This window comes from Apium graveolens, chromosome 5 (genome assembly GCF_009905375.1).
Source record: "Apium graveolens cultivar Ventura chromosome 5, ASM990537v1, whole genome shotgun sequence".
In the NCBI taxonomy this organism is placed as follows: domain Eukaryota; kingdom Viridiplantae; phylum Streptophyta; class Magnoliopsida; order Apiales; family Apiaceae; genus Apium; species Apium graveolens.
This window is the reverse complement of record NC_133651.1, coordinates 268422651-268494739: the sequence shown is the minus strand read 5'-3', so window position 1 is coordinate 268494739 and position 72089 is coordinate 268422651. Positions and strand designations below refer to the sequence as shown.

The 72089-nt window shown below is 36.4% G+C and overlaps 3 protein-coding genes and 1 non-coding gene across 4 annotated transcripts; 2 read left to right on the top strand and 2 right to left on the bottom strand.

The window, feature by feature from the left end:
• Positions 1-27018: 27018 nt before the first annotated feature.
• Positions 27019-27125, top strand: LOC141663270 (small nucleolar RNA R71). The gene has a single exon (XR_012551347.1). It is a non-coding gene; the product is annotated as a small nucleolar RNA R71 (small nucleolar RNA).
• An 8731-nt stretch (positions 27126-35856) lies between these two features.
• LOC141660948 (uncharacterized) lies at positions 35857-39047 on the bottom strand. Its single transcript, XM_074467926.1, has 5 exons — positions 38912-39047; positions 38170-38325; positions 37453-37670; positions 36611-36667; positions 35857-36213 (listed from the first exon to the last, which is right to left on the bottom strand). The coding sequence occupies exons 1-5, from the start codon at positions 39045-39047 to the stop codon at positions 35857-35859; spliced, it is 924 nt and encodes a 307-aa protein (XP_074324027.1).
• Positions 39048-39175: 128 nt separating this feature from the next.
• On the bottom strand, positions 39176-40677 carry LOC141660947 (uncharacterized). The gene is made up of 4 exons (XM_074467925.1): positions 40396-40677; positions 39936-40293; positions 39565-39618; positions 39176-39501 (listed from the first exon to the last, which is right to left on the bottom strand). Exons 1-4 carry the CDS (start codon positions 40675-40677, stop codon positions 39176-39178), a joined length of 1020 nt encoding a protein of 339 aa, XP_074324026.1.
• A 2591-nt stretch (positions 40678-43268) lies between these two features.
• LOC141659031 (uncharacterized) lies at positions 43269-51512 on the top strand. Its single transcript, XM_074465751.1, has 5 exons — positions 43269-43549; positions 44240-44396; positions 45304-45354; positions 50176-50268; positions 51225-51512. Exons 1-5 carry the CDS (start codon positions 43410-43412, stop codon positions 51288-51290), a joined length of 507 nt encoding a protein of 168 aa, XP_074321852.1. The 5' UTR covers positions 43269-43409; the 3' UTR covers positions 51291-51512.
• Positions 51513-72089: the final 20577 nt, after the last annotated feature.

Here is a 72089-nt window from a genome sequence, read left to right as displayed (position 1 = left end):
ACTCAGGTATGTTTTTTTTAAATTCGAAGCTGAATATTATGTGACTATTTGGATTATTCGAAGTAAATTGTTTGGATGATTGAACTTTGGATTGTTTGGTTGTTTGAGTTATGATTCGATGTTTTAATTAAATTAAACAAAGTTATTTTTGGTTTAGATGATTTTAAACCCTGTGCATGAACTGGTTTAGTGCTTATCTGAGTTATCAACTGAGTATTGATGGAATTTTTTTTTATTCATTCCATTAAATATTAAATTCGATTTTGTTGAATTATCTAAGTTATCAAAGGTGTATTGATAGATTTATCTTGACTTAAATGTTGAACTCGATTTTGTTGGATTATATGAGATATCAGTTATGTATTAATGGAATTATTTGTACTTAATTTGATTAAGTGATGAATCAGTTTGGTTTTGGTTAATTACATTAAGAAGTCAGAAGTCACTTGTTATTGATTCTGGTCCATGAAATTTTGATGGACTAAATCACTAAACCAGTATAACTTAATTCGAATTCTTTGCTTCAAGGCTATGGATTGTTGAGAAAAGTGACTTAGTCTGTTATATGTTTAATGTATGATCTCAGTTTTATTGTTTATATGTTTAAATAAGGACAAGGTTTAAATCAGATTGCTGACTGTTCTTTTTGGATATTATTAACAAATCAATTGTTGTTGGTTGATCAGTTACTTGGTAACTCTGTAAGATAATTAAATTTTATATACAACACATTATGCAGTGAATCAATCAAATTATGGTATGAAATTTAAATTATACTAGTAACTGGTTGTATAAAGTTTATACATCAAAGTGTGAATTTGTGATTTCATTGATAAGTTACACAGTAGGATGATTATGTGCAGTACTCAGGGTTCTTACTATATGACATGAGTCTTTGTTTACTTGGCTAAGCAGACTTGTTAAAATTATTTGCTGATTTATATAAAGATAAGAAGTAATTATTGCATTCCTCATGTAGTATAAATCACACACACACAATGCCCTGATACTAAGACCTGGCTGGGAATCCCTTAGAGAATCCCAGTATCTGGATCACTAGTAAAACGGCCACAAATAGGAGTGAGAAGTTGTTATGGCTTTATTTGGTTGCTGGCATCTTCTATATGTGTGTATGGATGTTTATATTTGTTATTTGGTTGCTGATGTTTATATGAGTGGAAATTAAATGGTCTAAAGAATCCAAAACCAGTCACATCAATCATGAACAGTTGAGTCTTGGTCATTTAATTCACAATTTTACAAAATGGTTGCACTTATTTAATGAACCTCTGTCCCTTTTGTATAATATATATTCTCTTTAAAACTCTTTTGTTTATAAAAGGAATATATTAATGAACACTCATGGTTCTTTAATGCATGCTTCATTAAATGCATATGCACAGCTTTGAGAGTTCTATTTCTTGAACTCTCTGCACAGACCTTGCATACATAAGCACTGCATATCTTCTTGCATAAATGCCATCATATAAAAACAACCAAAACTAAAATGCATTCAGTAGAAGTCAAAATTATCTTTAAATAAAATTGGAAGTGAGTGTCTAAGTAAGATAGTACATCTGCCTTATGTGCTTATTACTTGAGTAGTTTGTTGACAAACTTACATGAGATCAGCCATATCTGCTTCGCATTTAAGGTCTGTATTATGCATTTGCCAGCTATGCATTACATATACATACATATTATGCTAATTTTTTATTCCCAATCACTGTGCTCCCACAGGAGTTCTTTGAACTCTTTATAAGGCCACTCCTATGCATGCATTTTAACACACACATACACAAACACAAACTGCATTTCATTTCCCTCTTCTCTGTGTATTCATTTTCTTCTTGCATTGATTCTAGAAACTCTCACTTTTATCCAAGGAGAGCTCCAATGCTTCTCCCTCTCATTGACACCATTGATAGGAGATCATTGTCTAACTCTCCACAATAGTCACATGAAGCACTCTTTCCAAACTACAACCATCACTATCCTCGCCATAAAAAGCAAAAACACAACATCACACACCAAACACCTCTATATCACAGTACACATGAAAACTCACCAAGAGTTAGAAACCCTAACTCAATTCAAGTAAAAAATGCCACTCCTTTAAACCTTGCACCACCATCACTGCCATACACACACATAACACCCATACCTATATTGGTCACAATGACCAATTCTGGTAAACTCAACAGAATGTTGAAGAACATTCAAACTGGAATGATGCTTCAAGTTGAGCAAATGGGTGAACTCTTTAAGATAATCATGGCTGCTAAATGGGACAACTTTGTTTTCTATAGAGGTAGGAACTATCATGTGAATCTCATAAGTGAATTTTATGTGAACATGAAGGTCTATCAAAGGGATGATGGTGTTTATTTTGTTGAGTCTTATGTGCAAGGGATTAACTTGAAAGTTGATAGTAACTCAATCCATAAGGCTATAAAGTTAGGAAGCCATACTTTGCAAAAACCATGCATCAATATCTTTGATAAGTTTGTCTTTGATCAAAAGGAGTTTGAGTTGTATGTTGGTCTCTTCTGTGGTGATGATGTGCCCTTAGGTCTCTGTGAGTCTAACTGGGGTATACACTTTAAACACTTCACACACACTTATCAAAACCTAGATGTCATACTTAGGACAAACATTCTTCCTAAACCAAAACAAGATAGGGTTTTTGATTTTGTTTATCTTAAGGTAATGTTTCAACTAGTAACTAATAAGGTTGAGTTTAACTTAAGTTGTGTCATAATTTTAAACATGATAAACGGGTTTTATGAAGAATTTATGCCATATGCCTTGCTTATAACCTCTATATTTACAATTAACCAAGTTAAACTAATCAAAACCTTTTCTAAGCAATTTGAATACTTTAATGTTGAAACTCTTTACCAAGATAAGGTCCCCTTGAGTGTGTGTAAACCCCAGCCTGTGAATATGATTAAAATGCCTAAAATTGTTAATCTTGAGAAAACCAACAATGAGATTAAAATGTTAAAAGTTGAAATAAACAGTCTTAAAGTAATCAATCTTAAGTTGGTCAATAGGATTAATTACTTAGAGGAAAAGATTCTTAGGAAAGAGGCCTTACTTGAGGATTCTGAAGCAACCTCAAGAAGGCATGTGAGTGAGGAGGAAATTGAGCCTATGAGTGTTGGTGAAAAGGTTTATGAGCTTGTTTATGTTGGTAAGGGGAAAGATAAGGTTGCTGGTGTTGGTCAGAAGGATGATGAGTTTGTTGGTTTGGCAGATATTACTGTGCTACCTGAGTTGTGTGAGACTGATGGAAATCTGGGTTTTATTGATGTTAACAAATCTCCTGTCAAGGAGTAATCTATTTTGTTCTTACATGGATGCACCAGTTCTGATTTTGTGTCTATGATTACTTGTTTTTGATGTTTGTTAGTCAAGTATTGTCTGTATGTTACTTTTGTTGCTTCTGGTTTATGCTTACTGGGAAAATGTTAGTGTTAAAGAATGCTTCTTTATGATAGGAGAAGTTCTCTTTTGAAAGCTCATGTGTACTTGTGTAATCTTGATAATCAAAGATGTTGATTCTTCTGCATTCTTTAGTCAAGGACTTGATATCTTGATTCATGTTGTTGCTATGCTGACAAATTTATAAGTAATACAGTTGATTAACTTTAACAGATATCTAGTTGAATTATGTCAAATATGCACTATGGTATGTTCTTAAAATTTATACCTGGAGTATAAATCCGTTATTAGCATATAAACTCACTCTTGCATGTTCTTAGGTTTATCATTTTCTGTCAAAAATTGAACCCTAACATGTTGAGTTCTATAATAACAAAAGTTAGCTATTTGAACAGTTAAATATCTATAAATTATTGTTCTTTGGAGCAATAGTGTATATAACCCCGAAATTTGATTTAGTTTCTTTAGTCTAATGTTTGTTTAAACTGTACTTTGGGCAGTATTGAATATATATATATATGCAGGTACCTTCAGCATCACTTTGGAACTTCAACAGATCAAATTTTTTATCACAAATAGTATAAAATACATAGAATAGTTTGAGAATAGAAAATTGTTAAAAATATTAGTATCAAACTTTTTGTTGTATAAATTGAATAGTCGTATAGAAAAATCGATTATATCATTTGATGTACACTAACCTACTAACTGACTAACTTGCTGACATTCAGAGACCAAACTAACTAACTCGATTTTTACAAAAAAAATCGCAAGTTTGTTTAAACAAGTTAGCAAATTATATATTAGCGGAAGAAAAACTTAAAACCTAAATGCAGATATGCTTGCAAAGTCAAAAAGGATTATCAAAGTTATTTTTCACGACTTGTTTTTAATCTAAACTTGATAAAATAATCTACACTTTCGATTACTGTCATAAAAATCTGAATACAACCTTGTTTACAAAATTGGTTGCTAAAAAGAAAATGACTCCAAGTGTTATACTTATACAGTCAATGGAACTAAGATAAAAGGCATATGCCATAGCCTATTTGTTTATTCGAGGATTTAACTCAACTCAAATAAGAATGTAACAAGTAAATAGTGGATCTACCGCCAAAGAGATCTCACAAAGTAACATATGTCAAAGGATTCAGAAATAAGGTTCATCTACAGACTTGAGGAATTACTTCACTGGAAGAAGTTCAAGAAATTGATCAAGCCTCAGTGATATAAATCAAGATTGTGGATTTAATCAAGTGATAGAGATCTTGTCAGGGTATCAAATAATTACAGGGATTTAATCTGAAGAAAATCAAGTTATCAAAGTCAAGACATGAAGAAACGTCATGTAAGTTAGTCACTCATGAACCAGACAGTACATCATGTGTCAACATTGAAGTGGTGGAATTGATTCATAATTTTCAGTGATTTTCAGAAGATTGTCAGAAGAGTGGTTGTTGTTCAAGAATAGTATTAATTCTCTATTAATTAATTAAGTTATATAATTTAATTAAGAAAATAAATTATATCTGCAAAGATTAATTTATTGATTAATTGAATTAATTGGTTAATTAATTCTGAAAAAATATTATGTTTTTATCAGAATTTATTTTGAATTAATATTCAATATTAATTCAGCAAGACAATCATTTGAACTGGTATGACAATCAATTATCCTACCGAAAGTCTTTCCAGTTCATTTAAATTGTCATACCGAAAGTCTTTGCAGTTCATTTCATTGTCATACCGAAAGTCTTTCCAGTTCATTCAATAGTCATGTCGATTGTCTTGCTAGATCAACGGATTGTCTCACCGATTGTCTTGCCAGTACAATCCAATTCTATTGATTGAATTAAATGTCAACATCAGCAGATCATTCAAGACAATCATAACTTATTCAATTAACTCAAGAACAGACAGAAGCCGCAGCAGCCAAAATTTAACTCTCAACTGCATTTCAGTTCATTTATTTCTAGTTATTAAAGTTAAATCTAAACCACTAGAAATCATTCTCTTGTTCTTGTGTAATTATCTAGCGGATCAAAATCCCTAGAACTTAATCTCAAATTTCTTTTAGCATTTGATCTTTTTATTTCAAAAATAGAAAAAGTTCATGTCGAATTTATTTTAGATTTGTAATAATTTATTTGAGATTAATTCCTTGTTAACGATACCGTTGTCGTAACACCTTTCAAGTTTAATAAGAGTTTTATTTAACTTAAATTTTGTTTCATTTTTTATTCCACATTAAATTCGATTAAACGGTATAGTTTGTATTCAACACCCCCCCTTCTACAAACATATTGGGACCTAACAATTGGTATCTGAGCCTTCTGATTAACGGACAAATCAAGATCCTAGACTTTTGTGATTTTTCAACTCCTTGAATTTTTATTTATTTAAAAATTCATAATGACTTCACAAAAAGTTGGAACCGTTAAAATTCCACTGTTTGATAAAGAAAATTATATTATGTGGAAGAAGAAGATGCTCTTGTTTTTACAAGTTGCAAATCCCAAATATCTGAACTTGTTAAAGAAGGGTCCAAAAATTCCGATGGTTATTGAACCAGAGGTTATAGAAGATGATGTTGTAATTACCAATGCTAGAACCTATGCAAAAAAGACTGAGGATTTTTCTCCTGCTGAAAAAGAATAAGCCTCCTTGGATGCCAGCCTTCAATTAATTTTAGTTGATTCCCTTGATCCCTTGATGAACAGATATGTGATGAACTGTAAAAATTCCAAACACATCTGGGAAACTATTGAGGTGATTAATGAAGGCACAGAGGAAGTTAGGGAGAATAAGTTAGAGATCCTAACCTCTGAGTATGAACATTTTAAATCCAATCTAGGAGAAGGAATTACTGAAGTGTTCGAGAGGTACAATCATAAATGGAAAATATTATTCAATCAGGGAGATCAACAAAATTTCCTTTTAACACTACCAACTCATCTTGAACATAGAATCACTGCCATAAGAGAAGCTAGAGATCTGAGTGAGATTTCTTTGGATAGACTCTATGGTGTCTTAAAAACCTATGAGTTGGAGCAGATTCAGCAGAAGGAAGTCTACGGGAAAGATAGAGTGGTCAGCACATCTACTGCTCTAGTAGCTGAAGGTCAACAACAACAACAACAACAACAACAATCTCAACAGTCAGAGATAATGGTACAGTCTTCCAAGGCTGAGGAAAATGTGTTAGTAGCAGAATATGATTCTCCTACTACAAATCAATCCAGTGATGATTTTTATTCCTTAGAAGAGCTGGAGCAATTGGAAGATGAGTCAATGGCCCAGATTGTCAAGAGATTCTCCAATGTCAGATTCAAGAGAAATCCCAAGTTCAAGTAAAAGTCCAACTACAACAGATTCCAGAAAGGTGGATCTTCATCCTCTAACACCAGCAGTGGTGGATACAAAACATGGATGGTTTATCAGAGCACCATTCGATGCTTTAACTGTAATGAGTTGGGACACTTTGCCACAGAATGCAGGAAGACAAAGCAAGTAAGGAAGAACTCTTATGATTCAAATCAGAAGAGTAACTCTAAAAGGGCTTATCTAGCAAAGGGAAGAAGCCGGGATGATACTGATAGTGAAGATGAAGAAGAAGGGAATCTTGCTCTTATGGCTATTGATGGAAATACTTCATCATCAAGAAAAGAGGTAAAAAATTTATTGATGTTGAATTAGTTTATCATCTAGGAGGTTCCTTAGATTATGTTCATCGTGATAATGAACTGTTAAGTCAGCAGATCAAAGACCTTGAGAAAGAGGTCAATGAATTAAGACTTGTGCACATTAATCAAGACAAATTAAAAGAACAAGTATCTTTTCTAGAGAATAGAGTTAACTGTTATAGACAACTCGAAACTATTCTCAAAGACAAGATCACCGGTCTTGAGACTAAGGTTAAAGCTTACTTTAATTCTTGTTCGAAGGCTAAAGAGTTCTACAGTAAGCAAGCTGTTAATCAAACATCTGGAATAGGTTTTGATTACAATGCTGCTATTGGAGAATTAGGCATAAACTCCCCTCCTCATATCTATGCTAAAGGTAGGGAAGTACCACATGTGCTTAAGGGTATTGATAAACCCCTCTATAAAGGATCAATTGTTGAACCATTTGATGAGACCTCCTTTATTATTCAAGAAGAAATACATGCTGAAGATCGTGCTAATGAGAAGGTTGTTTCCAAGACAAGTGTGTCGAAAGTTCCAGTCAAAGTTGTGAAAGCAACTGAGACTAACTCAGACACACATGAGTTGGATAACAAAACTGCCATGTCTACCATGCATAATTTGCCTGTTGTTAATCCCTCTCATAAAGCATGTGGTGTTGCTAATTGTATGTCTTGTTCTTTTAATTTGATGTATGTTTATTTTAATGGTAAGCATGTTTCTAGTGATAAGACTACTCCTCGTCAGCATGTGAATAATAGGAAGCATGATAGGTCTAAGACTGCTAGTCCTTCTAAGGCTAGAAATGAGACATTTGTGCCTAAGCCTAAACAGAAATTTGTTAAGGCTGTTTACAAGGTCAAATGTCCAGTCATTGAGAAAGTTGAGAACATTAAAGTTAAGAATGTTGTTTTGCCTGACAAAGGTCAATTCTACAAGTATGTCGGGCCCAACCAAGTTTGGGTTCCGAAGAAGGTTTAATCCATTTGTATTGCAGGGCATTAAATAGGTGGAACCGGAAGTGTGGATTCTTGACAGTGGATCGTCAAGACATATTACCGGAGATAGAGCCCTGCTATCAAATGTGGTTGAGAAAGCTGGCCCAGTGGTTACCTTTGGAGATAACAGCAAAGGTTTAACTGAGGGATATGGCTATTTGCAAGCTGGTAATGTTATCATTGAACTCAAACTTCTTTCAACATTAGTGATCTCTTATTTCATTTAAAATCTTTTAAAATCACTATTGTACATCATTTCTCTCAAAAGATTAAATGTATAATTTTTATTCATTATCGATCTTAAGTACATTTTATCTCTATATTGCCATATGTTCTGTGATACAGGTTCAGTCTCCAATGGCTTTCTTTTATTGACAGTCATAAGGTTGAAAACCCACAACTTTTATCCCATACTGTAAAGACAAACACAGAAACAGAACCAACCAACACTCTCTTACCACTAAAATGAAGTATGAGTGAGCGTGAGAGAGATAGTGCCTTAGTGCACCACATAAGGAAGGTTCTGAAGTCAACCCAGCAGCTCTGTCTCCTACAAAGATGAGTAGTATTTAAACCAAGACAATTGCTAGCCCCCATACATCTTCTCAAAAAGATGTAATGGCTGAAAAGGCATAAAAACAGTTACTAGATTCATTCTCTCAACAGGGTGCGTCTATTGAAATTTGCCAGTCGGCCAAGGCATCCGATGTAGTGTCACAACCTCAAACATAAACAATTCTTGATGCACAAGGAAAGGTTACACACACAAAGGATGAGTTTACGGAAACAAGAGTTTCGACCATTTTAAGGTCAGATTCGATTGTTCAAGGTTCTTTAATGGACCAATTGACTTTACAGGTGTTAGGAGAGGATACTGATCCAAAAGCCATATGTCAGTGGTCAGTGTCTACCTCCCCAGACTTAAATCCCCTGGATGCATCTGCGGATAGTGGATCTGACATAGGCGCAGATCGGCAACTTGTTGACAATGATTCAGATCGGCAACTTGTTGACAAGGAAATGTCTTCACAGACATTAGAAGGGAACTTTGATCTTTATGCTAAATTCGTTGGATCATTTTTTACCTTCCCAGAATTCAAATCTGGAACCCTAAAAGGGAAACTAGAAACTTGTAGATTATGACTCAGATTCATCTGACGAGTTTAACAAGGATGGGGATTTGCGAACTCCCATTGCACCACCCGTGACCTCCTTAAGGATGGCTAAGGTGATTTTCCTTGCAGGTATAGCTGAATTTTGAAGCTATGAGAGGAGTGATACACTTGTGAGAATGAGTGTAAACACAAGTGGAGAGAAGAGTGAAACACATGTGAGGTACACTAAAACAGAATTACACACTCACAGTGAGGAAGAAAGAGAAACTACTTGTTATTTCTTTTCCAACCAAGTGGTATATGAGAACTCCTTCAGACAACGGCATACATTCCTTCTCTAAGGGGGAGATAAAAGCTTAAGTAATAGTTTGGAGGATTCCTCAACTAAGGGGGAGAAATGGCAGGGAGGAAGAAAAAGGTAAAGCACATATACACTACACTACACCATTGTTGTTTGTAACTACGGATCCTATTGTACGGGAGAGGTGGTAAACACAAGAAGATTTCCTAATAAGGGTAGAAGCTGTTTTCCAAAAGTTGTTTTCCAAAAGGGGAGTACCATTGGTTTTTATCTGCGGATCCTATTGTACGGGAGATGTGGTAAACGAAGGTGATCTCCTTTAAGCAGTTAATTCTCATAGGGGGAGAAGCAAGAGAGATATGCGCGTCTCAACAGGAAATGTGGTTGTACAAAAGAAGATAAAACTACTTGCAGATATGTTCAGTCTAGAGGAACATCTATTTGGAATCTGGAAAATGTTAAATATTATCCAGAACTTTTCTGCTATTTACTTTGCATTTCTGTTTACATCTTTTTCTTATTTGTTAGTTGAGTTATCCTCAAGGTATTTGTTGTTATTGTCTAACAAACAAATAGGGGGAGATTGAAAGACATATGTCATAGCCTATTTGTTTATTCGAGGATTTAACTCAACTCAAATAAGAATGTAACAAGTAAATAGTGGACTACCGTCAAAGAGATCTCACAAAGTAACATCTGTCAAAGGATTCGGAAATAAGGTTCATTTACAGACTTGAGGAATTACTTCAATGGAAGAAGTTTAATAAATTGATCAAGTCTCAGTGATATAAATCAAGATTGTGTATTTAATCAAGTGACAGAGATCTTGTCAGGGTATCAAATAATTACAGGGATTTAATTTGAAGAAAATCAAGTTATCAAAGTCAAGACATGAAGAAATGTCACGTAAGTTAGTCACTCATGAACCAGACATTACATCGCGTGTCAACATTGAAGTGGTGGAATTGATTCATAATTTTCAGTGATTTTCAGAAGATTGTCAGAAGAGTGGTTGATGTTCAAGAATAGTATTAATTCTCTATTAATTAATTAAGTCATATAATTTAATTAAGAAAATAAATTATATCTGCAAAGATTAATTTATTGATTAATTGAATTAATTTATTAATTAATTCTGAATTAATATTATGTTTTTATCAGAATTTATTTTGAATTAATATTCAATATTAATTCAGCAAGACAATCATTTGAACTAGTATGACAATCAATTGTCATACTGAAAGTCTTTCCAGTTCATTTAAATTATCATACCGAAAGTCTTTGCAGTTCATTTCATTGTCATGCCGAAAGTCTTTCCAGTTCATTCAATAGTCATGCCGATTGTCTTGCTAGATCAATGGATTGTCTCACCGATTGTCTTGCCAGTACAATCCAATTCTATTGATTGAATTAAATGTCAACAGCAGCAGATCATTCAAGAAAATCATCACTTTTTCAATTAACTCAAGAACAGATAGAAGCCGCAGCAGCCAAAGTTTAACTCTCAACTGCATTTTAGTTCATTTATTTCTAGTTATTAAAGTTAAATCTAAACCACTAGAAATCATTCTCTTGTTCTTGTGTAATTATCTAGCGGATCAAAATCCCTAGAACTTAATCTCAAATTGCTTTTAGCATTTGATCTTTTTATTACAAAAATAGAAAAAGTTCATGTCGAATTTATTCTAGATTTGTAATAATTTATTTGAGATTAATTCCTTGTAAACGATACCGTTGTTGTAACACTTTTCAAGTTTAATAAGAGTTTTATTTAACTTGAATTTTGTTTTATTTTTTATTCCGCATTAAATTCGATTAAACGGTATAGTTTGTATTCAATCCCCCCCTTCTACAAACATATTGGGACCTAACATATGATCACTGGCATTAATTTACAAATACAGTCTCACTGTATTTGAAAGTGAAAAACAACACTGAAACAAAATAAATCAAAATACTGGTTTTCAATCGAATAAAACTTATGTGAATAAAAGTGAAATTCCATTTCTCATCACTTAACTCATACAAATATAAACCAAAAATGGTATATAAGTTCATCCTGTTTAAATAAACAAGGACATTCTATTTAAGGAAAAAGGTTTAAAAAAAGGTAACAGAAGAAATCAACAATGTTCTCTTAAAATCACATATCTTGTCTCTACATTTTTCTAAAATGATAATACATTAAGGGGAAGCTAAGTATATACATTTTTTTTCTTTTTGATATTATCCAAATAAAAGGGGAAGAAGAAATTAGACCCCCAATTTGAAAATTTTAAAATATTCTTGCAAAAATGACATAAAATCTACATCAAAATATATTTTTCTGATAAACTGTTCAGTTTTGCAGGAATTAAATTAAAGGGATATACAACAAGACTTTCTCTGTTATATTTATGTGAAAAATATTTTTCAAAATACATGCATACATTTAGGGGAAGCACACACTTAGAAAATTTTAAATTTTATGTTTTATTTGGCAAATACCAAAAATGGGAAGATTGAATGGACATCTTCGATTAATTATTTATTTTGGTATTTTTTAACATAAAATTTAAAACACGTATATCCTCTCCAAATAGGCATGAATTTAATTGACATAATCAAAAGTGAAAAGCCATATCTAGCAAAATATTTCAAAAATGTTTTTCAAAGTGTATTTATATTCTTTAATATAAATATAAGAGATATTCCAATTTGCTGAAAATCAAAATATATTTTTAAAGGAATATACTCCAAAGCAATGAGATCGTAAAAGAACTATCGAAAATATGATCTTTATTAGGCTCTCTTGCAATATTAATAAGGCAACAAGTTTGAAAAAGGAATATCATAACTTGGATATTCTTTAGAAGGCTTGTGCTAAATTTATTTCAAAAACAGATGTTTTTAAAAGGGATAAAATATATATCTTTTACTCCATAAACATTTATAAATCCAAAGATATACTTTTACACTCTTAGAAATTAATACAAATCCCCTCCTCATATTTTTCAAAGTAATTTTTCTCTCGCATCTCAAATATATTATTTATCGGAGAAAATACTTTTAAATACTTAAAAAAAATTCCCACACTCTCAAATTATTTTATATTTAAGGAAATATATTCTAAGTATTTATGTTAGCCCAAACTGAGCCAACAAGGTCTATCTACTTTCATAAAAGATCGTTCATATTTTATTGGAACCAAACCCAGATTTAATCGTTTTAAATCCAAATAAAATATTTCCACTTGCTATAAAATCTTGAAACTTAAGATTTGTCACTTAAATGGTATTTTCTATGCATGGTTAAAGTTTGTAATTTTTGAGAAATTTTGTCCGAGTGTGATTTTTTTGGGTGTTGACCAAGACTTTGACCGAGCGTTTGACCAAGCTACCTTTGACCAAAATTGACCAAAACTTGCAGATCATCATTTTATGATATTTAGGTAATTATCATATTTTGGTTGTATTTATTAAAGGGTTTTCAAAGTCGTTATATTTAATGGTGCTAATTACTTAATTAATTAAGTAATTAATGATTAATTGAAAAAGCTAAAAACCATTATTATATAATTAATAGTTGTTGGGATTTTTCTTGTTTGTCCTATATGAAAGTTGCAAACAAACACGCCTTATCCTCCATGTCATCAACCCACACCACTCTCTTCATCCACCATTAATTTTAACTCAATCTCAACCACTCTCTTAACCTAACTCCTTCTATAAATAAACACCCACCCCCACCATTTTTTACACAATCTAAGAGCTAATTAATTGTTGGGCAATTTCAAGAAGTATTCTCTCTACACACTCTCTGAAATCCAAACCCAAATACTTCATCTCAAAAACCTTCTCTCTTAGTTCCACCAACCAAGCTCTATCGTCCCAAGAAAAGCTCATCCACACCACTTTCTTGCCTCCCGAAGGGCTGCCCAAGTTTGACCAACAAGTCAAAATCCAGCCGAACCTCCGGCGAATTTTTCCGACGAACTTTTTCGGCGAATTTTTCCGACGAACTTTTTCGTTCATCTCTTAAAAGTGGTAAAACCTCTTAGCTTTTGTTCGAGTCTTAACCGACCACTCTTAATATTCATATAAGAAGCTTATTACCACATTCTCTTCATCTCTACAAGCTCTTATATAGAATAACTTGAAGAAAAAAAAATTCGTACAAGGATTGTTTTCAACAAATTTTACACTTCTAGCACGAAGTGAAAATTTCATACAACCTTTGGTTTATATTCCTTAATAGCACTTTTAGTGTTTTATGGGAATTAAATTACAAAGCTATCGTTTTATTCTTTAAACTTCAACGCACTTATTTTGGCCATATATTGATATATTTGTTATAATTGTTTAACAAGACTTAAGCGAGTTTCCTTACTAGCACCTTTAGTATTTCGTGGGAAAACCTTAAGGCTTATATTATATATATCTATATATACGTATTTGTTATATTTAGTTAAAAGATTTAAGTGAATTTCCTTACCAGCACCTATAGTGTTTCGTGGAAAGATCTTAAAGATTTAAGTAAATAAAAGTATAGATATAATCGTGGGAAAAACTTAAAGCTTATATTGTATTATATATATACACCTATAAATTGTACTAATATAATTTAAACTCTTCTCTTATATTTTGTGATATATTGTATTTAAATTACGCACATTTTATTCTCTCGGCCAAATATTTTATAAGTGCAAATAGTTAAAGAATAAGTTTAACGTTCTCGATTTATATAAGTCTACACACGACTATATTAAACGAGAAATTATTTTATCAATGATCTTAAAGCAATAACGCTTCACCAAGGACTTGATATATTTATTACTTCGGAAATAAGATATATTATTCAAAACGAAGTAATACCAAGTATATTCTAACATTCATTTAATTTAAAGAAAAGTAAATATTAATATTCTTTTAAGAATATTTGTACGTCATCCGGTCTAGTTAAGTATATCACTAGTCCAAACTCTTTTTATCTACAACGGTTATTGTTTCGTAGATATTGTCTTCCTCGTTTTGCAGTGAGGTGAAGTATAGTGAGGTGATTCTCGTTCTAAGACCCAAGTCCTAGACGTACCAACGGGAAGTTAGTAGTCTTCGCACCGTAAGGAAGAGGAAAGATCCAAGACCAACTACTGAGATCCAAGACCGGCAAAAGCTTAGAAGGACAAAGACTACACCAAGGGTTCTACATCAACTTTGAAGAAATAACATGGTATTATTGTCTAAGATAGGTTGTGTAGGTTTGCATATTTATTTTGAGGTGGTAACCCGGAGTTACGCACCAAGATAGATATTTGTGGGGTTATAAATGTTTCTCCACCTACGTAAGGAGCAAAGTTATTCTAAGGGGAAAACTCGGGTCCTGGAGAGGAGCTCGGAGACTAGACGTAGGGATGAGCGAATCTATTAGAGGTTGTGCCATCACGAACCAAGATAAATCTCTCGTGTGGTATTTTCTTCCTTGTCTTTTATTTCCGCATATATAATCTGCATCGGTAAATATTTAAAAGGAGATAAATATTTTTAAAATGCCATAATAATTTTTAAATTGGTAAGTAAGCTATTCAACCCCCTTCTAGCTTAAAATAGCCATTTTACGGGACCTAACAAAAACCAAACTAACAATCACACTCCAAAACATGGATAACCTTCCGGGCAAAGTATAAGATTTTGGAGGTCCCGGATTACCTGACTATCTAATCTCGTAACACATATGTTACTTTATTAATTAACTAACACAAGTCAAGTCAAAACAAAGCAAAAGTAAGTAAATCAAATAATTAATTAAATAAAACTTATTTTGCTTAAACAGGTACATGTTCACGAAAACAAAACATGAGTTCATAATCTTACTATATAATAAACTTACATAGCTTTTGGGACTCAAAATATACATATAGTTTACATATATTATGATGTAAATTACAAGACATGCCATTGATTACCCAAGTCAGTTAATACAATTTTTGAAACCAATTTCAAAACATCTACCCAAGAATAAAACAAAATAATAAATAATTATGCAATAAACATAATATTAAAATAATTACCTGTTAGGTCCAAATATACATACAGAGGGGGTGAATTTATATTTTTCATTCTTCGTTAATTAATCGCAACGGAGAATAAACCTCGAAAACGAAATAAACAAACACTAAGAGATTCACGGAATAATTCTTTTTATTAAGAAATTAAACCGTAAAGGTTTGCTTACAACTCCGAATATAAATAATTTGAAACAACAAATATAGAGAGAACCAAAATAATAGCAATCAATTTGGGGTTCTATCTATCACTCTAAAAATTCAAAGCTTCTATCAAAAGATATTAAATACAATCAAGAGAGCTATAAATAATTAGTGTTACAAGTTTGTAAGGCTTTAATGATGTGAAATAAATTGGGCAGCACTTCTCTCCTTAATTTCAATAAATGAAATCAACCCACTCTACAAGAAAAATTATGTAGAGCTTTAATGGTGTTTTGCTGAGAAGTCTTATTTTTCAATCTGCTGAAAATTGGTTTTGTAGTGGTAGAATTGTAGGAGAGATAAAAGAGACTATGTGGACAATTTTTATCCATGTATTTGAAGTACCAGGAATATTGTGTGGCGATCAGGAGGATTTCTTCTATGGCGATCAAGAGGAGCCGCCTTTTTCCTTAGCAAATTAAATCGCCTATGGCGACTACATATAGTTCTTCTATGGCGATAGGAACTGGAACATTGTACATGTTCATTTGTTTATTTACTGGACAAGCACATGCATACACAAGAGAATGAGAAATAAATCGCCATAGAGTGAAAAACCCAGCCGCCTTTTGCTTTGACACATTAATTCGCCTATGGCGATACTTTGTCTGTGGTGACACTGCATTTGATTGTTTAATATGTTGTATTCATTCTCAAGGCCGAACAAAACAATTCTGCATGCATGTGCAGCTGCCAGGAGAGATGATTGCGAGGGAAACAGCCAGGCGCCAAGGGGGAAGTGTCGTCCACGTGCAAAGAAAGAGCAAGGGGCACATGCACGTGTTCCTTACGCGCGCGTCACGCGATTGGGAGACCCGCTTGCCAGATTAATTCTTGTATAGTTTTTGAATTGTTGCTTTGGTTTATTTTCTTTGTACATCTCTTGGGGCCCGCGAGCAATACAACCAAAACAATCACCCTGCCATTTCTGTTTATGCAAATTGATCTGTGGTATTTTTTGCTTTTGCTTTCCACTTGGGACCCACGAAGTTTACATGAAAATAAAACAACACAATCTGCTAATTTCTATTCGAATCCTTCGAATCATGCATGCATAGTCTGGCTTCTTTTATTTTGCAACCTGTAATCCTGTTATCTGCAAGCAATTATTCGACTGGATGGCTAAAAATAAATAAAACATTTGATATTAAAATAAATAAATATCAAATATTAATTTATTTTTCCAAACTTAAATATTGATATTTAATTAAATAAATAAATGTTTTGAATTTCATTTATTCATTTAATAAAAATCAATTTTCAATTTATTTATTTTAAAATCAAATTGTGATCTAAAATTAAATAAATAAATGAGTTGATTTTCATTTATTCATTTAATAAAAAATCAGTCATTGATTTAAAAATAAATCCAGTAAATCCTCGGGTTGTACTCCTCTGTATCTTCAGGCCTTCTAATCTCTGAGATTTTGTACCTCAACATATTTCCAGACTCCTCGAGTACAAAATCCACTTGACAGTATTCTTAAAATTTATACTCTATTTCCTTTCACGGATCACTGACAGTCTCGTGCACGGGTCTGGTTCACAAACGACTAGTTCCGCTCACAGGCCTTCGTATTATACCCGTATAAACCACTGTTAAGTTCTACCAAATATAGCTAACTACACTAGGAATCCTTGAGGTCTTCACACTAATTCCGACAACTGATTCGAATGATTCTAACCTTATTCCTCTGATGCCTGAACATATTAATGAACTTCATACGGATCACGGTTGACGTCTTCTTCACTGCAGCTAAGAAAACCTTTTGTGCATATACCCAATAAACAATCTGTACTGATTCCAGTGGAACATAGATTATTTCAAAGTCCTTGTTCTATGTTGAGTTATCCAAACCAGTATTGTTGAGATAAACATATAGCTTCAATCTTGCTCAACAATCTCCCCCTATTTGACTGTTACACCTGACGGTCATATAATAATGGAGAAGCAACAGTTTGGAGGATAACTCAACTAACCTTATCCAAAAATCTTCAATCAGCTTTCAACTTTCAATCCTGGACTTGGTAATAATACTATCTTATATCTATCACATCTTCTATAAGCATTCAGCTTCAGCAGAGAACAGATTCTTCTCTCCCTTATGAAAAGTTGCAGATAGATACGTCTTCCAAACACGGTCTTCAATAATCTTCAGATCTTCCCATAAAGCACATAGACAACATTTTGGAACTTGTAACCGAAGCCTAATAATCACTCCCACTAAGATGAAGAATCCCTTTCTTAGTACAATAAAGTTAGAAATCCCTCTTCTTAGTTACAGAAAGACTATCAGTCCATAATATCTTCATAATCTCTCCCCCTTAGTTGAGTAATCCTTCAAAATGTATTTAGAGTAAAACCTTAGGATCAACTAACCAAGTGAAGAGACTATTTGGTAATCATTCCTCACAGTGCAAGTATGTGATTTCTGTTTAGTGATCTCACATTGTCTTTCACTCCACTCTACACTCAAGTATTTGTCACTCAGTCTCACAGTGTGTCACTCACTCAAAGCTCCAAACATCCAAGTGTACCTGCGAGAAAATCCTTTTCATAGAAAAGTTGCTTTCCACCTTCAAGGATGGAAACTCTCAGTCAAGAGATTCAAAAATGTTCCTTCTGAGAGGGGAAATTAAGATTCTTTTAAGTGGCAGAATTCCTGATATCCCTCAACTTCCATGAAGAAGAATACCTTATAAACTCGTCAATTGATATCTGAGTCCTCATTTACAAGTTTTTATTTTTACTAAGTCAAAATCATATCTAGATTTAAATTCTGGGAAGATAACCAATGATCAATGATATGCCATTAGAGATCAAGGATTTCTTCTGAAGTTTGTGAGGACTTATTAAAGTAAAGAACCACGATCATATGTTCTTATTCAAGATCAGAGATAGAGAGTAGAACATGATCCAGGTTTTCATCCTAATGCCATTGACCTTGATATGGTTTGACAATGATTGTTGCATCAATACCTTCCTTGTGTGTGTGAATCTCACATGTGTATTGGAAATATTTTGATCAAGGGGTAGTGACTCTTATACAGATGCCCTGGCTGACAGGCGAATTTTTAATAGATAACATTCTGTTGGGAGTATGCACCTAGTAACTGTTTATATTCCTCTTTCAGCTCTATATCCTTTTGAGAGAATACAGATGGGCTTACAGATGTCTTAGGTTATACATACTCCACTTCTTTGTTAGAGACAGGGTTGTAGGGTTGACCTTTCCTTCCTTATGTGGTGCTTCTTGGCACTATCTCCCTCATTCTCAACATAATGTCAAAACCAAATGGTAATTTTGTCTGATCACTGAGTTGATATCTCAAGAAAACTAAGTGAATCAAAGCAAAAACTGGGAGATGTATCAGAGTAAGGTAATGGAGTACTGTTTGAGAAGTGTTTGGTTCTAATGACTTGGGCTAGAACCTATGAGGTATGATAGACTCTTAGTCAGTTCATAAAACCACTGAGGATGTTGAAGATCACAAACATCCGAAGTATAATATCAGAGAGTTTTGATGATCAAGAACAGAGTGATTTCAGAATCAGAGATTTATTACCTTTACTTACCATAATATGGATTCATGAAGGATGTCTCAGATGATCATGCTTTCAGATTCTTTGACAATACTACTTAATCAAATCTCATTAGCTCACAGTAAGTTAGTCCAATACAGATCAATACTATAGAGGAAAGAGAGTGAACATTGTTCCAAACTTATAAAACTTGCATCAGATAATCAGAGTACAAGGAATATATCAAAATTTGATATCTAGAATAGAGTATAAGCATAGCAAGATCATAAGAGTTACATACAGGATCAACATATAACTCATACAGTTAATCATATCACAACTATTACTAGTTATGCTGCATATTTATCTAGCACAGGACAGCAGAGTTATTCTAGCATGAACAGAGAATCAGAGTGACCAAGGAGTCTGTTGTCAGAGTTGCCTAGGGTCTGAGACTCCAAAAATCATACAGAATTACTCAGAAAACATGATACAATCACACAGAATATAATCAGAGATGTGTGTGTGCTAAAATAAATATTAATATCAAGAGTGTTTACAACAGAGATAACACATAACATATAAATATTCAAACAACTCATATATTGCATCAAAAACTCTAACTTACTTACCACTGGCATATAACATGTAAAGCATGGTAATCAGTTAGCTTCAAAACAAGGTTACAAACATGGATATATATAATGAATAGATATGTAAACTTACTTTCCCCTTAAAGCATCATCATAGGGGTAGTAAAGTTTACCCGCACCAAATTATATTTGTTGATTTCTAATTAATTGGATAAATTCAACATGTCAAGTTCACTAACTAACTTATTGAAGGTAACTTTATCAAGCGGTTTCGTGAAAATGTCTGCAATTTGGTCCGTTGTGGGAACATAATGAAGTTCCACAATTCCATTCGTTATATGCTCTCGAATGAAATATACCTTATGTCAATATGTTTGGTCCTTGAGTGCTGAACAGGGTTGTTTGAGATTGCTATGGCACTTGTGTTGTCACAGTAGATAGGAATATTCTTCAAATCAAGTCCATAATCTCGGAGTTGGTTTCTCATCCAAAGAATTTGAGAACAGCAGCTACCAGCAGCAATGTATTCAGCTTCAGCAGTAGATGTAGAAACTGAATGCTGCTTCTTACTAAACCAAGAAACCAATCTTCTTCCAAAAAACTGACAGCTTCTTGAAGTACTTTTCCGATCAATCTTACAACCAGTGTAATCAGAATCAGTGTAGCCGATGAGATCAAAGCCCGTATCTTTAGGATACCAGATACCTAAATTAGGTGTACCCTTCAGATATCTGAAAATTCTTTTAACAGCTATCATATAAGATTCCTTCGGATCAGCTTAGAACCGTGCACACAAGCATGTAGCAAACATAATATCTGGACGACTCGCAGTCAGGTAGAGTAATGATCCAATCATGCCTCGATAATGAGTGATGTCCACCATCTTACCAGACTTGTCTTGATCATGTTTTGTGGCAGTTGCCATAGGAGTCTTTGTAGGTGTTGAATCTTTCAACTGATATTTCTTCAGAAGATCTCTGATATACTTCGTTTGAAAAATAAAGATACCATCTGATTTTTGACTCACTTATAATCCAAGGAAGTAGCTCAACTCACCCATCATGCTCATTTCATACCTACTCTGCATAAGCTTAGCAGACCTTGCATAAAGTGCATCATTCGTAGACCCAAATATAATGTCATCAACATAAACTTGCACAAATATGGCATCATCTTTATGATTCTTATGAAACAGAGTCTTATTTATGACACCTCTAGTGAAACCACTTTCAAGAAGAAATTCTGAGAGAGTGTCATACCATGTTCTCGATGCTTGCTTTAGACCATAAAGAGCCTTGAAGAGAAAATAGACAAAATCTTCAAACTCGGGATCTATGAAATAAGGGGGTTGCTCCACATAGATCTCTTCTTCAAGCTCACCATTCAGTAAAGCACTTTTCATATTCATCTGATATACCTTGAATTTTGAATGTGTTGCAAATGCTAAAAACATCTTGATGGCTTCAAGTCTAGCAACTGGTGCAAAGGTCTCATTATAGTCAATCCCTTCTTATTGAGAGTATCCCTTAGTAACCAGTCTCGCCTTGTTCCTTGTTACAATTCCATTTTCATCAAGCTTGTTTCTAAAAACCCATTTAGTGCCAATCACTGATTTGTCTTTAGGTCCGGGTACAAGCTTCCACACTTTCTGTCGTTCGAACTGATTGAGTTCCTCTTGCATAGCAATCACCCAATCAGGATCTCCAAGAGCTTCATCTACTTTCTTTGGCTCCATTTGAGATAGAAACCCAGAATAGAAACATTCATTTGATGTAGCTCTTCTAGTCTTCACTCCACTATCTCTGAGGGTGGTTTTTACTCCATACTTTATATCTTGGTAGACTAGCCCTTGATGACCCAGCATTTCCAGAATTGTGTGGAGTCTGACTACCGTATCCTTGTTCTTCTCCTTGTTCTGCTCCCCCTGAGTTATTGTCAGCTTGATCTACAGAATCTGAAGATTGAGGACTGGTCCCTGAGATAGTGTGACTTGTCTCATGACCATTACTTTCAGAATCTGCATCAGAATTATGATCATCAGGATCATTGCCATTGCCATTGTTGTCTGGAACAATTTCAGGTTCATCTTTTCCATCAGAAAGATCTTCAACATCAAGATTATCACTGTCATCTTCCTTCTGAATACTTGGGAGCTTGGCGTCATCAAATGTTACATTAAGGCTTTGTTAGGGCGAAAATACGCGCTAATATTCACGCAAGTATACGCGTTCGCAAGTAGTATAAGATATAAATCAGATTCGTTCCCACAGAGAGTGGTTTAGGTTAAGTTCAATTTATGCACCTATGCAACAATGTATGGTTATCGCTCAATGCTCAGAGAAATAACAAATTGGGTTTTTATTAAACTAAGAGATTATACTAAATAACATTAACTAAGAGAATTGAGGTTGAATTACTATATATGACAAACATGGGATTCTAACTTCATTAAATACTTCATTTAATAGCCTTTTTGTTCTTAACCTTAGCATGTGATGGTGATGACACTAATCAGATAACACGAAACTGATAAATGCCAACTTTTGTTGCACGAGTACCATTCTACCAGACATCCACAAAAGAGATAGAAGCTGAATAGGCACCAATTATATTGAGACCCTATATGTCTATAGAATTTGACAACATAACGGTTTAAGCACAAGTTATCTATCATGATTACACGGGGTAAGTAAGATGGTTAAAATTACCTACGAATCATGCATAACAAATACATGAACCTATGCTAGCATGGCAAGTTCTAAACCTCTATATTCACTGTCGCTTCAATAGAGATTAACACGCTATCTTATATGTTAGCTACTCATATAAGACGAATAAGCACAACCAATACTAGGATATCAATCAATCACCACACACCAAGATATTGAAACAAATTAATTATTGAAATCCATAAGTAAATCCGCTAGAATCCCATGACAACGATTAGTTCATAATCGAACTCATCGTCACCATGGGTTCCAATGAAAGCATGGTATAAAACAAGGTCTTAATAAACTGAATAATTATCAAAGTACAAATAAACGAGATCTAGGTTCAACAAGAACGAAAACGAGCATCCAAAGTTACAACTAATTCAAAGAATCACAAGTTGAAAACAAGATCTTCTTTTTCGGAATTGTTTTGTGCTTCTAGGTCTTCTCCTTGGTATCCCAATCCTCCCGGATAATGAAAACTCTTTTTTTTAAGTATATATAAGCCCATATTGGACCTGGACCTTTAAAATCGTCAAATTCCACTCAAAAAAGGCTTTTCAGCGAAATCAGCAAAGTCAGCCGCGCACAGCACGCGGCCACCTCCACCAGCAGGCGGACGCCTCCACCAGCAGGCGGGCGCCTCCTCCAGCAGGCGGGCGCCTGCAGCCTGTCTGGAAAATTCTGATGAATCTTGTTTTGACCATAACTTGAGTTCTACTCGTCAGAATTAGGCGATTCAACTGCCCACGTGAAGCTAACGAGATTCTCTAAAACTTGACAATGGCCTAGGATTCCAAATCTGATCACTTTTCATCATATTACCTTTAAAAGCTCCTTACTTCATTTAACTGATACCTGAAATGCAATAACTCAAAAACACATCAAAATACCAACAACTTGAGTCCAAAACACCAATTTAAACTTGTAATGAAGCATTCCAAGTGGATATAAAATCCACTTATCACACCCCCAAACTTGAATCGATGTTTGTCCTCAAGCATAAACAGACTCAAAACTACAAAACAAACCTAATGTATGAATGCAACTACGTGAATGCAACTAAAGGATAATGCAATCGATCCCCTCAGAATAACCATAACCAAATGAATAAGCCAATGCCTCTAAGAATGCAATGACTTAAAACAGAGTTCGAATAAATCCCACAAACCAACTCACAAACCAGAAATGTGCGTGTGTGGAATGCTTAACAGATATCTCTCGATACTAGATCAATAACCATAACTTATCTATCATCGAAACAATCAAAAGTTTATAAACATAATAGAAAATAAACATATTATGACTCACAACACCTCCTTTCTACTAGAGTTATACAAGGATTCACACTATTATTGAATACATAACAAAGATGCTTATTTGATCGTGCAATGAATGAGGTCCCAAAAGACTTATGCAATAATACCCATGTAGCGAGCGTTAGGTTAGCGGATACCAGATTATAAAAGCCTTAGGTCACTAGGCACAAAGTCCCCTAAAACTTAATAACTCGAGTATTAAAGAGCTCACTCTCGATCAATTATGCATAAACACATACTTTTTTTCTTTTTTTTTCTCTTTTTTCTTTTTTCTTTTTTTCAATAATTTCTGAATGAGTGTGTTTCGCTCCATCTTATTCAACCCTAGACTACTCATAAAACTATGAGTCGGCTACTAGCCATTTGACGCCTAGCCTTACAACAACTAACAATGAAATCCAAGTTTTTCTCCAGATAAAAAAATTAGTGATTTTACGTCATTACGAGAATATCACAAATTCTAAATATAACCAAGTGATTAAATCTCAACAACAAACAAGTATGATCATGATCTAGATCAAAAGCAACCCTATAAGACTTTGTGAAAATATTTGTTTCTGGCATGCAAATCAATTCATTAGGACTTAAACATCCCTCTATTCATCATCACCACACTCAAATCAACATCAACTTATCAAATATCATAGTTCATCTCAAGGGATCATGCTAAATATGCATGCAAATGCAACTATATGAAATCACATAAAAATAAACAAATGTGTCCTAAATGAACAATCATGCAAAAATATGAATGAACTACAACTAAACATGCAATATGAATCTATATGGACACACACACTACTAATCCTTATATTATCACCCCCAAACTTAAAATTTTCAATGTCCTCATTGAAGGTAATAATAAGGATTTCAGGCATACCTAATCGTCGGAAAGATCACCCTCCTCGGGTGGAGGATTAGGTGGCCAATCAACCTCGCCACCAGTGTCTCGGAAAATAGTGCCCAAAGCCTGTGTCAAATCTACAGTAAAATGTTGTGCATGGCCTCCATACACCTAATTACTCGCCTATACTGCTCATCACCAACACCAGTCCTATCAATTGTATGTGGCGCATGAGAAGAACCCTCTGTAGGCACTGGAAGATCCGTCCAGCCACTCTCTACATCATTAAAAATATATCCCAACCCCTTATCATGGGGTGCACCTAAGAATGAATAACTCAAGTGATCTGGCTTTCGGTTGAGCTCAAGTGTGTGAGCTTCTTGAATAAATGGTTCAAAATGCTCCTGAGAAATTTTTAGCTCTGCTAACCCAAGAGAATCGAATGGCAAATCCAACTTCCTCATCCACGGAGGTGCATTCAAAACCTGTAGTTGCTCTGCTCCTTCTTTGTCATCAATAACTGATTTCCCCATTAAGGATCTCTCTAAGGTCTCTGACTTTGCCAATTGCTCAAGCTCTGAATTTACTACAGAGTCGACCCACTCTACTTTAAAGCACTCCTCTTTAGCTGTGGGTAACTTTATTTCCTTCAACACATTAAAAGTGACCTTTTGATCGTAAACCTTCATCGAAAGCTCTCCTTTTTGCACATCGATCATAGTTCGGCCTGTAGCCAAGATTGGTCTTCCCAAAATAATGGGAATCTTCTTATCTTCCTCGAAATCAAGAATTACAAAGTCAGCAGGAAAGATGAGTTTATCCACCTTGACCAAGACATCCTCCACTATACCTCGTGGATACGCGATGGACGGTCAGCTAGTTGCAATGACATGTATGTTGGTTTCGGATCAGGAAGATCAAGCTTCTTGAAGATAGATAAGGGCATCAGATTTATGCTAGCTCCCAAATCACATAAAAATTTGTCGAACGACAAGTTTCCGATAGTACAAGGAATAGTGAAGCTTCTAGGATCTTTAAACTTCGGAGGCAAATTCTGTTGCAGCACAGCACTGCATTCCTCCGTAAGAGCAACGGTCTCTAAGTCATCGAGCTTCACTTTCTGAGAGAGAATACCTTTCATAAACCTCGAATAGCTAGGCATCTGTTCAAGAGCTTCAGCGAAAGGTATGTTGATAAGAAGTTTCTTGAACACCTCCAGAAACTTAGCAAATTGCTTATCCAACTTCTGCTTCTGCGGCCTTTTAGAAAAAGGAGGTGGAGGATAGATCTGTTTCTCCCCTGTATTACCCTCAGGAGGAGTGTGTTCCATAGTAGTCTTCCTTGGTTCCACCTCTGCTTCCTTCTGCACTTCTTCTTCAGCCACAACTGCATTTTCTGAAACTTGAGATTTTTCAGGCTCTTCATCTTGCTGAATTTGGGGGCTTGCGACCTTTCCAGACCTTAAGGTGATGGCGTTCACCTATTCTTCAACTTCCCTCTTGCCTGGATTTGTTTCTGTATCACTAGGAAGCGTTCCTGGTGGTCGATTCAATAAGGCGTTAGCAATTTGTCCTATCTGGTTCTCTAGATTCTGGATAGAAACAGCCTGGCTTTAGCATATAAGAGCCTGGTTTTTGCACATAAGCCTCAACTCCTCCAATTCAGATTTTTTATTCGAAGATAGACCTGCATCATGAGTTTGTTGTTGAAGTTGGAGTTGTTGCTGAAAACCAGGAGGGTTGAATTGTTTATTTCCAAACTGCTGGAACGGCTGTTGCATCGCATTCTGATTATTGCTCCAGCTGAAGTTAGGATGATTCCAGTTGTCAGGATGATAAGTGTCTGGAACTGGTTGTTGCGATCTCTGAAAGTTGCTCACAAACTGAGCTGAGTCACTAGATATAGCGCATTGCTCCGTCGCATGCGAACCTGAACATAGCTCACAAACACTGGTTATCTGATTAACACCCAAGTTAGCCAGAGAATCGATCTTCATAGACAACTCTTTTAGTTCAGCAGTGATAGCCATAGCTGTATCCACTTCAAGAACTCCTTCTACCTTGCCCTGTGGACATCTCTGGGTTAAATACTGATATTCATTAGTAGACATCAGTTCAATTAGATCATAAGCTTCCTCATAGCTCTTTGCCGATAATGCTCCGCCTGCTGCTGCATCGAGCATGGGTCTGGACTGTACTCTCAACACATTGTAAAAACAATTGATGATCATCCAATCAGGCATTCCATGATGAGGACACTTCCTAAGCATCTCCTTGTAGCGCTCCCAAGCTTCATATAAAGATTCTCTTGATTGCTGCGCAAATTGAGTAAGAGCATTCTTGATTGCAGCTGTCTTCGCCATAGGGAAGAATTTAGTAAGAAACTTCTGAGCAAGATCTTCCCAAGTAGTAATCAAACCAGCTGGTAGAGAGTGTAACCAGCTCTTAGCCTTATCCTTAAGAGAGAATAGGAATAGTCTCAGCTTCACAGTATCTTCAGAAACACCATTGAACTTGAAAGTGTCGTAGATCTCAATGAAATCCCTAATGTGCATATTAGGATCTTCCGTTGAAGAACCCCCAAACTGGATTGAATTCTGCACCCATTGAATTATGCCAGGCTTGATCTCAAAGGTATTAGTTGTGATAGCTGGCCTGACAATGCTAGATTGAATGTCATTGATCTTGGGTTGAGAAAAATCTATCAAGGCTTTCGTTCGTGCTAATGGATCTCCCATTGTAATGAGTACCTGAAACACAAACAAATAAACCATGAAAGTACAAGAATCCGAGTCAGTGAACTTTAACAACCACTGATGACAAGCACATAAACTAAAAATTAACACCGAGTCCCCGGCAGCGGCGCCAAAAAGTTGTTAGGGCAAAAACACGTGCTAATATTCACGCAAGTATACGCGTTCACAAGTAGTATAAGATATCAATCAGATTCGTTCCCACAGAGACTGGTTTAGGTTAAGTTCAATTTATGCACCTATGCAACAATGTATGGTTATCGCTCAATGCTAAGACAAATAACAAATTGGGTTTTTATTAAACTAAGAGATTATACTAAATAACATTAACTAAGAGAATTGAGGTTGAATTACTATATATGACAAACATGGGATTCTAACTTCATTAAATACTTCAGTCAATAGCCTTTTCATTCTTAACCTTAGCATGTGATGGTGATGAGACTAATCAGATAACACGAAACTGATAAATGCCAACTTTCGTTGCACGAGTACCATTCTACCAGACATCCACAAAAGAGATAGAAGCTGAATAGGCACCAATTATATTGAGACTCCATATGTCTATAGAATTTGACAACATAACGGTTTAACCACAAGTTATCTATCATGATTACACAGGGCAAGTAAGATGGTTAAAATTACCAACGAATCATGCATAACAAATACATGAACCTATGTTAGCATGGCAAGTTCTAAACCTCTATATTCACTGTCGCTTTAATAGAGATTAACACGATATCTTATATGTTAGCTACGCACATAAGATGAATAAGCACAACCAATACTAGGATATCAATCAATCACCACACACCAAGATATCGAAACAAATTAATTATTGAAATCCATAAGTAAATCCGCTAGAATCCCATGACAACGATTAGTTCATAATCGAACTCATCGTCACCATGGGTTCCAATGAAAGCATGGTATAAAAAAAGGTCTTAATAAACTGAATAATAATCAAAGCATGAATAAACGAGATCTAGGTTCAACAAGAACGAACACGAGCATCCAAAGTTACAACTAATTCAAAGAATCACAAATTAAAAACAAGATCTTTTTCGGAGTTGTTTTGTGCTTCTAGGTCTTCTCCTTGGTATCCCAATCTTCCCGGATAATGAAAACCCTTTTTTTAAGTATATATAAGCCATATTGGACCTGGACCCTTAAAATCGTCAAATTCCACTCAAAAAGGCTTTTAAGCAAAACCAGCTAAGTCAGCCGTGCATCAACACGCGGCCGCCTCCACCAGCAGGCGGGCGCCTTCACCAGCAGGCGAGCGCCTCCTCCAGCAGGTGGGCGCCTGCAGCCTGTCTAGAAAAATTTTGATGAATCTTATTTTGGCCATAAATTGAGTTCTACTCATCAGAATTAGGCGATTCAACTGCCTACGCGAAGCTGAAGAGATTCTATACAACTTGACAATGGCATAGGCTTCCAATTATGATTACTTTTCATCATATTACCTTTAAAAGCTCCTTTTTCATTTAACTGATACCTGAAATGCAATAATACAAAAACACATCAAAATACCAACAACTTGAGTCAAAAACACCAATTTAAGCTTGTAATGAAGCATTCCAAGTGGATATAAAATCCACTTATCAGGATTTCCACAACCTTTTGATCACTAATCACATACACCCTGTAAGCCTTTGACTCCAAAGAATAGCCCCGAAAGATACCTTCTTCAGCTTTAGCATCAAACTTTCTAAGATGCTTATCGTCCTTGAGCACAAAGCACTTTCCTCCAAACACGTGAAAGTATTTCACTGATGGTTTCTTGTTGGCCATTAACTCGTAAGGGGTCTTCTCATATATCTTGTTGATCAAGGTTCTGTTTTGAGTATAACATGCAGTGTTAACTACTTCAGCCCAAAAGTAAGTAGGAAGATTGGCTTCATTAAGCATAGTCCTTACAGCTTCCACCAATGTTCGATTCTTCCTCTCAACTACTCCATTTTATTGTGGAGTCCTTGGTACTGAAGACTGTCTTGAGATGCCCTTCTCGACACAGAAATCATTCAGCTTTGCATTTCTGAATTTTCTGCCATTATCTGATCTGATTGTTCGCACAGGCACTCCAGCTTCTAACTCAATCTTATTGATGTGATAAATAATCATATCAGGTGTTTCATCCTTTGAATGTAAGAATAACACCCACGTGTATCTGGAATAGTCATCAACAATCACTAAGACATATTTCTTTCTTGACATATACATGACGTTGACAGGACCAAACAAATCCATGTGAAGGAGTTGTAGTGGTTCAGTGATGTCAGTCATTGTCTTTTTCTTGTGTGATGCCCTCTTTGACTTTCCCTTCTCACATGCTTCACAAAGTCCATCAGGACTAAATTCCATCTCGGGCAATCCTCTCACCAATTCCCTCTTAACCAAAGAATTCATGGTCTTGAAGTTCAAGTGGGAGAGCTTCTTATGCCATAACCAACTTTTATCTGGAGAGGCTTTACTGTAGAAACACATTACTTGACCATCTGCAGAATTCCAGTCAGCTACGAACAAATCACCCTTTCTAACTCCATTGAGAGTTAGCTTCTCATTCTTCTGATTAGAGATCAAACACTTCTCCTTCTTGAATAACACTTCACATCCTTTGTCACAGAATTGACTGATACTGAGAAGATTGTGCATAAGACCTTCAACCAAAGAGATTTTTTCAATGATGACATTGCCAATTACGAAACAGCCATATCCTGTAGTATAACCTTTGTTGCCATCTCCAAAAGTAACCACTGGGCCAGCTTTCTCAACCACCTTTGATAGCAGGGCTCTATCTCCAGTCATATGCCTTGAACATCCACTGTCCAGAATCCACATGACCTTCTTCTGCTTTATGCCCTGAAAACAAAAGTGATTAAGTTTTCTTTGGTACCCAAACTACATTAGGTCCAGAAGACTTAAAAGCATTTGAATATATAACATTTCTCTTCACAGAATTGACAGGCTTAACAGTTTTTGCTTTATCATTGACTGTTTCCTTATCACTTTCAGAAGCACCAACAGACTTGCTCTTGGGCTTGGTGACAGGTGCCACTTTCCTAGCTTTAGGAGGGCTTACAGTCTTTGATCTACCAGTGTTCTTACTAACATGCTTATCATGATCATGAGATGTATTATGTGAGTGTATGGAATCAAGATAAGTGTGCATGAAAGATACTACACATGGCATGCAAACAGATTTATTACACTTAGAAACTTTAGGCATGTTAGGCACGTTATGCACATAAGCATTCTTAACATTGTCTACTTTAACCTTTCTACAAGCATGAGTAAGGTGACCAGCAGAACCACAGTTGTTGCATAACTTCCTAGGGCCATTAGTTCCTATTCTGCCAATTCTACTTCTATTTTTCTTATTCTTGGAAGTAAAACCTAGTCCGGCAAAAGATAAGTCAGAGTCACTAGCAACAAACGTAGATTTCTTTGCCTTTTGTCTCCTTGAGAGCTTGAGATCCTCAACAAGCATCTCATGATGAATATAAAGATTATCTTCATCAAAGGGCTCAACAGTAGCTTTCTTAAATAGAGGCTTCTTAGCTTTCTTAAGAACATGAGGTGTACTAGGGGGATTAACAACATTCTCTACAGGCTCATTTTCAATTACTCGTTTCTTAGAAGCTTTTCTAAGTTCATCGTAGTCTAAGCCTATCCCAACCTTTCCACCTACTACTTGATCATCTATGAGCTTCTTAGCAAGATTTGCATAATCAGTAAAAGCATGCAATTTAGTTTCTAATTATGTATTCTTGTTCCTTAGCTCTTCCTCTGTCTCAAGGTGCTTAGTAATCTTAAGCTCTAAATATGTATTGGTTTGCTTAAGATTCTCAACACTGACCCTATCTAGAACCAACTTATCATTTTCATCTTTAACTTTCTTTAGTTCTACTTTAAGGTCTTTGACATCAAGCAGAGTACATCTTAGTGTAGTACTAACATTTCTATACACTTCTTTTATGGCATCATGTTGTTCAATGCATTCCTTTGTATTATATCGTGCCTTAAGATAGTGATGAGAAACAATATTTCCATACACTAGGACAGTCTTCCTGAAGGCGACACATTGTTCATTCTCACACAAGTTATCTGGAGGTAAAGCACGAATAGTTGGAAATATTACCTGAGATAAAGATTCTGCCATCAATGCAAGATTCCATATTGCTCTTCGTCATCATCAGTGTCATCCCAGCTCTTCACTTAGCTATATAAGATTTCACTGGATACTTCCTTGAGCTACTCGAGTCCTTCTTCTGATAAGCTTTGCCTTTATCCTTTCCTTGCTGAGACTTTCTGCACTCAGTGGCAAAGTGCCCAACCTCATCACAGTTATAGCATCTAAACTTGCTTCTATCAACCATCCCTATCATGTAACCTGATCTAGAAGATGAACTTGACCTCTGACCACGGCTGCTGCTTCTAGAACCCATAAAGCCTTGCTTTCTTCTAAACCTGATGTTACTGAACATCCCTGCTAGATTGGCCATAGTAGGATCTTCCATGCTTTGCAGTTCCTCAGTGGTGTAGTAGTCACTTGGACTCTCAAAGAGGTTTCCATCATCCATCTCAGTCTCAAAGAGCGTTTCAGCTTTAGACTTAGGCTTTTCAGCAGTAATGTCAAGCTCTTTGATTCCACTAGCTACAAGAGCAGTTGTCCTGAGTAGTTCAGTATTATTGCTATCAACTGTTCCTCCACCATAGATGATTTTCCTTTGTTCCTGCTCCATTTCATGAGTTTTAGCTTACCATACAACTTCTCAAGTGTCATAGTTTCGAAGTCAACACGCTCACGAATAGATGAAGCCTTGTTCTCTAGATGGTGAGGTAAGACAAGCATAAACTTCCTGTTGACTTTTCTCTGAGGATAAGTCTTGCCATGAATACTTAATTCGTTTAACAGCTTGTTCAGTCTTTCAAAGACTTGAGTAATACTTTCTCCAGGAAAGGACTTAAAGGCCTCATATTGTGAAGTCAAGATATCCAATCGATTATGCCTGACATCTTCAGTTCCTTCCATAAGCAGTTCTATGGTTTCCCACATGTGCTTTGCACTCTCACATACCATAATTTGGTGACTCATTTCATTGTCCATCGAATCCACCGAAATAAGCTGCAGGCCTTCATCCAGAGCTATCAGTTCTTTGTCGCGTGCACTCCATTCAGCTTCAGGACATGACATTCTCATATTAGGCAACTCCAGATGATCCTTCATTGGCACATGTCTTCCTTCTCTCAATACTCTCATATACTCTGGATTCGATGCCCGAATATACAATACCATATTCTTTTTCCATAGATTATATCTCGATTTATCAAACTGAAGAACCTTGATACTACTAACTTTCTGAGAACTCATATTTTCATATCTGAGAAAAATTTGCAATAAACCGTCTCAAAATACGATAACCTAGTCAGTCAACAATATAAAACCAGTCAAGTCAAAATCAACAAACCCAAATCAGATCACACACCGAAAGCACTCCCAAACTCCGTACAACCAAAATCAATAACAAAACTTACAAATCTAACGGATCAAATCTGTATATCGATCAACAAGCTCTGATACCAATTGTTAGGTCCAAATATACATATAGAAGGGGAGGTGAGTGTATGTTTTTCGTTTTTCGTTAATTAATCGCAGCGGAGAATAAACCTCGAAAATAAAATAAACAAACACTAAGAGATTCACAGAATAATTCTTTTTATTAAAAAATTAAACCGTAAAGGTTTGCTTACAACTCCAAATATAAATAATTCGAAGCAGCAAATATATAGAGAACCAAAATAATAACAATCAATTTGGGATTCTATCTATCACTCTAAAAATTCAAAGCTTCTATCAAAAGATATTAAATACAGTCAAGAAAGCTTTAAATAATGAGTGTTACAAGTTTGTAAGGCTTTAATGGTGTGAAATAAATTGGGCAACACTTCTCTCCTTAATCTCAATAAATGAAATCAACCCATTCTATAAGAAAATTTATGTAGAGCTTTAATGGTGTTTTGATGAGAAGTCTTATTTTTCAATCTGCTGAAAATTGGTTTTGTAGTGGTAGAATTGTAGGAGAGATAAAGGAGACTACGTGGACAATTTTTATCCATGTATTTGAAGTACCAGGAATATTGTGTGGCGATTAGGAGGATTTCTTCTATGGCGATCAAGAGGAGCCGCCTTTTTCCTTAGCAAATTAAATCGCCTATGGCGACTACATGCAGGTCTTCTATGGCGATAGAAACTGGAACATTGTACATGTTCATTTGTTTATTTACTGGACAAGCACATGCATACATAGGAGAATGAGAAACAATTCGCCATAGAGTGAAAAACCCAGCCGCCTTTTGCTTTGACAGATTAATTAGCCTATGGCGATACTCTGTCTGTGGGGCACTGCATTTGATTGTTTAATGTGTTGTATTCATTCTCAAGGCCGAACAAAACAATTCTGCATGCATGTGCAGCTGCCAGGAGAGATGATTGCGAGGGAAACAGCCGGGCGCCAAGGGGGAATTATCGTCCACGCGCAAAGAAAAAGTGAGGGGCACGAGCACGTGTGCCTTACGCGCGCGTCGCGCGATTGGGAGACCCACCTGTCAGATTAATACTTGTACAGTTTTTGAATTGTTGCTTTGGTTTATTTTCTTTGTACATCTCTTGGGGCCGGCGAGCAATACAACCAAAACAATTACCCTACCATTTCTGTTTATGCAAATTGATCTGTGGTTTTTTTTTTGCTTTTGATTTCCACCTGGGTCCCATAAAGTTTACATGAAAATAAAATAACTCAATCTGCTAATTTCTATTCGAATCCTTCGAATCATGCATACATAGTCTGGCTTCTTTTATTTTGCAACCTATAATCCTGTTATCTGCAAGCAATTATTCGAATGGATGGCTAAAAATAAATAAAACATTTGATATTAAAATAAATAAATATCAAAAATTAATTTATTTTTCCAAACTTAAATATTGATATTTAATTAAATAAATAAATGTTTTAAATTTCATTTATTCATTTAATAAAAATCAATTTTCAATTTATTTATTTTAAAATCAAATTGTGATCTAAAATTAAATAAATAAATGAGATGATTTTTATTTATTTATTTAATAAAAAATCAGCCATTGATTTAAAAATAAATCCAGTAAATCCTCGGGTTGTAATCCTCTGTATCTTCAGGCCTTCTAATCTCTGAGATTTTGTACCTCAACATATTTCCAGACTCCTCGAGTACAAAATCCACTTAACAGTGTTCCTAAAAATAATACTCCGTTTCCTTTCACGGATCACTAACGTCTCGTGCACGGGTCTGGTTCACAGACGACTAGTTCTGCTCTCAGGCCTTCGTATTATACCCGTATAAACCACTGTTAAGTTTTCTACCAAATATAACCAACTACACTAGGAATCCTTGAGGTCTTCACACTGATTCTGACAACTGCTTCGAATGATTCCAACCTTATTCCTCCGATGCCTGAACATATTAATGAACTTCATACAGATCACTGTTGATGTCTTATTTACTGCTGCTAACAAAACCTTTTGTGCGTATACCCAATAAACAATCTGTACTGATTTAAGTGGAACATAGATTATTTCAAAGTACTTGTTCTATGTTGAGTTATCCAAACCAGTATTGTTGAGATAAACATACAGCTTCAATCTTGCTCAACATTATCGCATTATAATAATGGTCAATAAAATATTAAAACACATCTTAAATTCAGCTAGAGAGCAGAGATGAAAACCATTAATTTGACACACTTTAACAAAATAAAATTGCTCAAGAAGTCATGTACATACTATTATATCTTAAAAGTAATTCTTTGTTGATGCAGGAGAACCCAAACCAGGCGGAATACATTTTATTAATAAAATAAAATCCTACAAGATGTACATTGTTATCAACAATTTGACACAAAAGAGTACCTTAAATATTGACAGAGTAGAAAATTTCACTTGTTAATCTCTCTCGCACATGTTTCTTTCCCTTCTGTTATGCCTTTGCCGCTCTCAATATTCTCTTAGTTTAGGGTTTTAATATAGGATTCGAGTCTTGTTTATATATATATATATATCCACAGATCATCAAATACAAGTATGACTCCAAATTCTCTTTCTATTCTAATCATTTTTCTAATTATTATTATTATTATTATTATTATTATTATTAACTAAAATATATAAAAAAACATGTATATTACATGTATACCCCCTTAAAAAGGATTCTGTCCCCCGAATCTATTGAAACTAAATACTCATACCTGAATCGAATAAATGCGGATATTTCTCACAGATAGATTTTTCTAATTCACAAGTAGCCCCTCTCTCTCCGAATGAGTTTTCCACAAAACCTTCACAAATGGAATGAGATTCTTCCTCAAAACTCGCTCCTCACAAGCTAAGATAGCCTCAGCTTCCTCCTCGCACGAAAGATCCTCTCTAATCTTATGCAATGGATAATGAACTACATGTAATGGATGATATTTATTGTCCCTCATAACAGACACATGAAATACATTATGTACTTGAGATAGTTGTGGCGGCAACGCAACTTTATAAGAGACCTCCCCTACTTTCTCCATAACATCAAAAGGTCCAACATATCTCGGACTAAGCTTCCCCTTCATACCAAAACGTTTCACACCTCTACAAGGCGACACCTTCAAAAACACATGATCACCAGGCTCAAATCTACCAAACTTCCTCTGTTGGTCCGCGTAACTCTTTTGACGAGATCAAGCTTCCTTCAAACTTTCTTTAACTTTTTTTACCTTCTCATTAGTGATTCTAATCAACTCCGACCCTTCAATGACTCTCTCACCAACCTCATCCCAATAAGATGGTGCCCTACACCTCCTACCATACAAATCCTCAAATGGTGGCATACCAATACTCGCGTGCCAACTGTTATTGTACGCAAACTCTACCAGATACAAATATTTATCCCAATCACCTATCCATTCCAAAGTACATGCCCTCAACATATCCTCCAATGCCTGGATCGTCCTTTCTAACTGTCCATCGGTCTGCGGATGATAAGCTGTATTAAAATCAAACCTCGTACTCCAAGCTTAATGGAACCCCTTCCAAAAATGTGATGTAAATCTCGTATCCCTGTCAGAAACTATCGACACAGGCACACCATAAAGTCTAACAATATCTCGCTAAAAAATCTCTGCCAACTCATGAACATGAGTAGTCTCTCTAATAGGGAAGAAGTGAGCGGACTTAGGCCTCGTTTGGTATTGCTGTTACAGAAATTTATTACAGCTTTTGGCTCAAAAGCTGACAGAAGGGTGTTTGGTAAATTCTAAAAGATGTCTGGAAAAGCGCTTTTGATCTAAAAGCTGCTGTTAGTAAAAGCATTTCTCCCCATGCTTTTGGAAAAAGCTGTTTTCAGCTTTTGCGGGAAGTACCTATCAGTTTCACCATCAAACCTTCTCAAAAACATTATTTTTATATATTATATCTCAAAATATTCATAAATTAAAAAAATTACCCAACAGTCATTTAATTTTCCTAACAACACTTTTTCTCACAGCACAACAGTTTTTAACAGCACTCCCAAATGGAGCCTTAGTAAGTCTATCAACTACCACCCATATGACATCATTCTTCTTGAAAGTCCTCGGAAAATGAGTCACAAAGTCTATAGTAATGTTTTCCCACTTTCAAACTAGAATATCTAGCTGCTGTAACAATCTAATAGGCCTCTGATGGTCTATCTTCACTTGTTGACATGTAAGACATTTTCCCACAAATTCTGCTATATCTCCCTTCATTCCACTCCACCAAAAGTGCTTCTTCAAATCTCCATACATCTTAGTGGAACCTGGATGAATAGAAAATGAAGAAATATGAGCATCCTTCAAAATTTTCTCACAAATTATCGGGTCTACAGGAACATACAATTTACTACCCAACCATATCACACCCGCATCATCAACACGAAAGTGTTTTTGCTTGCCACCTACCACCTCGGATCTAATAACTTCAAAACCTGTATCATTCTTCTGAGCTTCCTTAACCCTTGAAATAAGATTTGGTTCCACCTTCAAACTTGCAATGCTACCTCCTAACCCTCTAACATACAATTCAACACCCAATCGCTCCAAATCTGAAATAAGGTGCGGCTGAGTAATGAGAGATGCAACACTCCCCAAGTACTGAATATTTACATCATAATCCTTAAGAAGTTCAAGCCACCTCCGCTGCCTCATGTTAAGCTCCTTTTGAGTGAAGATGTATTTGAGACTCTTGTGATCAGTAAAGATGTCACAAGTATCTCCATACAAATAATATCTCCGGATCTTCAAAGCAAAGACCACGGCCGCTAACTCCAAGTCATGGGTAGGGTAGTTCACCTTATAAGGTTTAAGTTGCCTAGAGGCGTAAGAAATCAATTTCCCATGCTGCATAAGAACATACCCTAGTCCTCTCTTAGAAGCATCACTATAAACCTGAAAACCGCCAATACCAGATGGCAACACAAGTATTGGAGCAGACACCAACCTATTTTTTTAACTCTTAAAAGCTCTTCTCATGATCATCATTCCACTCGAATTTAATTCCCTTCCTCATTAGATGAGTGAACGGCAAAGCTATGGAAGAGAAACCTTCCACAAAACGCCTATAGTAGCCTGCCAAACCCAAGAAACTCCTAACTTCTGTCACATTGTTAGGTCTAGGCCAATTAGTAATAGCCTCAACTTTCGCAGGATCTAACTCAATGCCTCTACCAGACACAATATGCCCAAAAAATGCCACTTCCTCTAACCAGAATTCATACTTTGAAAATTTTGCAAACAACCTCTTCTCTCTCAAAATTTCAAGTACAGTACGTAAATGCTCTGCATGCTCCTCTCTACTCCTAGAGTATATCAAGATATCATCGATGAAGACCACCACAAATTTGTCCAGATAATCATAAAAGACCCGATTCATCAAATCCATAAATACCGCGGGTGCATTCGTCAACCCAAAGGACATCATGAGAAACTCATAATGACCATAACGAGTGCGAAATAGAGGCTTCAGAATATCTTCATCCCTAACTCATCACTGATGGTAACCTGATCTCAAATCTATCTTCGAAAAGTACTTCGCCCCCTGTAATTGATCAAACAAGTCATCAATACATGGCAAAGGATACTTGTTTCTGACAATCATCTTATTCAACCCCTTTAGTCAATACACAATCTCATGGAACCATCCTTCTTCTTAACAAATAACACAGGAGCGCCCCACGGAGGCACGCTTGGCCTGATAAATCCCCTATCCAACAACTTCTGTAACTTCTCTTTCAATTCCTGTAACTCAAGCGACTTCGGTAGGGCGCCTTAGAAATAGGCTCAGCACCTGGAACAAGTTCAATAGTAAAATCCACCTCTCTATGTGGTGGAAAACCTGGTAGCTCATCGGGGAACACATCTCCATACTCCTTCACAACTGGATAATCCACGATGTGAGGTTCATCCTTCGATGTATCCTTCATGAAAGCAAGGTAGCCATCACAACCCTTTGATAAAAGTTTGCTCGCCTTTAGAGCGGAAATTAATTTAACCTCCCCTTTCGGCTGAGACCCTTGATATACAAATTCTGGTTTATCTGCATCTCCAAAAATCACGCTTTCCCTTGACAATCAGTTGTGGCACGATGTTCACTCAACCAATCCATGCCCAAAATAATGTCAAAGTCATGCATCTCCATTGGAAGCAAGTTAACCTTACAACTTCTTTCTCCAACAGCGATCGGACACTCTCGATACACATCAGAAATAACAACAAAATTCCCCATCGGGGTACCAATAGACATATGGGGATATAATAATGAAGGTGCAATGCCAAGATGATGAACAAAAGATAAAGACGCAATAGAATGGGTCAACCCAGTATCAAATAACACATAAGCATCACGTCTACCAATAAGAAGTGTTCTTGAAACGGTACCTGAATTAGCTGTTGCCTGATTTGCAGTCAATGCAAACACTCTGGCTGTAGAATTCTACTGACTGCCACTACCACCGACAGCTCCTCCTCCGCCAGTGCTGCGTGACACTGTACAATCTTTTTCCATATGAGACATGTTACCACATAAAAAACAAGCCCTAGTCTGTCTGTAAGAAGCTCTATCTGGATGATGTCCACCACATGTAGCACAAGGTGCCACTGGAATCATATTGGGGTTTCCCCATACACTGAGTAACGGCTCTGCCCCTGCTGACGATTCTGCCACTGCCTAGACTGCTTTTGTCGCTGAAACTGATGATTATGATTCTGACCAATATACTGATTCGGGTCATGGAATGACTGACCACCCCTATTCTGATTTCGTTCGCGCCATTGTCCCTGCTAACCACTCTGACCTGCAAACCACTATATACCATGTGCAAAACCCTGATCATCCATAGTCCTCTTACTACCACTGTTAGACCTGGAAGTACTGAAATCTATGCGCTCCTTCTCAATGTCCTTTGCTGCATCAACCACCTCTACCACCTTATCAAATTTAAAAGAAATTATGGAACCCCTCAGATAAGACTTCAACCCCCATTTAAATTTATCAGCCTGTTGTGCAGCAGTCCCTGCAACTGTCCCAACAAATCCAGCCAACCTTATAAATCTCGCCATATAATCAGTAATGCTCTCATCGTGGTATTGCACAATAGAATGAAACTCCCTCAAATAAGCCCCCCTATCAGCATTAGAGAAGTACTGCTCATAGAATACATCTTTGAATCCCTGCCATTCCAAAGCCTCAACATACCGCTCCCCTCTAGTAGCTTTCACTCATCTCCACCACCTCTGAGCATCACCCTCCAACTTATACACAGCTAACCTAACCTTCTGAATCTCATCACAACCCAGTGCATCAAAAATCTTCTCGAGATGAACAATCCAATTTTCAGCATCAATAGAAGTCGGTGCTGAACTAAAAGAGTCTGGTTTCTGCTTCACAAACCTCTCCAACCATACAAACGGCTCCAACTGATGGACCTGACCGTTCTGATTCTGATTCCCATTGCCATTCTGATTTCTTTGTCCATTCTGATTTCCCTCGCCATTCTGATTTCCTTGGTTTGCCAAGGCTTGTTGTACAGCCAGAGTCACTGCTTGCCCTATCATCTCAGTAAGCTGAGCGGGGTCAATGTGAAAAGGATCACGTCTTGGAGGAATCTATAATATAAGATAGCGAACGAATGAAGATTACGAGAATAAATATGATGAAGCAGTTACAAATAGATTTCAAGATGATGAAGCATAATGAAATGATAAAGAGCATAATGAAACGAAATTAAATAGAATACCCATCCTATCGTCTACCCAAACTCACATGTCAACCTAAGTAGGTTTTCTACAAGAAAGAATCTAAGCTCTGATGGCATCTCTGTAACACCCCCCTTTTAATAATAAAAGTAGAGTAAAATCCATAAACCTGCAAATAGAGCACTAATATATTTCTAACAGTAATTAAACAGTCCAAAATCTCCAAAATAATATTAAATCTCCAAACTGTCTAAACCAATAATATAAATGTAGAAATCTCTAATTAAATAATTAAGTCTAGATATTGAGAAAGTCTGAAATCATAATCGATAAATGGGGTAGCTCTCCATCACACAGTCCCACATCCCCCTAAGCACTTGTCAGAAAAAGAATACGGCATGAGCCAAACGCCCAGTACGGATTTGGAATACAATTTATAAAACAAAACTCAGAAACAAAGATTTCACAATTTATAATAAAACAATAATCTTAAAAACAAGCATGTCTGAAACAACGAGGGGTTATGATATTTCATACCGAGATCAGAACAAATACAAATACACATATAATAGGATACCTAATGTGTGCAGCAGAATGGATAACGTGTACCACATATACAACGTCACCATAAATCAAATCATAAATCAAACTTCGGGTGCACCCACGTATCCTGAACAAATATCAATGCGCAAAAACTCCTCCCAATAGCTAACAGAAGGATAAGCCGTGACCAATCACATTGTCACGGAAGTGTCATGTCACTGGTACCGCAATGACATGGTTGTAGTACCCCTACAGCTGGTTAACTCGGTATACCCTATATCTCTAAGGGTTCAAATAAAAATATTCTCGTCAAATTTAAAAGTCATCTCAAACAAATAATTCAGATTTCCAAAGCAGAGGGTGTTAAAACTATTTTTTTGAAAATCGCATAAACTGATATTTAAAATTTTTCAAATCAATTTTAAAATAAAATTTGAAAGTTAGAAAAAGTCAAATCAAATATTTAATGGAATGAGCAGGATACAGAAGAACTGAACGAATCAAATATTTTTAAATGTTAAGAGGAGTAGCGCTGAATAAAAAGGGGACATAATCCGTACCTTGAATGTCGTAACTAAAACAATATCAAAATCCGTAAACGATCTGCTAAATCCCTGACATGTGATCTAAATACAAAATTATAATTTATAATTAATATACATTTTATATATTCATTTATTAACTAATCATTACTACTAATAATTTATTTACAAAATTATTAATCATGTTACTTGCCTCGTGAACATAACTACATGTCAATACAGCCACAGTGTAAATACATATTAATTTATCAAGTTAACTGAATCCACGTGAATGTATATATACTACTTTATTATCAAGCGAGGACATTAATTATGTTAAAAAACCAAACTAACAATCACACTCCAAAACATCCAAAACATGAATAAGCAGAGTATGAGATTTGGGAGTTCCTGGACTACTTGACCATCTAATCTCCTAACACACTTGTTACTACTAACACAAGTCAAGTCAAAACAAAGTAAAAGTAAGTAAATCAAATAATTAATTAAATAAAATTTGTTTTGTTTAAACATGTACATGTTCACGAAAACAGAACACGAGTTCATAATCTTAATATATAATAAACTTACATAGTCTTTAGGACTCAAAATATACATATAGTTTACATATATTTTGATGCAAATTACAAGACATGCCATTGATTACCCAAGTCGGCTAATACAATTTTCGAAACCAATTTCAAAACATCTACCCGAGAATAAAACAAAATAATAAGTAATTATGCAATAAATATAATATAAAATAATTATCACATTATAATAATAGTCAATAAAATATTAAAACACATCTTAAATTCAGTTGGAGAGTGGAGACAGAAACCATTAATTTGACACACTTTAACAAAAGAAAAGTACTCAAGAAGTCATGTACATTCTATTATATCTTAAAAATAATTCTTTGTTGGTGCAGTAGAACTCAAACCAGGCGGAAAATATTATATTAATAAAATAAAATATTACAAGATGTACATTGTTATCAACAATATGATACAAAAAGACTACCTTAAATATTAATAGAGTAGAAAATTTCACTTGTTAATCTCTCTCTCACCGGTTTCTTTCCCACCTGCTATGACTTCGCCGCTCTCGGTATTCTTTTAGTGCTTGTTTGGTATACATTGGGAATTAACTTCCCATAATAAATCATATTTCCTATCTTTTTTAAAGTTTCTGGGAAGTGAAATTTTCTGTTTGCTTAACATGCATGAACTTGTAATTATGTATATATATAGTTATAAGCAAATGTGTCTATGAGAATTTTATTTCTATTATAATCCTTTTCCTAATTATTATTATTATTATTATTATCATTATTATTATTATTAACTAAAATATATAAAAAAAATCACTTATATTACAATGTTAGTGGAGAAGACTGAAGAGGAAGAGGGTGATCGCTAGCTCCCTCCTTTTTTCAATTTCATATATCCAATCACGCAATCTGTTAAATAAATGAGGTGAACTGAATTGCTTATATACATACATACAACAAGATTTTTAACAAGGATGAGGATGATGCTGGCTGATTTCACGCCGCCACCACCACCGGAGCCTCTGTCTTCCGGCGGTGTCCTCGCAAATTATGTTCTCATCTCCGCTCTTCTCGCTTTTGCTCTCGCTCAATTCTCTAAACTCTTCACCTCTTGGTAATCTCTCTCTCTCTCTCTCTCACTCTCTCTCCTTCTCCCTCTCCCTCTCCCTCCCTCTCTCTCTCTCCCTCCCTCCCTACCCCCTCTCTCTCCCTCCCTCTCGCTCCCTCCCCTCTCTCTCTCTCTCTGTCTGTCTCCCTCTCTCTCTCTCTCTGTTTGTCTGTGTATTTTCTATATCTACATATTACAATAGACTTTTATACATATTTGTGAATTGTTGAACCTGACCCCCTGCGTTTGATTCATTGCACACACCTCACATTTTCTAATGCATTATTTCGATTCGATATACATACAAGTAGGAGTAACATCTCTGGATCCAACAATATATAGAGATAAATAGAAGTCATATCACTGATTAGAACAAGTGGTAGAAATATTACAGTTCCTCACTTGTGTTGACTACCTTACCAGTTCCTAATTTATGAGTAGTTTATCATTACTAGCCTGTATTTGTGTAGAATTTAACCTGCAATTGTTTAATTATATGGATATTGCTCTTAGATGAGATGAATCATTATATCATTTCAAGTTACTATTGATTAGTGTATTCATCACTTGGCTGAAATCTCAACTTCAGTCTAGGTTTATATTATGTGTGTCAGTAGCTCGATAATGCAATTAGTTGATTAAGTCTAAAGATTGTGAATATATTATCCTAAGTCTTAAGCTTTCCTAGATTTTCAGGTACAAGGAAAAACGATGGGATCTTAAGCAACTAGTAGGATCTGGCGGGATGCCATCGTCTCATTCTGCAACCGTCTCCGCTCTGGCCGCGGCTGTTGGTTATCATGACGGCACTGGGGGATCTTTATTTGCTGTTGCATTAGTTTTAGCATGTGTTGTATGTCCTACATCTTAAAACCTATTTGTTACTTCGAAGTTCTCTTGTCCTAGTCTAATATCTGTTATTTGAATTTCTGAGCTGTTTAGTGTTCCCTATTGCTTTAATCATCCTAAATTTCTAATATTGTACTCCTTCTCTGCATGTTTAAAACTTCAATTAGAGATTAACCTAAATTTTTAATCATTTTCAATTATGTGATGCGTTGTTGGGATAGTATCCTTGTGAGGAACATGGATAAAAATCAAAAGGAGTCTTTATTTTTAGTAGTAAATAGTTTATTTATATATGGAGTCGAGAAATTAGTGTATTTACTTTTATTTTTTATTTTTTACATGGGGCTAGTAGTTTACTAATTAGTAAATTATATAATAAGCCCGAATGTTCTCGAACCTAGTCCATTAGGTTATTTAATTAGGTATTCTATTCTCTATATGTAATGATGTAAACCTCACATATTATTCAGGTTGGATTATACACTTTTTCTTGGAAATAATAATTTATAATATTGGTTCTTGGTAATTCTTATAATCTTTGCAATTATCTGCTTAATATCGCTTTCAAATTATTTGCCTACAATAAATTCATTTGAAGAATTGGGGTAATTATAATATTATTCAGTAATAATTTCTAGTAAATGTTCTTTGGTTTTATCTTCCTGGATTTTATATATGGTTTCTCCTAGCTGAGCTTCACGTTAATATAAATTTTATTAGATGATGTGTCATAAAGAAAATAGGATATGCATAGTCTGTAAGTTTGGCTGAAGCAAATGTGTACTATTTAGAAATGATCATAATGGTCTGCTACTTGTTTGTGATATGAGAGGAAGGCTTATGATGTTTATGATTAATCTTTAATTTCTTATGAAGGTGTACCTTGTGATGTATTTGAGTTTTTTTGGCAGGTGATGTATGATGCCACTGGTGTTAGATTGCAAGCAGGACGCCAAGCAGAGGTTTGATGTTTGCCTACTTCTGTATGTGTTTTTATGTATGGTACTGGCTTGCATTCGAATGCCAAAGCAATTAGGTTGACCAAAGTTTCGTATTTTGTGGAACTTAGTTCTGCATTCACATGTGTTGCATGCAAATTAGTAATTTGAGATGCGTGTCCATTTAGAGTGATTGGAAATGTGACAAGCACTGGGTAAATCAGATATGAACTTATATATTTATTGTAGCCGGAGTGATATTAGACTAAACAGCTCTAGTCAAAAAGTAATATTATATTTATAGAAAAAATTAGAGCAGACTTTTGTAGTAGATCTGTGCATTCTATTTCATATATTAATGTCAGGATTTGCAAGTAGTAGTATATCAGTATTAGTGGTAAGCATTACTTAATAAGGAAGTAAGGGTAGTTAGTAAGGGTAGTTCAGTACTTTTACAATTTACTGAAGTTAGTGATACAGAGCTTATAAATAGACTCTGCAGTTGTAATGTGCCGGTATGTAAATATATGAAAAGAAATTAGTTTCCACCAGATCTCTCTCTCTATCTAAACTCTTTCTCTCTCTATAACAGAATTGTCTCTTCTTCTTCTTCAAGCTATTCAATTCTCTGTGCTTTCTCTCTCTGTTCTTCATCTGATCTCCCTATTTCTACTTAGATTCTAGTCTATAATCTCTGTTTGTTTACATTCCTAGTTCTCATAAATCAGAAAATCACAAAAATACTAAAAAACACCAAGTCAGAAACCTTAGTTCCTGACAATTTGGTATCAGGGCTTCAGATTTGTTCTACTACTGCTTCTACTGTGTTCAACATCTTAATCCGAGCAGAGCGAGCTAGTTGTTGTAGTAACCGCAGACTCAAGTTCAGAAATTTCTCAGAAAGTGCTCATAAGGTGTTCAGGTGTATCGTTCTCAGCTTTTCTCATTAGATCTGTTGAAATTCTGTTGATGTTAGATAGAATTTAAGATGTTTATGCTGATTGAACTCGTTCCTAGCTAAGTAGTTGATTCTAGTTGTTAAGTTGGAGAAAATAAATAAAAAACAAAACAGTATTACTTGTGGTTGAACTGTGATATCCTCTTAGTTGTTTTGGAGTAAATTTGTTGTTTGATCTGTGAAAGTAAGTGGAAGATTTTGAGTATTGAGATTGTGGAATAGTGTGGAGATATATCTGTATTAAGAAGTGTGAGTAGAACATGTGCTTAAAAGTTAGAGGTACTGTAGTGTTGTTATCTTGACTTGAAGGTGTTTGATATTAAGTCTGTGAGAAATGAGCTATTATTTGGATGAAGATTTTCCCGAAGCTTCTCAGCAAGGAACATGGAGAATGATGCAAAAGGATTTACAAGGCCATATGAGGGGAACTGAAGACAAAATTGACAAGTTATTTAAACAGATTGAATTGCTGGTCCTTGGAATGAATAAGAGGAATTAAGGCAAAAATGTAGTATATGACCTTCACGAGGTGGAAGAAAGTTATAAGGAAAATGTTGCTCATGAGTTTACTACTAAAGGCATGTTCAGAGATCCTGTACATGCTGCACTGGAAAGGCAGAAATTAGTGGAGAAGAATGTGAGAGTGAGACTGGATTTGCAGGACAAAATAAGGAGAACACCAAGGAAACTCAGAGTCTAAGGCATCTCAAACTATCATTTCCTGTTTTTAAAGAAGGTAGTGATCCTCTGGAGTGGCTAAGGGACTGTGAGGAGTATTTTGCTATATATGACGTGTGTGATGGTAAGAAAAGTGCAATTGCAGCTATGCACCTCAGTGGGATTCCTAGGTCATGGTATAAATCATTCATGATAGACAGGAGTGGAGTCACTTGATCTCAGTTCTCAGAAGCTTTCATAGCCAGGTTTGGTGAGCTAGATACAAATCTTGTCTTTGACAAGTTCAAAACATTGCTCCAGACCAGTTCAGTAGAAGAATACTTTGATGACTTTGAAAGAAGTATAGGTCAGGTGTTGAAGAAGATTCCAAGTTTGACTATGGAATACTTGGAAAAATTCATTGGAGGATTACAAAATGACATCAAAGGCATGATCTGGTTGTTGGAGCAAGCTCTTAAGTTGGCCAGATATTATGAGCAGAATTTGCATAATCAACCAAGGAAGTACAATAGCTATGGAAGCAGCTATAAGTCTGGTGATAGCTCTACAGTCAGCGCAAAAGCAGCTGTTGCAAGTAATGGTGCATCTGCTAGTATAAAGTCACCCTTACTGATCCAGAGCAAGAATCCAGAGGTGGAAAGTTCTAAACCTAGGCCACTTACTTATTCTCAAAGAGAGGAGAGGAGGCAGAAGAGGTTATGTTACTATTGTGACGAGAAATTTTCAAAAGGTCATGAGTGTAAAAAGCCTCAAAACTTTTAATGAGGTTAGAGATAGAAAATGAGTATGAGGGAGCACCTAAGTTTGATGAATATGCCGATGATACTAATGAGGATTGGCAAGACAATGAAATCTTATTATCAGCTTTAAAGATGGAGAAGAACACCAGGAAGCAACCCTTACAATATAAAGGAACATGTAATGGAAAGGAGGTTAAGGTATTGATTGATGGTGGCAATACCGGGAATCTGGTCTCTACAAGGTTGTGTGCCAATCAAGGAATCCAAACAGAAGAAGTGACTCCAGTGGTTATTATGTTACCAAATGGAGATAGCCTAAGCTGTTCTACTAAATGTCCAGACTTCACCTTTCAGATAGACCAAGAGACGTTCAACATTGAAGTCTGGAAGGTGGAACCAACAGATTGGGATTTGATACTGGGAGTCGACTGGTTAGCCAAACTTGGGGAGTTTTAATGTAACTACGGAACTCAAACATTGAAGTTTGTATGGCAGGAAAAGGAAGTAGCACTCAATGTTGATTCTACTTTTGAGTTGAAAGGAAGTTGCCATAACATGATAGTAGTTACTCCTGTATGGATGGAGCAGCTTATTGAAAGTTATGAAGATGATGAGGACATCAAATCTATCATTGGTGAAGTAGCTGTAGTCAAACAAGGTCCACAACATTACTACTTAACTCGAGGACTACTTCAGTACCAAGGCAGATGGGTGATTGAAAGTAAAGGCTGAGGAAACAAGTCTTTGAGGAGAAACATAGTAGTGGGGTTGGTGGTCATTCTGGGAACAGGGCCACCTATAAAAGGATCAACGAATACTTGTTTTGGCCCACTATAAGACATGATGTGGGTAGATGGATCAGGGAATGTGTGATCTGCCAGGAGGTTAAGGGGGAAACTGTGAGGAAACCAGGGTTACTGCAACCCTCGAGTATATCTCAAGAGCCATGGAGGGAGATAGCAATGGACTTCATCACCGGACTACCTAAATCTCAAGGATTTGAGGTCATATGGGTAGTTGTGGATAGATTCAGCAGGTATGCACATTTTGTGGCCTTACAACATCCCTTATCAGCTAAGGGATTGGCTCATAGTTTCTTTGATCACATATACAAGTTGCATGGACTACCAGAATCCATTGTCTGTGATAGGGACAGTTTATTCTTAAGTGAATTCTGGCAGGCCCTATTCAAGATCTCTGGAACTAGATTGTGTATGAGTACAGCCTATCATCCTCAATCTGATGGTTGTACTGAGAGAGTCAACCAATATTTGGAGCATTATATGAGGAGTATGACTAGTATAGCACCAAAAAAATGGGCTTCTTGGCTGACCACTGCAGAATGGTGGTACAATACTACTTTTCATACAGCTCTAAACACTACTCCTTATTAAGTTGTGTATGGAATTAAACCTAGGCATATTCCTGGCCAAGGTTGGATTCATACCAATCTCTCTTCCCTGGAGGCTATGTTAACAGAGAAGCAGCAACAGTGGAGTGAGCTCAGGGAACTATTGGAGACAGCTCCGGTTGGGATGAAAAGTTATGCTGACAGCAACAGGTCTGAGAGGGTTTTTGCAGTTGGAGATTGGGTTTACTTGAAGTTGCAGCCCTATAGACAAGTGACAGTGGCTATAAGAAAGAACTTGAAACTTTCTGCTAAGTTCTTTGGTCCATATGAGATCCTAGAAAAAATAGGATCAGTGGCATATAAATTGGGACTCCCTGAGATCTCAAGAGTGCACCCTGTTTTCCATGTTTCTCAATTAAAAAGAGCTGTGGGCCAGGCTAAAGTGCACAGACAACTTCCTCAAGTTACACAGCATGGCACTTTTGATTTGAGCCCCCGAGGAAACTGGACAGTAGAAGTGTGATCAAAGACCATAAAATGCTTTATCAGGTGTTGGTACAATGGAAGGGGTGCAGCACTGATGAAGCTACTTGGGAGGATGAAGACTTACTCAGGATCAACTTTCCAGACTTTTCTTTTGATCCATGAGGACATGGTGATATTTTAAGAGGGGGGAATGTCAGGATTTGCAAGTAGTAGTATATCAGTATTAGTAGTAAGCATTACTTAATAAGGAAGTAAGGGTAGTTAGTAAGGGTAGTTCAGTACTTTTACAATTTACTCAAGTTAACGATACAGAGCTTATAAATATAGACTCTGCAATTGTAATGTGCCAGTATGCAAATATATGAAAAGGAATTACTTTCCACCGGATCTCTCTCTCTCTCTAAACTCTTTCTCTCTCTATAACAGAATTGTGTCTTCTTCTTCAAGCTATTCAATTCTCTGTGCTTTCTCTCTCTGTTCTTCATCTGATCTACCTATTTCTACTTAGATTCTAGTCTATAATCTCTGTTTGTTTACATTCCTAGTTCTCATAAATCAGAAAATCACAAAAATACTAAAAAACACCAAGTCAGAAACCTTAGTTCCTGAAAATTATTCAAATTTTTGATCAGGTGCTGAACCAAATTGTATATGAACTTCCGTCTGAGCATCCTCTGGCCGAGAGCAGACCTCTTCATGAACTTCTAGGTCACACCCCTCCACAGGTTTGTTTTTACAGTATATAACTGTTGTTTACGTAGTTAATGGCATTATGATTTCTATTTTATGTGTATACTGGCATTATGTTATCTTATTTATGACTTGTGAGAAATCCTGTTCATGCCCTACAAATATACTCTACTTTTATTTGCTGACAATAGGTCAGAAAAATCCTCACAGCTGGGATCCCTTTTCATGCAGTTTTACATGTATACTTTAATTACATGGTATCTACCACATTAAATTTCTTTCGATTTGTTTACCTTGGTAAATCATTGAATACATTACACTTTGTACTAAAGAAATTAGATTTTAGAACTATTCACCCATTGCAAAGAAAAAATGAGAAAACACATTTGTACAGTTGAGATAATACTTGAACTTTTAGCTGTCTGTGCCCTGCCATAGTAAATAAAGTCAGACCAATTTGTTTGCCGTGGCCTAGTGATAACGTTTTTCAAGTTAAATAGCCAGCTTTAAGTCATTTTAAATTTTAAGTTACAAAATGGATGTGCTTGTGTAATACTAATAAGTCAGACTAGGACAAGTAAATAAAACAGTTTAAAGTAGTTGGTAGGAGGTACTTTTTTGATTAACTTATATTTTGTTGATTCTATTAATTAAAGTTGATATCATCATTCAAATAGATAATTTATAAAAAAAATTATATTTTAAATAACTCGTAAGTTACCCTTTCTAAAAAATTACCCCAAACAAATATTGACTTAAAGTTTTCACTTTTTACTTATCCATTTAAGCAACTTTAAGTTAAAAGTAATTATTTTAAGCTTAGCAAAACGGGCTAGTTGGCAAAAGAATTAGAAATAAATTGTTCCGCATTATAGTTTGACTTGTAAATATATAGTTTTAGTAAATTACTGCACAGAAATACCCTAGCTTTAGATATCTTCAGCATGTGATAGTTATGTTTGTTCTTTGACAAACTTTAATTGTTTTACAGGTTATTGCTGGCGGTTTGCTGGGAATAATCACAGCCACATTTGTTCATGTAGTGACAAGCTTGTAGTCAAGATTTCAACTTATCTGAAGTCAATATCATACACATGTGGGTTTGGACGTGTCTCTGTATGTTATTTGTATATTTTTCACAATGATTTTAAGTCTGTATTTTATGATGTCAAGTTAGTTGACAGGGAACTTTGTTCAACATTTGTAATGAACTCTATTGATCTTGTAAGTTTTAGTTGCTATTGTTGATCGGGGTATAGTTATTCAGCGACATTGCATTTTTTATTGGTACAATATGATATATATATACATACTGTACAGGTCTTGATACAGAGCCACATTTTTGTAATCAAATAAGTTACCAAAAGGTCCATGATTTCTGGGCTCCCGAACTTTTTTGACACACTTCAACAGAAAATTCATTTTTTTGGCACAATCATTGAAAATTTTTCAGAAATGGCAAATAACGCCACTTCTTCCGAGGTTCACCCTTGGAGGCCCAGAAGAAGGGGCGTTGAGGGGTTTTTTAATTTGGGGTTTTTATTTTTTATTTTTTTTTCTCCTTTTCCTCCCCGGATTTGCACTTATGTGTAAGTTATTGCAAGTTTAAAATAATCAATGAAAATCTATTTTTGAGCCCTAATATTAAATTGTAAAAAAATTATTTTTGTGTAATTTTTTTTTTGTTGGAAATTCATGCAAAACCTATTTTTAGTATATATTTTTTATTTTAATAAAAAGGTTGTAAATATATGATTTTTGTAACTTTGAAAAGGGTGCCAAATTAGTCGAGTGTGCGTTTGTTACGTGAGGGCATTTTTTGCAAATCTCATATTTAATTCCCTGAAAATTATTCTGGTTTAATTCTTTTTCTGTTGACTAGTGATGTAAACCTATTTGTAGTATGTAATTTTTATTTTAGAGTTAAATTAATTTCTGCATGATTTTACTAGCTTTGAATAATGTAGCATGGGATAATATATTATTTTTGACGAGGCCATATATTTGATATGAACTCATTTGCTGATAATGGATACTTAACTTGAAGCACAAATTTGGTCACAAAACATCAGTTACATATTAATACACAGTTGAAAAACTGTGGCCAGTTCGATACAAAATAATAACACGATAAATGAATAGAAATGAGTACGATGCAACAATAGAAATAGTAAGAACCAACAAAATATGAACTAGATCATTCATCCGTATCATCGGAGTCATCATCATCTTCATTGATGTTCCAGGTATGGGACTCGATGAACGCTTTCATTCTCTGCAATTTCCTCGTTGACTCCTCATTATGAAGCTGCAACTCACGAATTTCCGCACAGTGGGCTACATTCTTAGTGGTAATTTTTTGCTTAAGAATTTCATTGAGAACTGCTGCACGGGGTTCAAGTGGCTCTTCGATCCAACGTTCGTAAATGCAAACACCGTCGGGACATTTGATAAACCGCCTTCCTGCTTCAATACCCTTCCAGTAAAGCGCTATAACAACTATTTTTTTCACAAAAATAATAATCCAAATTTGGGAGTGAAGGCATAATTACTTTTGACGAGTGTGACTTCATGAGGTTGTAACTTCCTATTTATAAGTGATTTGGTAAAGAAGACAGAAGCTACTTTGAATGATAGTTCACGGGCTAAACATACTATACAATTACATTTCATATTTTAAAACTTAATTGTGACTTGTCATTGTTGCTGTCACCTGCATTATTTTCAAAAATAATAATTCATTATCTGATGTAAAGTGACATTGATACTCTGTACATGCAATGACTTTACATGCAAAGACTTATTTTTTCCTCCGAATTTCATATATGAGATGTGACTTCTCATTACGGAAAAGTTGTTTATGGAAGAAAACACGAAAAATAAAGTAGATGAGTAGTCTTGTCAAATGCAGCAAAATTTGGAAGGGCGTGCCAGTGCTAGGTAGCCACATGCAGTGTGCAACAAAGTGAATGAGTAGTATGTAATTTTTATTTTAGAGTTATATTTGTAGTCAATATGGTTTTAGTTGCTTGAAATAGTGTGTAAACTAGTAACATATTTTTTTTGATGAGGCCTCATATTCAAGGAATTTATAAGTGCAGTGGTACATAATTTATAAAAGTGTTCTTTGTTTGACATAGACGTACATCTAGTGGGTTGTGAGCATAAAAAAATAAAGTAATTTCAATAAAGATAGAAAACGAAGCAATTTGTATCGTCTGAAAATGGAACTGCAAGTGTGAAATAGTTCATCCATAAATGAGAAATGGAACTATGACATGGGAAGGGCATTTATGAAACTTTTGAAAGTAGTAATATAACATGGAAAAGAAGGAAAACATTTAAGTCAAATTTGTTCATCAGACATGTAATCATCGGAAATGTAAGCCTCATTTTATAATAGTTTGTGTTGTTCTGTTTCCGTAAGCTCTCTAGCAGAAGCACGAACTGAATCTTGTGCTAGTTGAAACATATAGTAACGACTCCTACGGAACAACATTCGGTTATTTTCCCGCCGAATACGGGTCACGACTTTAGCCACTTTTCGCCTAAATTCAGACCAAGGAAGATTTTCCTCTGGGCGAGGATATATGGATATGGACCGACGAAGTGGAACCCTTACACTCATCGCAATCAGATCATGTGTAAGACTTCCAGATTCTTCTCGTCGAAATGCCCATTCTCGGCGTACACCAGCAAAGTACTCCACTGGATCGCTTATCCAAAGAGTACGGTAATCGTCATCTCTTTCATGGAGCAACCACTTGTTATTTATGGACGATGACATCGTAGTACTATTTGGATATAATATGTGTGAGGGTGTATAATTTATATAGTGTAAGTAGTCGGGTGATAAAGAAAAGTTCATAAGGCTAACAGTTGTGGATCAGAAAAGTAATGAAGATGTACATGCTGTTAATTTTGTTGATGTACGTGTCATTACTGCCAACCATGTGAAATATGACAATAATTCATAGACCATTTCCCGTGAGTACTCAGTAGAAAGAACATGCAAGCAAATTTAATAATGTTACATGAGGAATACTGAAAAGGGTCATGTGAAAGTCAAATCATATTAATGAATTATAAAGGAAAGTATAACTATTTGATAAAAGTTATCATATTTTGCAGATAAAATGAATTAAAGTCATTGCATTGATGGTGGTCATGTTGTGCTTGTGTTTCCATTTCATGTTGTGATTTTATTTTTCATTGATGCATGATTTTATTTTCTTGTTATCTCCGTTTAACGTTATTTGCAGAATGTGAAAGTTTTAATTTCTTTTAGTATAAACTTTGTGAATATTACGTACGAAACACCTTGAAAAGTAATACTGTGAATTGAAGTGACTAGATTGTAGGGTAAGAAAAACAACAAGCTTGAAATTGACAAGAACTAATAAAAATAAGTCTGAACTGTAGATGTAATGAAAACATGGAATACTAAAAATTACAAGTCTGCAAATATGGGAAATAGTACTGATCAGCCACAGAACCTTCCGCCGGTGTGGCATAGCCTCCCTTTTCCTTTCACTGCTCTACGGGGATGCTGTTTGAGCTATATAGGAGGATCAACTTCCTCATCGTCGTCATCCTGGTTATCACTGTCATCCTCCATATATGCCTCCTGCATGATAGGGGGTGTATGCATCTGATGCCCCTGCTCATTCGTCTGTGCGGAGGAATCATGTACTAACCAGGGGTCGAACCCCCTAGGCGGGGTCTGGAAAGAGAAGCCCGAACCAAATGTCTCAGGGGGAAACCGTATGCAGGGTGTGGGAAAGTCTGAACCAGATGACCGTAATCGGTCTGGGTAGAATGGCCCCAACTGGATCCAACAGCCCAAGCACTAGGAACAGCATAAGAGGCCTGCGTAGTATGGCCCATACTAGATGTACCGGTATAAGTGCTCTGGGCCTGAGTAGTGTGGCCAAAAGTAGATGTACCAGCATCATGGCTATGAGTGCTCTGCCCCCAGGAAGACACACCAACATCATGGACCTGTGAACTGTGACCCCAAGTAGACATATGAGGAGCTCCCTCTCCCTGAATGAGTGATCCCAGGTACGGTCAATATGTCCATGCCCCTGAGAACTATGCTCCCAACCTGAGCCAGAGGAGGTGTATAACGAAGAATCCTCTCCAGATGATGGACGAGGCTAAGGCTCCCAACCATCCTGAGGAGCTGGTGCCGCATGAAGAAATGCAGTACCTGGCCTACGGGCATGAGCATCGCTAGTACGTGGGGTAGCAGGAGGTGGATGAGGGTATAGTAGCTCACGCTCATAGTGTGCACGTGTGTAGCACGTGTGTGGTATAGTAGCTCACACTCATGATCATGACCAGTAGCTGAGTGTAGACGTGAACAGTCACCGAACTGACGAACCAACCAACTAATCTTAATTTCACCCTTCTTGATGATATCCGTATTTTGCTATGGATCGGGGGCAACATCTGAAAGAATTTACGGACGAGTGGAAGCATGATATTACAATTATTCCGTAAAATAATGTATCGCATATATAGAAAAACATATAAAATCAAGGGAGCGGAGGAATCATAATCATACCTTGAAAATCGAAGCTTTATAACAATGGATGCTAGCAGTTGCTCCTTAGAGTGTGAAACACTCTAATGGTATCTACCAAGAATAATCCTTCGATGAAGCTTTTATAAAGATGAAGCTTTATAAAAGTGGTGCCTTTTTCTTTTGAGAGAGAGAGAGATGAAGAAGAAGGAGAGGGTGGCAACTAAGTTTTCACAAAAACACTAGTGCATACCAAAACCCTTCTCATCTCATTCTTTATATAAGGCTCACTAGGTTTTCATATAATTAATATATCAATATATTTTATTATATAAATCCCACACTTTATCTTATAAAATGTTTAAATAATAATTAAAACTATTTTAATCATTATTATTTTTCTAAACTCTTTAGAAAATAATTTGCTCTCTCAAAATACCTTCATCAATAAATTAATCTTTTTATGGTGCGACCCTATAGGTTCAATATTAAGCCGGTAGTAGAAATAAATAATAATAAACCTTCTATTTATTATTTATATGAATTCTAAAATTCATTAAATATAATTAACTGATTAATTATATTTATTCTACATCGTGAGTGATGCTTCTCAACATATCGCGACTATCCGGATAATATGAATTCACTGCTTAGAATACCAAGAACCTGTCAGTGACTAGTTACCGTACAATGAATTCCTTCTACCCTTACAATATCCTGATTAAATACAAGGCATGGATCTCGTGTCAGGCCTATCAAATTTAATCATATGATTTCATATTCATAATGCAAAGTTCATATTAATGCAAATTAGAAACTCCTTTCTAATTTCATACACTCTGGCCAGAGATTCCAGAACTCGCATACTAAGAATAACATAAGATATTCTCTTCCTATACTGGAAGGGGTAGATCCTCTATTGATGTTAACTATCTCCATACACAAATCCCTATGCCCAGAATAGACTTAATGGATGTCCTTGAGACTAAGGACTAAACCAAAGCACAGTTCATTATATACAAGATAACTTTAACGATCTCAAGTCTAAGGACACTTGTATAACTATCACTCAGTGAATAACTATTGACACGTGAGTAATGTCCATTAGTTGTCCAACTTATCGAGTCATGTTCAGTGAACTTATTACCTAATAAGCATGTACATACTAGTTATATTGTCACCACACAAATGCCTATGAGAACAGACATCCTCCTGAAGGGAGCAAGCATAGTATGTACCAATCTTTGTGGATTCACTAACTTCCGATTAGTTATCCTATGATCAGGAACTGTTTAAGTCTAAAGTTATCATCTTCTAGATCTCACTATTACAATCTCATTATGATTCTAGAAGCTTTACTCTAAACTATTGAACATCTTATTCAAAACACTTTAAATAGATAAAGCCCATAATAAAACTAAAACATGTCTTTTATTAATATTAATCAAATAAGAATACAAGAAAGTTCTTCCTAACTCATCATACATGATTGGATTTAGGACAAACACTTTCAATCTCCCACTTGAACTAAAGCCAATCACCCTGGCATCTAATACCCATCTTCTCTTTATGATGATCAAAGTGAATCTGAGACAATGACTTTGTGAGTGGGTCTGCTACGTTGTTATGTGTGTCAACTCTCTCAATCTTGACATCTCCTCTTTCAATGATATCCCTAATCAAATCAAAGCGTCGCAAAACATGTTTGAAATTTTTATGAGACCTAGGTTCCTTGGCTTGTGCTATTGTTGCGTTGTTATCAAAATATAACACAATAGGCTCCTCAATGCTAGGAACAACTCCCAACTCAGAAACAATTTTTCTCATCCAAACGGCTTCTTTTGTTGCCTCACTTGCAGCTATATACTCTGATTTCGCTGTGGAGTCAGCCGTTGTAGACTGTTTGGAACTCTTCCAACTAATCGCACCACCATTCAGAGTAAACACGTACCCTGACATGGATTTGCTATCATCACTTTTTGATTGAAAACTAGAGTCAGTATAACCCTCTATTTTCAACTCAGATCCACCAAAAACAAGAAAAATATCCTTAGCCCTTCGCAAGTACTTAAGGATGTTCTTCACTGCTTTTCAGTGGTCTTCTCCTGGATCGGACTGATATCTGCTTGTCACACTAATTGAGTAAGCAACATCAGGCCTAGTACATAACATCGCATGCATGATAGATCCTATTGTTGAAGCATAAGGAATCTTACTCATACGCTCTCTTTCCTCAAGTGTCTTAAGAGACATCCTTTTGGAAAGGGATACTCCATGACTCATCGGTATGAGACCTCTCTTGGAATTTTCCATGCTAAACCTTTTAAGCACTTTCTCGATGTATGTACCCTGGATAAGACCTATCATTCTTCTAGATCTATCTCTATAGATCTTCATACCGAGAATGTAGGATGTTTCTCCCAAGTCCTTCATAGTGAAGTTCTTCGATAGCCACACTTTGACTGATTGTAGCATCGGTATATCATTTCTTATAAGAAGTATGTCATCCATATACAGTACAAGAAATGTTACCACGCTCCCACTAACCTTCTTGTAGATACATGGTTCATCTACGTTTTTGATAAAACCAAACTCTTTGATTGTCTCATCAAAACGGATGTTCTATCTACGAGAAGCTTGCTTTAATCCATATATGGTTCGTAGCAGCTTACACACTAGGTGTTCATTCCCTTTGGAAACAAAACCCTCTGGCTGTGTCATATACACTTCCTCTTCAAGTTTCCCATTGAGAAAGGCCGTTTTGACATCCATTTGCCAGATCTCATATTCGTAGTAAACAACAATCGCAAGCAAAATCCGAATTGATTTTAACAGGGCTACAGGCGAAAAAGTTTCATCAAAGTTAATCCCTTGCCTTTGTCTGAATCCTTTTGCCACGAGCCTGGCCTTATAGGTCTCCACCTGGCCATCTACTCCAATCTTTCTTTTGTAAACCCATTTGCACCTAATAGGATTTACATCCTTTGTTGCTTCAACCAAAGTCCATACTTGGTTGGCATACATAGATTCCATTTGGGATTCCATGGCACTCTGCCATTTCTCTGAGTCAATATTACTCATAACCTCATTATAAGTCATAGAGTCGTCGTCATCAATGAATGACAACTCATTGTCATTCTCAATGACAAGGCCATAATACCTCTCAGGTTGGCGAGACACTCTCCCTAACCTACGAATGGGCTGTTCCACAGAAGGTTGTTCAGTCTGAACAAGTGTTTCCTCTTGAACCGTAGTAGTTTGCGCTTCTTGAACTTTATTAAGTTCTATTTTGCTTGCACTGTTTCCTTCAAGGATAAACTGTTTTTCCAAAAAGGTAGCATGTCTGGAGACAAATCCCCTATGATCGGTGTTAAAGTAATACCCCGAAGTCTCTTTAGGATATCCCACAAATCTACATTTTATTGATCAAGATTCCAGCTTATCAGGGTCAACTTTCTTGACATAAGCTGGACATCCCCAAATCTTAACGTGTTTAAGACTCAATTTTTTTTCTTTCCATATCTCATATGGAGTTTGAGGAACAGATTTGGAAGGCACCTTATTCAGTAAATATGCTGAGGTTTCCAATGCATAATCCCAAAGGAATACTGGAAGATCTGCATAGCTCATCATGGACCGAACCATGTCTAACAAAGTTCGATTTCTCCTTCAGATACCCCATTCAACTATGGAGTATATGGAGGAGTCCACTGAGAGACTATACCATTTTCTTTGAGATAATCTAGAAACTCTCATTCTAGTATTCACCACCTCGATTTGATCGAAGGGTTTTAATACTATGTTTGGTTTCTTTCTCCACTTCATTCTTATATTCTTTGAACTTTTCAAAGGCTTCAGACTTGTGTTTCATCAAATACACATATACGAATCTAAATCGATCATCTATTAAAGTAATGAAGTATGAAAATCCACCCATGGCTTGCGTAGACATTGGTCCACATACATCTGTGTGTACCAATTGTAATAACCCCCAAAATTTTGAACTTTTTGTAACCCTTGTGAATAGTGTTTTAGCTGAATGAGAAAACTTTTCATGCCACACTATGTAGGGGTTCTGTTATGGATATTCTGAGATTTTATTAGTACTCTACATGGTATATAAGTGTATGTAAAGATCATCATAATCCAATTCCGAACACTTTGATTTTTCCCAAAAATCCATTAGATACGGAAATAATTAAGTATAAGGTAACAGGATAAAAAGGATTTAAATTAAAGGATTATAAGAGAGGATCATAAAAGGAATATAATATATTGAGAAAGGTTAAGGGAACCTAAGTAATAAGATCCCAGGTATGATCCCTCAAACGATAAACGAAAACGAAAGTTAAGCGAACCGTATAACAGATCAGCGGTCATTAGGCAAACAATTAGGAAGTTAATCAAAGGGATTAGAGAGGATGATGTCACCCAACCAATGAGAAGAGGACAAGGAGGGAAAGATGACATCATAGCATGACATAAGCATGACATGGGAAGGAAGGAAATGTGGTGGAATATTAACCACACAAAATCAAGGTTAAATTGGTAATTAACCAAAAACAAATCAAATATTCAACCAACCAAGCCAAACAATTCATTTTTCATCAAAACAAGAACACAAAGCATTTTATTTCTTCATTGCTCTCGGCTTTTTCATTTTCAAGAAGCTAGAATTTTCAAAACTCAAGATCAAGGCTTCCTAAATTGGTAAGATAATTCCCTAGTCATCCTTATGCATAGTTAGGGCTATCTTATGAGTTTAAGCCTTCAATTCTTTCTCAATCTTCTTCAAGAAATCAATGAAGAAGACAATGAATAGTGATTTCAAAGTTTTTAACTTGTTTTTTTCTTGTTTTCCTTTAAAATCCAAGCATCCCTAAGACTTCTCAAGGCTTCCTAAGGCCTCCTAGCTACTCCCACCACTTCAAGGAAGGTATATCATCTCCAAACCCTAGCTTTACTTTGTTAATTAGGATGATTCTAGTTTTTATGGTGATATAGTAGCTTAATGCTTGTTGGTTTAGAATTTGGGTTGAAGTGGTAGTGAAATGGATGGTGAATCTTGTTGTTTTGGTTAAAAGAACTTAAGTATAGTTAAATTCAAGCTTAAGCATAAGTATAAATGTTAATATTGAATTGATTGGGGCTGTTAGGATGTGGTAAGGATGGAGTTTTGATTGGGTTGTGAATTGGGGTTGAATTGTGATGGTTTTGGAATGGTTTAAATTTGGGAAATCGCGTAAACATAGCCGTCGTAATGTCCGATTTACTTTAGACTGCTTTTGTTCATAACATTAGGACCCGAGAACCCCCTGCTAGATGTTGACCATTGCCATTTTTAGATAGCTCATGTTACGAGCTTCGTTTTGATATGTAGTTCGTTTGATTCCGATATACGGTTTAGGAGAAACGACCGTTTTAAGTAACGGCGTTTCGCGAACGAAACTTTTCCCCTCGCCTTACTTTGAAACATAGGTTAAAGACCAAAAAGGGTTAATTAATGTATGAAACAATTATGGTAAGAGTGTTAGGTAGTTGGTAAGACACTCGTGAAGGAATTGCCTTAAAACTCGTAATGGTTAAATTATTAAAAATGGTGGAGCCGAGGGTACTCGAGTGACTTAAGAGAATCAGTAAGCGCAAAACAAGCGTTAGAGTCTAAGTTGGTTAAAGTATAGATTTACAAGTGACTTTGGTTTAATTCCAACTTACTTGTTGTTTATAGGGTACCAGACTCGTCCCGAGCCTTTTTCCACCCCCAGTCGCTCAGGCAAGTTTTCTATCCGTTATACTGTTGTTGTGATGTATACGCTTGTATATGCATTATCTTGTAGTAGATGCATGATGGTTATATTAGCAAATTCTTGCGATATATTGTAGCATGTGATATGGTACATATGCATGCCTATTTCGTATTCTTGCTATATATATCTGTTGATTCAGTTGATAATACATATGCTAGAGAATAGCGGTAATTTGCATATACCCTTAGTATAGGGACCCAAAGGTGAAAACATTTTCTAAAACCGGGAGTCGAGGATCCCGAGTAGATTTTATATATATATATTTATATATATATGGTTATAGTTTTCAAAACTATTAATCGAATAAGGTTATTCGATAACTTTATTTTATTAATGAATATTATCTTGAATATTCATTCGAGGACTTATGACTCCTTTATATTATTTATTGAATATTACTTGAATATTCATTTGAGGATGTATGACTCTGTTATTTTATTTAATGAATATTATTTATAATATTCATTCGAGGTATTATGACTCCGCTTATTATTTAATAATATTCTTTAATTTATTAAAGAATAATGTTTCGATAATCAAACTTATTTTTGATTATTCAAATAAAGATAGTACTTTTGTATAAGTATATCCTTGATTATTTAATTTTCATTCATGTAAGAGTGTTAAAACTTCTACTTCAATTATTTTTATAAAGATTATTCTTTATAGGAATATTATTTAAATAATAATATCCAGATATTTCTTTTTATTGAGACTGATTTACTTTATTAAATCAGCATTATTCCAAACACTCTTTAAAGTGTTTTCGAGTCTTTAAAATGATTTTTAAAAGTTAGAGCGGATCCCAAAACTCATTTTTATATTTAAGATCCTCCTTTCGAAGGGAATTTAAATACTCGCTCAAAACCTGAGGGATCCGGCTCTGTGGTGTGTTTTACATTCGCAACAAGGTTGCTGTCTTGATAAAAGAGTTTTGATTACTTACCCAATACTCGGGAAGTAAAATTCTTGGAACAAGTTAATCCATTAACAGGCATCGCCTGGGAAATATCGGTGAGTTTTCCTTTCCAACTAGATACGACTTCTTGGTGGAGCCGTATCAACAAGTTTCTACTTGGGAAAAGTGGGGACGAGCTTTACGTTTCAGAGTCATGGATTTCATCTGAACTAGGAGTGGCGTAAGTGGCCGAGTAGCGCCTGCCCAGCCGTATTATTATATTGGCCCAAATGGCCTGGAAGTTCCGCTAAGGCGGTCCATTCCTTAGGAGTTCAGTATTCGGTTGACAAGTAAATCCGACAGGTTCTCCTCTACATGTAGAAAATGGTGGGGTTGTACTACTACGACTGATCATCGTAAGTGGTCTTCCTGGCGCGGCAAACTCCCGTAATGAGTTCATCATCCATTTGGATAATTCTGCAACACTACCCGTATCATATCGAAAGGCTACTAATGGGTGGTTGCCGAAGCATTGACAGGGTCAAACAGTTTTATTGGTGTATCCATTGAATGAAGTATCTCGTAACTTCATTTCTTTTCAAAATATTTCAAAGATCAAATATTTTGAAGTTTTATTTGTGGTCTCATCTATGGGATGACCTCGTGAATCTTATTATACTTTGAACAGTAGTAGTTCAAGTAGATTTCTAAAAATGGTATAAGTATAGTGAAGTAATTGGTAACTTCATCTTCTTTTAAAACTTATATCCAGTAAGTAATTACCTTACACATGATAAAGAATTCTAGTAAGTATCCATTTAGATACTTGTATTATTGTTATCACTATATATTATCTTGCGAGCTGTAAGGCTCACTCTTGCTTTATTTCTTCATCACACAACAACAGTTAGGAAAGATGGCCAGACTCTAGCAGACCCAGCGCAAGTGCGTGGGAAGTGTCCCGCGTCTTCCCGTTGATGTTGTAGCTACTATAGCTGCAGAGGTAGATCTATTGGTAGATCAGGCATTCTACTTTTGAGAATTAATTATGTATAATTATAACTTGTGGCAGATAATGGCAATTAACTGTAAATTTATCAAGTAATCATTTTGGGTTGTAATAACTTTTAATTGTGGATTCAAGGACTTGTACTTATTTAAATTTCATCTCTAAGACTATAACGGGTTGTGGTGTGTGTTAGTGTGGGGTCACAACATAAGGTTATTTATTATTAATTAAGTGAAGTGATATTGTGGAAAGAAAGACCGTGACGACCCGGATCCCTGACCCCGGATCTGGGGGTGTTACAGAAATGGTATCAGAGCTAAGCGTTATAAACCTCAGAGATGATGCGACGATATAATAATAAACTCACAAAGATAATAAGAACTCTTGCCAAGTTCATGGTCGGACTACTTAAAGTAGTGTTGACAGTTAAAACCCTTACGAGAACCCTTATAAGTATCATGATAGTAACTTAGCTCGTTTAATGTGTAGGCGCCTGAGATAGAGGACCCTGAGATGTTCGAGCGTGAGCATGATGAGGCACTGCTAGATGTCGAGGATCAGGAGGAGCCTGAGATGGAGGAGGATGAGGAGGACCCCTCAGAGGAGTCAGAGACGGAGGTCATTACTATTTCAGACGAGGAGGACCCGGATGAGTTCCCAGTGGCTGAGGAGCGTGTCGGAGCTATGGTAGTGTACACTGGTACCCCTTTACCCACACTCTCTGTGGTCAGAGCCCCTACCCCGCCACTACCATCCTGGAGCACCTATGATGACAGCTCAGAGACCCATACTTCCGAGCCTAGGCAGACTGAGGAGGCACCCCCAGCGGCTCCGGATTCACCACTTCTTGACCCTGCCCACATGCAGTCTTCGTTAGCCCACGGCTATGTTCAGGATGTACTGAGGACCCGAGTGGCTGTTGCTGAGGCCCGACTGGATGAGGCCAGGAGGGAGTTGGATGTGGAGAGGGAGGGTAGGCGTACCCGAGCTTATGAGACTAGGGCTTCTATACCCCGATCCTTGAGGAGGGAGCTTACGGGGATAGAGCTCACGTCACGAGCGAGACTCAGATCTCTCAAGGGGGACAGGCATGGTAGGATCTCCAGGCGGCAGGCCGACTATATCTTCCGTCGTGCGATGGAAAGGGTATGGGAGCTGACCCGCTCCGGTGTGTGATTCAGGATTGACGATGGAATAGTCTAGTTGTCTAGTTAGCCGAGGCCTTAGTAAGAGCCAATTTTCCGGGATAGTTGACTTGTATATAGCATCCCTTTTTCTGACTAGACAGATAGACTCTTGTGTATCACTTTTGGGACAGATGGCTGTAGCACTGTTGTACTTTTGACCAGATCAAACTATGTATTTCTCGCATTATGTATATATTTGTTTCCTTTCGGTTCAGTTCCTTAGTGACGAGATCACTGTTTTTATCATTATTATTACTGCACTTCGTATTAGAACTGTCATAATGTAATAGAATTGTGAGATACGTTCTCCCCATTATAAGAGCTGTGCAAGGCACAATGTTGTATATGATTGTGACCTAACGTTGAATTTCCTAATAATATTTTTTTTTATCAGAATCATGCCGCCAAGAAAGATTGGAACTAGGGCGAACCCTGGATCTGAGGACCAGGGAAGCCATAATCAGGACAATAGAAACCAGGAACACAGTGAAGAGGAAGATGAGGATTATGTGGAACAGGATGACTCCCTGTATGAAGAGGAAGAGGAAACATATGATGTTGAGGGATTTGAGATAGAGGCTGAAGAAGGAGAAACTGATGTTGAGCAACCAGTACCAAACCCAGGCATGGATCCCATGGGCCAGTTCATGCAACTCCTAAGGCAGAATTTGGAACGTCAACCCAACCCACCCCCTCAAGGAAATAACAATGTTGTGGCAAACTCTTTCAGGGCTTTTAAGTCCCTTAAGCCCCCTGAGTTCCACGGATCAGCCGACCCAGTTGAGGCAAGGGCATGGTTAAAGGAAATGGAGAAATCCTTTGAGATTCTGAGTACCGATGAGGCACAGAAGACTGTATTTGCTACCTACCTTCTGAAAGGAGAAGCCAACTACTGGTGGGAGGCCAAAAATAATATGGAGACAGATGCTATCATAACCTGGGAGAGGTTCAGTCAGTTATTTCTGGGAAAGTATTTTTCGAGGTTTATGGAAAACCAGATGGAGCTCAAGTTCTTGGAGCTAAAGTAGAATAATTTATCTGTAGCAGAGTACGAAGCGAAATTTACTGAGTTATCAAGGTTTGTGCCGGAATTTGTGAGCACCGAGGAAAAGAAAGCTAGGAGGTTTCAGCAGGGACTGAAACCGTGGATTCAGAATAGGGTGGCAATCCTTGAGCTTACGGACTATGCCACTCTGGTGCAAAAGGCAATGATTGTAGAAGCAGGAAGTGAATAGATGCAAAAGAATAGGGAGAAGAAGGGAATAAAGAGGAAAAGTATGAGCATGGGTGGAGGTTCCGCAGGAAGGAGTTTCCCAACTAGATTTAATCGAGGAGCAATGTCCCTACCGGGAAGGAACACTGGGTTTAAGCGGCCAATGAGCATGAATGTGAGCCAGAGCGGCCAAAAGTCAAGAATGTCCTATTCCAACCAGTCTCGACCCCCATTGCCAACCTGTAACACTTGTGGAAGAATGCATTCTGGGGAATGTAAGGGAAAGCCAGTAACCTGCTTTAAGTGTGGGCAAGTGGGCCACTATTCTCACAAATGCCCTTCGTCAGCCCCTGCCGTCATTCCAACCACCAATTGTCATCAGTGTGGACGCCCGGGTCATTGGAAGAGGGAATGCCCAATGAACAAACCAGCAGATTCAGGAGCCAGCAGGGCTGCCTCCAATAAGCCACCTACTGCAAGGACTTTCAACATGACAGTCCAGGATGCTATGAAAGATTCAGATGTGATAGCAGGTACCCTTTCTCTAAATTCAGTCAGTGCAAACGTTTTATTTGATTCGGGAGCAATTAAATCTTTTATATCAAAGGACCTTGCGCGTAAGTTAAGACTTAAGGCTGAACCCTTGATAGAACCCTTACAAGTAGAAATAGCCAATCATGAAATTATTCCTGTTAACCAGATTCACCCAGCCTGTGAGATAGGCATAGGGGAGAAATCTTTTAGTGTTGATCTGATTCCTTTTAAATTAGGGAAGTTTGATGTAATTTTGGGAATGGACTGGCTATCTAGCAATGATGCTCAGATAGACTGTAAAGGGAAGAAAGTTAAGTTAAATATCCCAGGAAAGAAAGAAGTTATATTTAGAGGAAAGAGGCAGACGCAGAAATTTTTGACTATGGCCCAGGCCAGAAGGATGCTACGAAAAGGAAATGAGGCCTACCTAGCCTATGTGGTAGATACGCAGAAGGAGGTGCCCAACTTACAAGATATTCCGGTAGTCAATAAATTTGAAGATGTATTCGCACAAGACCTTCCGGGATTACCACCCGATAGAGTGATTGAATTTGCTATTGAGTTGGCCCCAGGGACGGCGCCAGTTTCAAAAGCACCTTACCGGTTAGCCCCGTTAGAAATGAAGGAATTAGCTATCCAATTGCAGGAACTCTTGGATAAGGGTATTATAAGACCCAGTGTGTCTCCGTGGGGAGCACCAGTTTTATTTGTTAAGAAGAAAGATGGGAGCATGAGGCTGTGCATCGACTATCGAGAGTTGAACAAGCTAACCATAAAGAACAGGTACCCATTACCTAGAATAAACGATCTGTTTGAACAGCTAAAAGATGCTGTTTATTTTTCCAAGATCGACCTGAGAACTGGATATCACCAACTAAAGATTAAACCCGAAGATATTTCCAAGACAGCGTTCCGTACCAGGTATGGGCATTATGAGTTCTTGGTAATGTCCTTTGGATTAACCAACGCCCCAGCGGCTTTCATGGATTTAATGAATAGAGTATTTAAGAAGTACTTGGACAAGTGTGTGATAGTTTTTATCGATGATATTTTGATTTATTCGAGGACTGAGGCAGAACATGCAGAGCATTTGAGGATAGCTCTAGGAATACTCAGAGAGGAACAGTTATTTGCCAAATTCTCGAAGTGTGAATTCTGGCGGAATGAAGTACAGTTTTTAGGACATGTGATCAATAAAGAAGGAGTATTGGTCGACCCCTCCAAGATAGAGGCGGTCTCAAATTGGGAAAGGCCAACCACACCCACAGAGGTAAGGAGTTTCATAGGATTGGCCGGCTACTATCGTAGATTTGTACAGGACTTTGCGAAGATCGCAGCCCCTTTGACACGACTTACTCGTAAGACAGAGGAGTTTGAATGGACAGAGAAATGCGAGAACAGTTTTCAGGAATTAAAGAAAAGGTTGGTAACGGCCCCGGTGTTGGCATTGCCGGACGGAAAAGGAGATTTTGTGATATATAGTGACGCGTCGCACAAAGGATTAGGGTGTGTGCTTATGCAGCACGGTAAAGTGATTGCGTATGCATCGAGACAACTGAAGGAATACGAGATTAGATATCCTACTCATGACCTTGAGCTCGCGGCAATAGTATTTGCCTTAAAAATTTGGAGGCACTACTTGTATAGAGAGAAGTGCGAGATTTTCACAGACCATAAGAGCCTCAAGTACATATTTATGCAGAAAGAGCTCAACATGCGCCAGAGGAGATGGTTAGAACTAATCAAGGACTATGATTGTGAGATTCTCTATCATCCGGGGAAAGCCAATGTGGTGGCTGATGCCCTTAGTAGAAAGGAAAAACTCAGAATGATAACGACTTCGGAAGAATTGATAAGGGATTTTGAGAGAATGGAAATAGAAGTAAAGGTAACCGGAACCGGAACTGAAAAGCTTTTTGAGATCTCAACGCAGCCAGAGTTATTGGAAAAGATCCGATTGTGCCAAGATAAAATAATGAATGAAGGCAGAAAGTCAATGACTGGAGAGGAGATCCATACTGAGAAAGATGATAAAGGGATAATGAGGTACTCCTACCGGATTTGGGTTCCGAACGTTCAAGAGCTTAAAGATGAGATTTTGGATGAAAGCCATAGTTCAAGGTATTTCATTCACCCGGGAAGTACCAAGATGTATAGGGATTTGAAGGAATATTACTGGTGGCCCAACATGAAGAGGGACGTAGCAGAATGGGTAAACAAATGTTTGGCTTGCCAAAGAGTAAATGCAGAGCACCAGAGACCCAGTGGACTTTTACGACCCCTGGAGATTCCCGAGTGGAAATGGGAACAGATAGCGATGGATTTTGTTGTAGGCTTGCCAAGGACGAAATCCAATCATGACGCCATATGGGTAATTATAGACCGACTGACAAAGTCAGCCCATTTCATTCCTATCAATGAAAGATACACAGTCGATAGACTGGTGGACATTTACCTTAAGGAAATAGTGACGCGACATGGAGTCCCAGGGTCCATTGTCTCAGACCGAGACCCCAGATTCAACTCCAGATTTTGGAGGAGCTTTCAAGAATGTGCGGGGACCAAGTTAAATATGAGTACCGCGTACCATCCCCAGATGGATGGGCAGAGTGAAAGGACCATCCAGACACTAGAGGATATGTTGAGAGTCTGTGCAATAGACCTTAAAGGAAGTTGGGATGATCACTTGCCGTTGATCGAGTTTTCTTATAACAATAGCTTTCATGCTAGCATCGGAATGCCGCCTTATGAGGCCCTGTACGGAAGAAGGTGTCGATCTCCCTTATACTGGGATGAAGTAGGAGAGCGGAAGATGCTCGAACCCGAAGTGGTCCAAATGACCAAAAACATAGTGGATCTTATCAAAGGACGGCTTGTAGCAGCTCAAGACAGACAGAAGAAATATGCAGACCTAGCCCGAAAGGACAAGGAATATGAAGTCGGGGACTTAGTACTTCTAAAGGTATCCCCTTGGAAGGGATTAATGAGATTTGGAAAGAAAGGAAAACTAAGCCCAAGGTACATTGGACCTTTTGAGATATTAAGACGGATTGGAAAGTTAGCTTACGAGCTAGCCTTACCCCCTAACTTGCAACAAGTTCATAATGTGTTCCATGTGTCAATGCTAAGGAAGTATCATCGGGATGCCAGACACATAGTGGAGTACGAGCAGGTGGATATGCAACCAGATCTGACTTACGTGGAGAAGCCAGTAAGGATTATAGATAAGAAGGAGCAGGTACTTCGGAACAAAGTGATCAAGCTAGTCAGAGTACTATGGCAGAATCATAATGTGGAAGAATCAACTTGGGAACTAGAGAGCGCAAAGCTAGAAAAGTACCCCCATTTGTTTTCTATTTGATTCTGGGACGAAATCCTTTTAAGGAGGGGAGACTGTAATAACCCCCAAAATTTTGAACTTTTTGTAACCCTTGTGAATAGTGTTTTAGCTGAATGAGAAAACTTTTCATGCCACACTATGTAGGGGTTCTGTTATGGATATTCTGAGATTTTATTAGTACTCTACATGGTATATAAGTATATGTAAAGATCATCAGAATCCAATTCCGAACATTTTGATTTTTCCCGGAAATCCATTAGATACGGAAAGAATTGAGTATAAGGTAACAGGATAAAAAGGATTTAAATTAAAGGATTATAAGAGAGGATCATAAAAGGAATATAATATATTGAGAAAGGTTAAGGGAACCTAAGTAATAAGATCCCGGGTATGATCCCTCAAACGATAAACGAAAACGAAAGTTAAGCGAACCGTATAACAGATCAGCGGTCATTAGGCAAACAATTAGGAAGTTAATCAAAGGGATTAGAGAGGATGATGTCACCCAACCAATGAGAAGAGGACAAGGAGGGAAAGATGACATCATAGCATGACATAAGCATGACATGGGAAGGAAGGAGATGTGGTGGAATATTAACCACATAAAATCAAGGTTAAATTGGTAATTAACCAAAAACAAATCAAATATTCAACCAACCAAGCCAAATAATTCATTTTTCATCAAAACAAGAACACAAGGCATTTTATTTCTTCATTGCTCTCGGCTTTTTCATTTTCAAGAAGCTAGAATTTTCAAAACTCAAGATCAAGGCTTCCTAAATTGGTAAGATAATTCCCTAGTCATCCTTATGCATAGTTAGGGCTATCTTATGAGTTTAAGCCTTCAATTCTTTCTCAATCTTCTTCAAGAAATCAATGAAGAAGACAATGAATAGTGATTTCAAAGTTTTTAACTTGTTTTTTGATTGTTTTCCTTTAAGATCCAAGCATCCCTAAGACTTCTCAAGGCTTCCTAAGGCCTCCTAGCTACTCCCACCACTTCAAGGAAGGTATATCATCTCCAAACCCAAGCTTTACTTTGTTAATTAGGATGATTCTAGTTGTTATGGTGATATAGTAGCTTAATGCTTGTTGGTTTAGAATTTGGGTTGAAGTGGTAGTGAAATGGATGGTGAATCTTGTTGTTTTGGTTAAAAGAACTTAAGTATAGTTAAATTCAAGCTTAAGCATAAGTATAAATGTTAATATTGAATTGATTGGGGCTGTTAGGATGTGGTATGGATGGAGTTTTGATTGGGTTGTGAATTGGGGTTGAATTGTGATGGTTTTGGAATGGTTTAAATTTGGGAAATCGCGTAAACATAGCCGTCGTAATGTCCGATTTACTTTAGACTGCTTTTGTTCATAACATTAGGACCCGAGAACCCCCTGCTAGATGTTGACCATTGCCATTTTTAGATAGCTCATGTTACGATCTTCGTTTTGATATGTAGTTCGTTTGATTCCGATATACGGTTTAGGAGAAACGACCATTTTAAGTAACGGCATTTCGCGAACGAAACTTTTCCCCTCGCCTTACTTTGAAACATAGGTTAAAGACCAAAAAGGGTTAATTAATGTATGAAACAATTATGGTAAGAGTGTTAGGCAGTTGGTAAGACACTCGAGAAGTAATCGCCTTAAAACTCATAATGGTTAAATTATTAAAAATGGTGGAGCCGAGGGTACTCGAGTGACTTAAGAGAATCAGTAAGCGCAAAACAAGCGTTAGAGTCTAAGTTGGTTAAAGTATAGATTTACAAGTGACTTTGGTTTAATTCCAACTTACTTGTTGTTTATAGGGTACCAGACTCGTCCCGAGCCTTTTTCCACCCCCAGTCGCTCAGGCAAGTTTTCTATCCGTTATACTGTTGTTGTGATGTATACGCTTGTATATGCATTATCTTGTAGTAGATGCATGATGGTTATATTAGCAAACTCTTGCGATATATTGTAGCATGTGATATGGTACATATGCATGCCTGTTTCGTATTCTTTCTATATATATCTGTTGATTCAGTTGATAATACGTATGCTAGAGAATAGCGGTAATTTGCATATACCCTTAGTATAGGGACCCAAAGGTGAAAACATTTTCTAAAACCGGGAGTCGAGGATCCCGAGTAGATTTTATATATATATATATATTTATATATATATATATGGTTATAGTTTTCAAAACTATTAATCGAATAAGGTTATTCGATAACTTTATTTTATTAATGAATATTATCTTGAATATTCATTCGAGGAGTTATGACTCCTTTATATTATTTATTGAATATTACTTGAATATTCATTTGAGGATGTATGACTCCGTTATTTTATTTAATGAATATTA

Coding starts and splice junctions, on each gene's coding strand:
- LOC141660947 (XM_074467925.1), bottom strand. CDS start 40,677: ATGATAGGGCAAGCAGTGACTCTGGCTGTACAACAAGCCTTGGCAAAC. Junction 40,294..40,395: donor GTTGTGATGAGATTCAGAAG/GTTAGGTTAGCT, acceptor TTGGAATGGCAG/GGATTCAAAGATGTATTCTA. Junction 39,619..39,935: donor TGATCAGGGTTTTGCACATG/GTATATAGTGGT, acceptor ATATGGAAAAAG/ATTGTACAGTGTCACGCAGC.
- LOC141660948 (XM_074467926.1), bottom strand. CDS start 39,047: ATGAAGGATACATCGAAGGATGAACCTCACATCGTGGATTATCCAGTT. Junction 38,326..38,911: donor TACTATTGAACTTGTTCCAG/GTGCTGAGCCTA, acceptor AATTCTGGTTAG/AGGAAGTGGCATTTTTTGGG. Junction 37,671..38,169: donor CTATAGGCGTTTTGTGGAAG/GTTTCTCTTCCA, acceptor ACCTTATTTCAG/ATTTGGAGCGATTGGGTGTT.
- LOC141659031 (XM_074465751.1), top strand. CDS start 43,410: ATGAGGATGATGCTGGCTGATTTCACGCCGCCACCACCACCGGAGCCT. Junction 43,550..44,239: donor TCTAAACTCTTCACCTCTTG/GTAATCTCTCTC, acceptor CTAGATTTTCAG/GTACAAGGAAAAACGATGGG. Junction 50,269..51,224: donor TAGGTCACACCCCTCCACAG/GTTTGTTTTTAC, acceptor ATTGTTTTACAG/GTTATTGCTGGCGGTTTGCT.